The sequence below is a fragment of the Phragmites australis genome, chromosome 8, assembly GCF_958298935.1.
Source record: "Phragmites australis chromosome 8, lpPhrAust1.1, whole genome shotgun sequence".
Taxonomy (NCBI): Eukaryota; Viridiplantae; Streptophyta; class Magnoliopsida; order Poales; family Poaceae; genus Phragmites; species Phragmites australis.
The window spans coordinates 5872324-5943502 of NC_084928.1; the positions used below are offsets into that span (position 1 = coordinate 5872324).

General features: G+C 44.0%; 5 protein-coding genes and 1 pseudogene across 8 annotated transcripts; 1 reads left to right on the top strand and 5 right to left on the bottom strand.

Annotated features, from left to right (window-relative positions):
* The first annotated feature begins 8035 nt into the window (after positions 1-8035).
* LOC133926050 (galactoside 2-alpha-L-fucosyltransferase-like) lies at positions 8036-10006 on the top strand. Its single transcript, XM_062371784.1, has 3 exons — positions 8036-8253; positions 8524-9558; positions 9772-10006. Exons 1-3 carry the CDS (start codon positions 8036-8038, stop codon positions 10004-10006), a joined length of 1488 nt encoding a protein of 495 aa, XP_062227768.1.
* Positions 10007-10125: 119 nt separating this feature from the next.
* LOC133926439 (galactoside 2-alpha-L-fucosyltransferase-like) lies at positions 10126-11919 on the bottom strand (annotated as a pseudogene).
* Positions 11828-17307, bottom strand: LOC133926438 (protein TIC 22, chloroplastic-like). Of its 4 annotated transcripts, XR_009911094.1 has the most exons (10): positions 16755-17305; positions 16602-16664; positions 16069-16143; positions 15162-15206; positions 13617-13676; positions 13468-13539; positions 13351-13386; positions 13186-13263; positions 12233-12354; positions 11828-11944 (listed from the first exon to the last, which is right to left on the bottom strand). XR_009911094.1 is itself a non-coding variant. In XM_062372380.1 (9 exons), the coding sequence occupies exons 1-9, from the start codon at positions 17091-17093 to the stop codon at positions 12310-12312; spliced, it is 813 nt and encodes a 270-aa protein (XP_062228364.1). In that variant the 5' UTR covers positions 17094-17305; the 3' UTR covers positions 12003-12309. The 4 variants fall into 4 exon arrangements, 3 of the variants coding, with proteins under 3 accessions (XP_062228364.1, XP_062228366.1, XP_062228365.1); XM_062372380.1 differs by lacking the exon at positions 11828-11944 and having other exon boundaries at positions 12003-12354; XM_062372381.1 differs by lacking the exons at positions 11828-11944; positions 12233-12354 and adding an exon at positions 12361-12718 and having other exon boundaries at positions 16755-17304.
* Positions 17308-31648: 14341 nt separating this feature from the next.
* On the bottom strand, positions 31649-32494 carry LOC133925800 (uncharacterized). Its single transcript, XM_062371550.1, has one exon. The coding sequence runs from the start codon at positions 32387-32389 to the stop codon at positions 32093-32095; it is 297 nt and encodes a 98-aa protein (XP_062227534.1). The 5' UTR covers positions 32390-32494; the 3' UTR covers positions 31649-32092.
* A 4589-nt stretch (positions 32495-37083) lies between these two features.
* Positions 37084-42958, bottom strand: LOC133926440 (uncharacterized). Its single transcript, XM_062372383.1, has 7 exons — positions 42590-42958; positions 41481-41538; positions 39859-39939; positions 39713-39748; positions 38904-39143; positions 38685-38823; positions 37084-37904 (listed from the first exon to the last, which is right to left on the bottom strand). Exons 1-7 carry the CDS (start codon positions 42772-42774, stop codon positions 37423-37425), a joined length of 1221 nt encoding a protein of 406 aa, XP_062228367.1. The 5' UTR covers positions 42775-42958; the 3' UTR covers positions 37084-37422.
* Positions 42959-69003: 26045 nt separating this feature from the next.
* On the bottom strand, positions 69004-70497 carry LOC133925801 (cyclin-dependent kinase inhibitor 1-like). The gene is made up of 4 exons (XM_062371551.1): positions 69942-70497; positions 69807-69850; positions 69473-69679; positions 69004-69348 (listed from the first exon to the last, which is right to left on the bottom strand). Exons 1-4 carry the CDS (start codon positions 70395-70397, stop codon positions 69273-69275), a joined length of 783 nt encoding a protein of 260 aa, XP_062227535.1. The 5' UTR covers positions 70398-70497; the 3' UTR covers positions 69004-69272.
* Positions 70498-71179: the final 682 nt, after the last annotated feature.

Genomic DNA, 71179 nt, shown 5'->3' on the forward strand with positions numbered 1-71179 from the left:
GATCGAAGTAAGTAGTGGATCATCCTCCTCATCACCGAGAGCTGGAAGGTCGCCATCTAAGAAGATGCTTTCACCAATCTCTTTGTCACCTGCACACTCAAAAGCAAAACTAGCACATGGGGTTGATTCATCAAAACTCACATCATAGAATTCCATGATGCTGTTAGTGTCAAGATTGTAAACCCTGTAAGAATGAACATGAAGAGAATACCCCAAAAAAATCCCATCAGAAGAGTGCGACTTGAACTTGTCAAGATTGTCACGTTTTAGGATGAAGCACGAGCAGCCAAAAACTCTCAAGTGAGAAACATTCGGTTTCCTCCCAAAGCGTAACTCATAAGAAGTTAAATTCAAAATTGAACGCAAGAAAATCCGATTAGAGATATAGCACGTTATGCTAATGGCCTTTGCCCAAAACTTCATAGGAGTCTTATACTCATCAAGCATCATCCTACCCATCTCAACCAAAGTCATGTTCTTTCTTTCAACCATGTCATTCTGCTAAGGAACACATGGGGCAGAAAATTGATGCACAATGCCATGTTCAAGACAGAAAGTATCAGAGAGATAGTCTTGAACTCGGTGTCATTATCACTGCAAATTTTAATGCACCAGAGAGTTTCTTGAACAATCTCAAATCTAAGCTCTGAAAGTGTGAAAACACTTCATCTTTGCTCACAAGAAAGAAGACTTAAGAGCAGTAAGAGTAGTCATCAACAATGACAAGTGCATACCACTTCCCACCTGCTGAATGAACTAGAGAAGGATGAACATTGTCCACATGGAGAAGTAATCCCGGTCGTTCAGTCATCACCACATTGACTGGCGGGTGAGAGGCGACAACTATCTTGCCATGCCGATAAGGAGCGCAAATAAGATTCTTCACAAACTTGAGCTTAAGCAATCATCGAATCAAACCTAGGGCACTCAAACGAGAGAGTAAATCAAAACTCATGTACCCTAATCTCTTATGACACATCCAAAGCTCAGAAAAAAGTTGAGCAATCAAGCATCAAGAATAACCAAAAGACTCAAAAAAATCAGCTCCAAAGACTCTCACAATCCAAGAAATCCAGCAAATCAAAGCGCCTGATGAATGGAGAACTTGAGAAGCATCGCACTTGAAGCGCACTACAAAGTCCTCATCCAACAAATGAGATACAGAAAGCAAGTTATATCCCAAATGCTCCACCAAAGCCACATCTTTTAGAATGAAACTCTCATTTACCTTCACCATACCTTTGACTTTCACTCTACCTTTTCTATCATCCCCAAATATGATGTACTCATGTCACTTCATTGAGGTGAGGCTGAAGAATCATGATGAATCTCTAGTCATATGGCACGAACAACTGGAGTCGATGAGCCTTTGTTCTCTAGACCTCCGTCTGCCATCTACATATGAGAAAAATAGTAGATTGATGGCTCAATACTAGGGTTAGTCATAAACCTCTTGGGAATCCAGTACTAGGTCATTCACCCTAAAGTAGTAAAAATATGTGCATGCAAATCAATACTAGCATGCTGAGGGCGAGTACCACGATGAGGAGAATGTGGTCCGCCAAAGCACTGCGACTCAAAGCCTCTGACACGTGAACCAAAACCATATGAGACATGGTAAGATCTACGTCAGGCACCACCTCTATGAGGAAATTGAAAAGCGCTAGAAACTCATGAGTAAGAACGAGAAGAAGGTTCATATACACCAAAAGAGGGGCGGTACATGTCCCGAGTACTCCACTCCCACTAACACCGCTCATCTCTCCTATGAAGAAAGCAAAACCCAACAAGGTGAACCTCTCTCTGGCAATAGGTGCAGTGATAGCGCCTCTCGGGAACTCGACTGTCAGCCACTTTTGGCTCTCTCACAAGGGTTCTCATCTTAGGCTATGGAGCTCTCTTGGACTGTGGTGTGGGTTTCTTCTTCGTGGCTTATGGAGTGGGTTTTTTGATGGGTTATGGTGTGGTATTGATTTGGACTTATCAGCTTCTAAGATAGTAGGTGAGGTGAAAACAGTCTTAGCAACTCCATTGCAAGCCACCCTCTCAAAACCCAACCCGACAGCCAAACCCGTCTTTTCTGCACACATCTTGGTCTTACATAAGATCAAATCCATTGTACCCTTATCTTCTGAGCACTTCTGCACAAGAGAAAGAAGGTACTCATTCTCGGCCAAGAGCTTCTAAACCTGCCCTCTAACCCAACTTAGTTTGTCCTTAAAGATTATGCAGGTGGAACAGTTCGGTTGCACATCCTTAGAACTCTCAGTACTCTCCAATCTAGACTCTAGATCCTAAATGCATTTGGCTTTCACATCAACATCCTTTGTGAGCAAAGGGCAATTCTTACAAGCGCCTAAAAGAGTAGGTCTAGACTCATCCTCAAGGAGCTTCTTCTCAGCATTCTCAAGCCAACTGGAAACTTGAGCATGCAGAGTCTGAAGCTCGGGAAGTTTAGTCATGAAAACTATATAGCTCTCACAATCCTCATCTTTTTCCCTAAACCTAAGCAAAGCAACCTCAGATGACACAGACTCATACATAGGCCTAAGCTGCTTCAACTCAAGAACTGCTTTCTTAAGTAACCTATCATGGCTAACAAGAGTATCATTCGAGGTATCAATCTGAGTAGAAAGCTAATCGTTGGAAGGCCATATCTCAGAAGAATCAAGCTCAGAGTTGTTGTCGTCCGTCATAAAGCAAAGGCCGGTGAAGTTCTTGTTCTTCTTGTTCTTCACGGATGACTCCTCCTCCTCCGAGCTCTCATCCTCGCTTGAGGACATGTCAATGTCACTAAGAGCCACCACAAAAGCCCGTGATGCTACCTTGGTCACCTTTTTCACCATCTTATCACGGTTCTTAAAGAAGGACTTCTTGTTCTTCTTGTGTTTATCGTGGTCGTGGTTGCGGTCCTCCCTCTTCTTGAGCTTAGGGTAGTCTCCCTTGAAGTGAGTGATGCCACCACACTCAAAATAGGCACGAGGACTACCTCTCCTATGGTCTTACCGATTGTTATCCAAGCAGGTGAACTTCTTCATGATCAAGGCAACATCTTTGTCATCAAGCACATCCACCTGCTCCGCTGTGATAGAAACCAAGGAAGGCAAAATAAAACCACCAGATGAAGTATTAGCACAAGAAAAGCCAATTCTTGCCTGATTGTCACCACTAGGTACCAAAACCAACGTCATGTTCTAAGAGAGGGGATTTCTAAGACCTATCCTTACCGCCTTAGCAATTTCAATGGACTTGAGCTTGCTGAAGAGTTCATCACAAGTCAATGTGTCATAACTGAATGACTCTTCAATGCTCAAGATTTTTACATATGCTATGGTCAAGAGCATCGAGAACCTTGATCACCCTCTCATGATCAGAATAGGGCAAAACCCTAGTGTATCTAGGTTGCTAACAATTACATCAAATCTAGCAAACATAGTATCCAAAGATTCTTTGAGTCCTTGCAAAAATATCTGATATTCTTGATTGTATGTGCTTTGGTATCTAGCCTTATTCTGATTAGTGCCCTCATGAAAGACACTTAGAGTAGACCAAATCTCCCGAGTAGTACGAAGGTGCTAAACCCTATCAAACTCATTCTGACTTAGGCTGGTGAATGAAATATTTCTAGCCTTCTTGTTGGTCTCATATTGTTCAATTTGAACCAGAGTAGTGCGAGCAGCAGAGATCACATAGTTAGAGTCTATAATCTCCCATATTTCACTTCCTTCACTTAAGAGATAAGTCTACATGCGCACCTTCCAAGACGAAAAGTCACGGCCTTCAAAAAGTAGAATCTTCCCATGTCTTTCTATATCGCCTACGGATCACAAAGCTGGTTAAGATCAACTAGTGATCTAACATAGCTCTGATACTAATTGTAGGACCGAGAACAGTGACTAGAGGGGGGTGAAAATATGCCTTACCAATTTCATTCGAAACGGATGGGTCTTCTTCTATTTTGTCACCCAACGCACCTCAAAACAAAGAGCGAAAGCAAAACCGGAGAGAAAAGCAAGTTACAACTAAAAATATCAAAGAAGACAGGGCTCTCTTAAATATATATGAACCCTTGGTTCTATTGAGACTTATTCCAAGAGTCATAGCCATACAAGATAGCAACTTGAAGGGAAAACACTTCAAATCAAAGAAGAAAGCGCATAGGGGAAGAAACTCTCCAAGTTGATGATTTAGAGGCAAGGGAATTCAAGACCAACTTTTTATGTGAATTTTATGCCTCTAGCAACAAGAAGAATAACTTCACATGGTGGAAAAGTTTCAGCTCAAAGACCCAAAAAAAAAAATGGCAACAAAAACCAAAAGACTTGCAACCAAAGCAAGGAAGCTGATAGAGGAAAACTAAAAGGAGATGATCACAAGTATGAGAGGAAATATGATTTCCATTGCATGCAAAAGACAACCCTATTTTCGATAGATTACAAAGTATTTATGGACTGGGAGAAAACCGAACTTAAAGTACTTATGTGTGTGGGGCTATCCTACTGAAGCTAAAGTATTTAATCCACATATTGAGAAATTAGATCTTAAAATAGTGAGTTGTCACTTTATTGGGTATCCTGAAAGATCTAAGGGGTATTGTTTTTACTGTCCTGATAGGATTACTAAGTTTGTGGAAATAAGACACAATACGCTCTTAGAGAATGGGAAGCTTAAGCCCAGGAAAATAGATCTTGAGGAGAAGCAGACTTGCGTTCTCTTGCCGCTTATCCAAGAGTCTTTTGTTCCTATGCTCAGGTGATTGCACAATAGTTAATACTATTAGTGCACCCCCTGTTGAGGTCTCTGAAATTCCTAATGATGCACCTAACGGTGAGCCTCAATAGCCCCCTACAATACCTAGTCCTGCAATAGTTAATGAATCAATTAGGATATCACAGGGAGACATGAGATATGCCATCTCGAATGAATATGTAGTTTATATGAATGAAGATGTCAATGATATAGGGAAGGCAGAAGATTCTAACTCATATAAGGAGACCATGATGAGTGAACGTTCACTTGAGTGGATTAATGCCACAAAGGATGAATTAAAATCTATGAGCACTAATGATATATGGGACTTAGTATAAATTTTTGACAGATCCAAAATAGTAGGTTGTAAATGGGTCTACAAAACCAAACACGACTCTAAGGAAAACATAGAAAGGTTCAAAGCAAGGCTTGTAGCAAAATGCTTCTCACAAAGAGAAGGGATTGATTATAATGATACATTCTCTCCCGTATCAACTAAAGATTCATTTAGAATTGTTATGAAGTTTGTGGCTCATTATGATTTAGAGCTGCATCAGATGGAGGCCAAAACAGCATTCCTTAATGCTGACTTGGAAGAAAATATTCATATGGCTCAACAGGAAGGTTTTGTCATCGAAGGCAAGGAGCATATGAGATGCTGGCTTAATAAATCAATTTATGGTCTAAAATAAGCATCAAGGTAGTGGTACCTTAAGTTTGATAAAGTCATACGAAATTTTGGCTTTAAAGAAAATAAAGTTGATAATTGCATTTATGTTAAGTTTAAAGGGGGTAAATTCACCATCTTAGTTCTTTATGTGGAAGATATTTTATTGTTCAACAGTGATGAGGATATAATGTATAAGATCAAGATATTTTTTCCCTCTAACTTTGATATGAAGGATCTCGGTTAAGCTTCTTACGTTCTTGGCATTGAGATTCACCAAGATAGGTCCAAAGGAGTATTAGGTTTATCACAAAAGGCATACATTGATGGAGTATTGAAAAAATACAATATGCATAAATGCTCTACCTCACCTATATTGTTAAGGGCGATAAGTTTGGGACATTCCAATGTCTGAGAAACCAATTTGAAGTTGATCAGATGAAGTCAGTTCCTTATGCTTCAGCTGTCGGAAACATTATGTATACTCAAGTCTATATACACCCTGCTAGAGCTTTTGTAACCAAGATGCTTGGTAGATATCAGTCAAATTCAAGACCGAACCACTGGGAAGTTGTTAAGAAAGTCCTACATTATTTGCAAGGCACTAAGCATTACATGCTTACATTTAGAAAATCTGATAATCTTGAAATTGTAGGTTATTGGGATATAGACTTTGTGAGGTGTGTGGATCCTAAAAAATCCACGTTAGGATATATCTTCACCCTCGCTAGAGGAGCTATCTAGTGAAAAGCACTAAACAGATCCTTACGGTATCATCAACTATGCAAGCTGAGTTTGTAGTATGTTATAAGGCTACCAGGCAGATTCGCAAATTTTATGGCTTAAGAACTTTATCCCAGGATTGAAAATGGTGGACAGCATTTTTAAACCACTTACGTTATACTACGATAACAAACCCATAGTTTTCTATACAAATACCAACAAGTCGAGTGGTGCTGCTAAACACATCAATATTAAGTATCATATCATGTTGTGCAAGATATAATGCAAGTCAAACTATTAGCATCAAGCATATAAGTACTGCTTGTGGATCCATTTATTAAAGGCTTACCACCTAATATCTTTCGTGATCATGTTGTCGACATAGGGTCATTAGAAAGTTTATGATTCTAGATAAGAGGACTATAAAGCAAACTAAATCTCATTAAGCATAACGAACATCTATTTTGAGATGGAATAGTGTACAATAGGCATTGAGGTTTCAATGGTGCTTTATTAGCCGTTGTAACACATTGTTTTGGTATGTTGTTTCATTAAAAGTAAGCTTATGATGTTAGCCTTACGATCAAAGGGGAGAATGTTGGTATTTTGATATTAGCCACCTAAATCCTAATTGAAACCTATTCCTAATGTTCACGTCCCGCGCTATGATCGGAAGCATAGCCAACCAATGGTTGTGGTCCCGTTTCACGTGCGCCATATAAATACGAGGAGTTAGAACCTCACAAGCTAAGTTTTTTCGTGAGGTTTAGCCTTCCCTGAACACATCCTAAACCATATCGATCATAAGGGCACATCAATGAAGACCGCCACTGTCGCCGTCAGCCACACGATCACACCAAGGATGATATCTACATCGATATGACTATATGCTGCACCGACATCATCTTCAACCTCAACACTGTGATGATCTTCATCAACATGTACACCTTTGATCTACATCGAGGCATCACCAACACTAATGGCTTCCAACCACTCTAGTATGTTTTCAAGCTTCCGCAATTGAGGTGTTCAAGATCTTGATGATTAGAGGAGAAATTTTTGTCAATAGGTAGATATCAAAAGCTTCTGCATAACTCTTGCATTTTATATTTAATTATTACAAAAGGTACAGATTGATTCTAGTTATTAGATATAGATGGAAGAAAATAATAGTGTGTTAATATTTTTTTAATACTGATAGCGACTATTAATTGTAGGTTTTTAAATTAATTGGAGGTTTCCAAACAATTGAGAAGGGAGAGATGGGGACTAATTTTGGTTGTGAACAGTTTAATCGTATAATATATATGATAGAGATCATTTGGATTTATCATAACTCGTTTATTTATAGTATAGATAATTCCACTCACATTATTTCGAGTCAGACTCAGACTAGGGTTACTTCAGGCTGTACACCAGCTACCCTAGCACTATACAAAATAGTCAATGGGACAGTCAGGCTCGGGCTTTTTCGGTGGATTTTTTTTTTTCAAGTCTAATTGGAGCACAAAATTTGCACTTTAGCGACTTCTTAAAAATGTTGTTTTCTCATATATTATTATATTTAGAAATTTAAACGTTTGCGATACAATTTATTAAATACGTAGTAGTGTGATAGATTTGCCACCTTACCTGTACTTACCTGTAGTTTTGCAAAATCTACGCATTTAATATTGAGTAAATGAAAATGATACGAGTGTAAGTTCATCATAATATCATATCATGATCGAGATTAACAGTCTATAAATCTGCGTGATACTTTTCATTTGCTCTGTTATTCCCTTTACCTTTTTTAGTTCCCTTCCAAATAAAAGAAGCCTTCCCTAACCCCCTAAAAATCTTAATTTAGAATGGGATTCCCTGACCCCGAGAAGAACGATCGTCCGCCAGGTAACAATGGGCTTAGAGGGTGGGGTCGGCATTGGCCGCATAAGCAAGCGGCCGCCGCAGCCATGCTTGGACGCCGAGAAGAAGGCCGCTCAACGCGCGGAGGCAGAGGATACGGTGGAGAAGGACGCGAAGCCATGGATCGCGAGGAAGAAGGTTACAACGCTTGCCATTTGCCTCGTCGTGTTGCCCGTCCTTGTGACCACGGTTAGCCGGCGGGACGCGACGTGGACGACGCCCGCGTTCCTCTGGTCATTGGCGAGCACATCCACACGGCAAGGTACGTAGTGCATACGCCCTTCTGATCTATTTCATCCTCTGCCGTCGTGTCCTGTGGTGTTGAATCTTGCGCGTGGCATGTTTTTAACGATTTCGATTGCAAGAAGATTAACGACACACTCTATGGCAAATTGTTCACCATGTCACACATTTTTGTTTCTCGTCGCGGTGCGTCTCGTTGATTATGCATTGATTTGTAGATCATTTCATGATCTCAGTGCCATTGTTATTGGATACGAGAAGGGACAGGCACTGATTTCTTCGTTCCCGTGTGCAGAATCATCCGAGGCAGACAGGCTTCTCGGCGGCCTGCTCGTCCCGGGGTTCGACGAGCAGTCTTGCCTCAGCCGGTACAATTCCGCGTTCTACCGCAAGAACGTAACGCGATCGCCGTCGGCGCATTTCATCAAGCGGCTGCGGGAGCAGGAGGCGCGTCAACGGCGGTGCGGCCCGGGCACCGAGGCGTACAGAGCAGCGGCTGGGCGTCTCAAGTCCCGGAACCATAAGGGCGCCAACACCACGGACGCTTGCAAGTACCTCGTGCTGGTGCCGTACAGGGGTCTAGGGAACAGGGTGCTGGCCGTGGCGTCGGCGTTCCTCTACGCCATGCTTACCGACCGGGTGCTGCTCCTCGACAGGGCGACCTCGTTGAGTGACCTCTTCTGCGAGCCGTTCTTGGGGACGTCGTGGCTACTGCCGCCGCACTTTCCGATCAAGAACCTTCAGAAACTGACCGGTGAAGTGCGGGAGAGCTACAGGAACTTGGTGCAGAACGACGGCGCGGCGTTGGTGTCCGGGCTCCGTTACGTCTTCGTGGACCTCGACCATTCTTGCACCTACCATGACAAGCTCTTCTACTGCGACGACGAGCGGCAGTTCCTCCACCGCGCGCCGTGGCTGGTGATGAGAACGGACGGGTACTTCGTGCCGGCGCTTTTCCTGAACCCGGCGTACCAAGAGGAACTCGACCGGATTTTCCCACGGAAAGACGCGGTGTTCTACCTCTTGGCGCATTACCTGTTCCACCCGACGAACGAAGTGTGGGGATTGATCACGAGGTTCTACAATTCGTACATGAGAAATTCGGATGAAAACTTGGGCATCCAAGTTAGGGTGTTCGACGGGGACACTCCGTTCAAGCACATCTTGGATCAGATCCTAGCTTGCACATCGCAAGAGCATCTGCTGCCTGAGGTGGTGACGCAGGAACCATTGCTCACCCCTCCGTCGACGGCTGGCGCGCAATCAAAAGCTGTTCTGATGACCGGCTTGAGCTCGTGGTACTACGAGAACATCCGGTGGAAGTACTGGCAGTCAGCGACGGCCACCGGAGAGGTTGTGAGCGTGTACCAGCCGAGCCACGAAGAACACCAGTTCACTGGCAAGACGCACGACATGAAGGCGCTGGCCGAGATGTTCCTCCTGAGCATGACCGACGCCATTGTCACCAGCGGCTGGTCGACGTTCGGGTACGTCGGCCACGGGCTTGGCGGGCTCACGCCGTGGATCATGTTCAAGCCCGAGAACCTCACCACTCCCGACCCTCCATGCCGACGGGCAAAGTCGATGGAACCGTGCATGCACGGGCCGCCGTTCTACGACTGTAGGGCGGAGCACGGTGCGGATACTGGGAAGCTGGTTCCTCATGTCCGACACTGTGAAGACATGAGCTGGGGTCTGAAACTTGTCCACCCCGAGTGAAAGAGCGATGTAAAGAATAAAATTTCAGAGTACGATTCGAATCATGTCGCGCATTGGATTGCTGTATTGTGATCTGAATTCCACTATAGGTTTGTTTCACTTTTAATAGGGATTCTTGTCCTGTACTCTATAGCTATACCATTTCCAACTCAGGGAATAAACTGTTGTGAAGATGCCCAAAATGGAAAGAGAAAAAAAAAAAGCAATTGAAGCAAGCATCTATGCAGGAGCTAAGTCAATCGAACAGCTTGAGACCGAAGTCCACAACTTCGCAGTGTCGCACGAAGGACATGCGCCACCGGATCAAGATCCTGCTCCGTCCGGCACACGAGCGACGGCGGCGAGTGCAGGCACGGCTCCACCGACGCCGGCCTCACGCAAGCAGCATCGGCTCTCAGCATGATCCGGTCCAGCATGGACGCAGCCCAGCTAACCAGTGCGCGACATACCCGAACGTCGAGAACCCCGTGGTCACCACCTTGTCGCAGTAGCTCAGCAGGTAAATCACGGCCAGGGCGCGCTCGTTGTGCTACCGCGCCTCCGTGTGCTGGTCCTGGTCGTGGCTCGGCTGGTACACCGTCACGACCTCGCCGGTGACCGTCGCGTTAGTGTAGTACACGCTGTGCAGCTTGTCGTAGTACCCCGGCTTTAGGAAGACCACCAGTACGGCCTTCACCTTCGCTGTGCCGTTCCGCTGGTGTTGGTCACTTGTGGTAGGAGATCGTGCTCCCGCGTGCACCGGATGATCTGCTCGTACATGACCTCAAACGGGATCGGAATGTACGGCACGAGGCGCACCTGTATGCTGAGACGCTCGTCGGCGCCGGCGAGGTGCTCGGTTTCCCGGGTGGAGGAGATACCTGCCGAGGTGGTGGAACACCGATCCCTTCGCCGGGAACATCCGGTCCAGCTCGGCCCGGTACATCGGCATGAGGAACAGCGCCACGGCGAAGTAGCTGTCCGACCGGAGCACCATCCAGTTGAACCTGTCGAGCACACGATGGTCCTCCTCGCAGAACGTGTGGTTCTGGAGCCGGAGATTGATTTGCTCCAGGTGGAAGTAGACATACGGCGGCAGCGCGCTTGCATCGCCGCCGTCGTCGTAGCGGACGATGTTGTTCTCAAGCACGGTCACGTAGCTCTCCTTTGAGTCGGCTGAGAACCCATCCTTGTAGGGGAAGTCCGGCGGCGGCAGCCACGAGGTGCCTGGGAACGGCTCGCAGAAGAGTCCCTCCATCTCGGGGGGCTCGTGGACGAGGACGACGCGGCCGGTGAGGAGCGCGTAGAGGAAGGTGGAGACGACGCTGAGCATCCGGTTGCCGAGGCCCTGGATGGGGAGCCATACCACGTACGTGCACGCGGCGTGGTCGGCGTTGCGGCCGGACATGAGCTGCGCAATGGCCTCGCGGTAGTGCGCCGTTCCTGGCCCGCACCGCCGGTGGTTCGCCTCGTACTGCCTCAGCTTCTGGACGAGGTAGGGGGAGACGGGGAGCGGCGACAGCTTCGAGCTCTTCGACGCCGCGTACCGGCTGAGGCACGTCTCCACGTCCAAGTCCGGCGAAAGGAGCCCACCGAGGAGCCGGTCGTGGCCGCTGCCCGCCGCAACCGGGGACGACGACGCATCGCGGGAGCTTGCGATTCCGCAAACGAATGGAAGCATGAGACACAAGCCACTAGCGCGCAAGAGACGAGTGTAAGCTTTAAGAAAAGGAGCAAGTACTTTGCACTTCCACGCGCTGCCAAACCAGGGGAGCAGCGGCGATGGAGGCGGCGGCCCGGTCGCCGATGAGGAAGAACACGAGCAGCAGCTGCAACGCGAGCAAGAAGACAGTGACAGCCCCAGAACCGGTCGGCCGGCGTTTCTCTGCCTCCGGCGGATCTCGCCCTCCTTCAGTCGCCATCAGGGAGCCCATGGCACCCCGCCTCCGGCGCAATCTACTACTGGTTTATTTTGTTGTGGACAGGTAGAAAGAGGTCAACCATGGCAACGGATTAATACTTTCTAGCTCTGGTTATTGAGATCTTGCATATAGAAATGGTATCATGCATGCAGCATTGAAATTATGGCCGCGTAGTGGTGCTCCAACAGTCGGGACGGTCGTATGATTTGGCAGTAATTAATTTATAACTAAATAGATATGAAATGAGCATAGACAAGTTAGTAGTTTCCTCCTTGTTTTGAAGGATGGAAGGAAATGACAAGTTTTTCGTGAACCATTTACTTACCATGTTATGCACAAACATCAACACATCCCTTAACAGGTAGCTCACACCAGCGTCATACCAGCCATTGGATAGCCCAACTACAACCTCCGACTCGTTGTTGAATGATCAAATGATTGAAAGAACTGAAATTGCAATAATGTAGCTTAGAAAATTCCAGGAAGGGAACTACTTCGCTTGTGGATTTGAACACCACATCAGTAATGGCCCGAGAAATTCTGCGTTGACTTCCTGTACTTTCTAGGGTCTAAAGGCGTGTAAACAATGTAGAGTAACACCGTCTGCGAGTAATGAAATCCATGTCATTTCATACGCAAGTCCAATAGCAATTATCCTCGTTTACCCCTCCGTAGCTCCGTAATCGTCAACACTGCTCTTTTATCTTCATAGCAACCACGAAAACAGAAGTTCCACTCAATGTAGAACGAGGAACAAACTCAACAGACAGCGCTTCCGTTTAGTTTACATCACGACGGCATAAGTAGAGTCCTCCAAAAAAATAAAGATGGCAGTAGCAAAGTGAAAGTTCTCACGAGTCGCAACATGAATGGCAGCCAAAGGTTGTATCGTGACTACCAAAAACAGGGTGTCAATATTTTAAAAAAATGTTCTTTTCCATTGTGATCAAGCACAGAAAGATTGTTTTCATGAAACAAAATGTTTCAAGACGGTCTAGCCATTTAGCAATCCATATCTGTAATATTTGTCACTCTTCTTGTGGAACCTGTATTGGTGTTTATGAGTAGAAATAATGATGAAACAATTTCACAGCCATATTTATCACTTAGGGCTTGAAAAATTTCCCAGACAAGGCTAACCAAAATAATTATTTAAAAAGAAAGCTCAGGCAGCAATTTGACATTTTTTATTGGCTGGCCATCACAGCATTTCAAGTGAATGGTGTGTTCAAACTTGAGCTATCACCGTGGAACAAAATCACAAAATCACGCTGATACCTCATTGATATGTTGGTTGAGGCTCTTCCCAGGGGGTATAAAGATAAAATCGTCCCAACCAGAATTTCTCTCATTTATCTGCAGAATCAAGAGCGGAACGGTAAGAACTACCGAACTAGTACAACTGTACATGCAATCCAGAGTGTCATTCGATCTCCATCCTACCTCCATTTTCTTCAGGACATCCTCCAAACTCCCAACCTAGAAAGATATAGAAGCATTAAGTAGTTTTCATGAAAGCTTAGGAAAGCAATAAGTGAATATTACTATATAACTACATACCATAATTTTCTTAGACAAAGCCGACCCTCTTGAAGCTTTAGACGCCCTTGTAAGTTCTCTTTCTATGTCTTCCTGAACAATGAGAGAAGTGGTGAAGACCTAAACCAGGTCCGTGTACACTACTTGATATAAAATGTAGCCTGGCAAACCTTTTGAAAATATATTGGACAGTAGCGCTTCTTCTGCTTCTTCACAACCAGCAGATCTGACTGCACATTCAAATGGAATGCCTCATCATAGCAACAAATGGTTCATCAAATGTCAAAGATTACAGCCAGATGGATATTTGGGCTAAAGAAATGAGGATCAAGATCACCTAACACAACAAAAGTCTAGTTGTGCAAACAGCAGATAGTCAAAACTAAAAGGAACTGCACAAACATCTCAAAAGCGAAGTGTGCAGAATCTCCAGGAAAGAGAGACTATTCTGATGAAGCGATGCTGTATCAAACTCCAATCATCTTAGGAGTTATTCTATCCACAATACTGCAAGAAGTGCAGTTTGGTTGATGCTGTGTTGTAAGAAATTTCGCTTTTCTCTTGGTAGCGTTTGTGTGCCATGTTGTGGTCACTCTTTCGTACGAGAAATGTTTACTTATACAGTTTCTCTTAATGAAGAAACAGGGTTATTTTGTCCCTTTCGATAAAGATATAAAATCAGAGTAGTGTAAATCTAACAATTTCCAAAAGAAATAAAGGAAGTTTGATTGCAGACAGCACAGCATGACTACACAGCTTCACAAGATGAGATTCTGATGGTGAGACTGGAATGGGCGTACAATTAATTTTCACAATAAAGAGGGATGGGCAAGTAAGGTCCTGTTTATTTTTGCTGTGGATTGTCACAATTTGGATTCTGTGGAAAAGCTTCTTCCCACCAGATTGTGAATTATGAGATTTCCTAGTACAACTTGCTTTGTAGATTGTGAGAATCAACTTTTAAATTGTGACCATTTGTTTTTGCTTTTGCTTTTGGGGCTAGAATCCATAATCAGAATAAAAAACAAAAATAACAAGTAGGGCCTAAATCATAGAAACAAGTAAACAACTTCAGTTTCCATCACTATATTTTCTCCCAAAGCCTGCCCATGGACCATTAAATTTGACAATAGCTAAATGCACTAGTAATTTCTAAAGTCAAGGCATTAATCAACAATTCAATTAGTTCATAAGCTAACACAGAACTAACATGTATTTAGTCTTTCCTAGAGAAGAATCAGGATCAGTTTTGGGGTTGTTGTGTTGTGAAATCTAGTCTGTTAGGGGAATCTTTACTAAAATCAGTTTAAAAAATCAGTTATAGCTCCTTAAAATATGCTCCTAATTAACTGCTTCGTCCCAGTCTATAAAAGAATTAAGCGCTTCTGAAATCTGCCACAATGTCAAACAGAGTCTTACTATCATTTACTTAATCGCAAAAAAAATTATTAACTACTAGGATATGTTTCCTCTTACAAATGTATTGATGTAGCGTCCCAAAGTAGACACTTAAGTCGCAGTTCAGATTCTGGGGAAGTATACAAGTGAAGCTTTTTTGTAGGTACGCTAGTGATTATTAGTACATGCAACTGAGCTTAACATGTATAACAAGCAACTCATAGCATCCACTTAAAATGACTCATGAGAAACTAAAATTTAGTTTCCACATTTAAATGTAGAATTTCTTAGTAGAGTGATAGAACCAGGGATAAAACCTGAAAAACAGGGACACCATCAAAAGCAGTTAAGCCCGATTTCAACTGAAAAAAAAAGGATAATATATGTCACAAGGATAAAGTAACTTTTTTTGGCCATTACTTTGTATTAGAATAATAATCTAGGGCACCATAATAATTCACATGTTCTATACTCAAGATTTCAACTTTGATATAGTCTTCAGCAAAAATAAGTGTTACCTAAACTTACATGAATAATTGTAGAACTACAGATGTGCAGGTGAACTAGTCTGTCCAGGAAAAAAACAGAAAGATTTGACACCTTCTACTATGGTAAGAACACTTCACATGTGCTATGTGCATATGTCTAGTATTCATGCATTATGGTAAAGACATGCAATGCACCACAAATGTTGTCAACCTGACATTCATTACCAGGTTAACTGAGTTCCTGGAGCCATCCTCTGTTATAGGTGGGTCACTTGGCATTGCTCAAAGTTACAAAATTTCCGCAAACAGAGGTTTTCTTTTTAAGTGTTGAAACATAATAATTAAACCAATAAAAATGTATATGCATTCTAGGAATGTGGACCAATTATGCACAGATTGTGGGAGTATTGCTAATGCACTAGTAATTCCGTGATTGGTCATGGTCAATCCATTGTATGCCAATGATATCCAAGGAAGTGGAAATATGGGCATGAATACTCCATCCCTATAATCTGTAGTAGTTAAAAATGATAAGGGAGTGAAGTCAGTACAAAATACTTTGTTCCAAATGTGGAACATATACTGGCATAATTGCTGCTTTCAAGGGTAATGTAGTCTACCTGATGAACTGAATTCTACCTACATCGTGGTGAGAGAGGAGGGAGCATGCTATAAATAGATCCAAGTAAAGATAAGATAATAGAGCAATGAGCCACAATTCAATTAAAGAGCAGACCTCCAGTGCATTCTTTATTTGAAGAGGGTCAGGTAAGAACCGAAATGCAATACCTTCGGCCTTCAACATATAAACCTGCACACAGAAGCAACGGTGTAAGGTGTATGTTTACATTATGAAATAGAGTCCCAATCTGGTTCAAGATAAATAATAAGTCGATGCATGCACTAGAATGACCAAAGCGGCGGTGGTGCTAACCTAACCTAACGCATCATCAAAGCATGAATACGATGTCTTGTAAGATAATGCTTTGCTACGTAAATAGGTAGCACAAACACAATTCCTAAACAATAGTAGATCTTGTGAGAAAAGGTTCCTTTCCTCGTACACATTTTCTATAAAAAAAATATAGATCTTACGTTGCTAATAATTAATATGCTTTCCAATTAGTGGTCTGTTTTTTCATGCTTCAGATAAAACCCAAACCCCCTACCAAACTCCTGCATAAACCCTAACACATCATAATTACATATGCAAAATTGTTCATGAAGTCTTGACATGTTTGATCACAAGACATATGGAGCGAAACCCACCTGATCAAGCGTAATTGGCACCACTTTCGCCCCCTTCCCTAGCACCAGCTGCTGCGTCCTCACCTAAACCACACAAACCCGCAAAACAATAGTGAAAAAAATCCAAAACCAAACAGCAGAGGCAGCAGGTGGCGAGATATGGGAATGGGATACATGGGAGAGAAGCGCGTCGGCGTCCTCGGAGCGGAAGCAAAGGAGGCCGAGGGAGCGGAGACCGGTGGCGGGGTCGGAGACGAGCACGAACTCGTTGCTGGAGTTGCAGACGGTGAAGACGGGCGTGCCGGTGAGCGCGCGCGCGACCTCGTCAGGGGAGAGCGATGCGCCCTGGGGCCCCGGCGCGCGGGTCGCCGCCGTGGCGAGCGCCGGGCGCGGGGCGGCGAGGCGGGAGGCTAGGCGGGAGAGGTGGTGGTGAAGGAAGGAGGAGGCGGCGGCGAGCGGGTTGGGAAGCGGAGGCGCGGCGGAGGGGGAGGGGGAAGGGGTAGGGTTGGACATGGGGGCGGCGGGGAGCGGGAGGGAGGAGCGCGCGGAGTCCGGTGGCGGCACCCGGGTTTAGTTGCGTCGGCGTGACGGCCTTCGGTGGTGGCGTGCGAGACTGCGAGGTGCGACGACACCGTGTCGTGTTGGTCGGCGTCGCCGAGGAGCGCCGGGCGCGGGGCGGATTCGGTCGAGCCGAGCCTTCTGGACTCTGGTGCGGCCGCGGCCCGGTTGGATGGGTTTGGTGGTTTCTGGTCCGGTCCACGATCTAAGAGCCTTTGTGGCTTTGTTGCATTCTCTTCCTTTCACAATTATTTGGAACTAGAAAGTGGTCTGCGTAAATTACACGGTTAGACAAGTATTTGATATTTGAATGTGTAAATCGCACTTAAATTCTACATACCATTTTACTAAAAAGTTTTTATCCTTTTGTTAATTTCTTTGCAACTTAGTTTTGGATTACTCAATTACTTAGGTTATTTGCCCATTTATAAATCAAAAGGGTTTAAAAACATGGTTATAATAGAGAAGGGTTTTGTACGACTTTTCTACAACAAAATCGAATGGCTCGATTATTTAGGTAGTTAGCTCATTTAGATGCAAATACATGAAACATTTGTGTTTTAAAGATCAAGAAATTTTAGAGAATAATTTAGAACAATAAATATATCTAAAATATTGAATGTCAATTAAAATATAAGAGATCAGTCGTGGCTAGTAATGCAAGTAGGTATCTAATAGGTAATTCTAGGTCGTCACTTAGTTTTTTCCTTAACTTAATTGGGTGAGAGTAAATCTTTAGTTTTTTTTAGTCTTAGATCAACCCAATGGCTCAAAAAATACAAAACTTGCATCCCTAGCCATTGCACAGTGCCTGTAGCTGCTACACGTTGATTGACATTTCAATGGAACTTCAATTAATCAGTATTGTTCATACAAACCACTCTTGATGGTGCCTCTCACCATGTTGTGGTGGTGCTTTGGTGTGTTTAGATGTACCACTAAATTAAGAGTATTAAATTGTTGTTACCATCGGTTTCTTGTAACGTCTATACATCGTCATGTTGAGCAACATATCATGTCATGATACATTATGTGGTACGCTCGAGGGTTAATAAATTATTTATTCAACCATTCTTCCTAGCCTTTCATCGCCTAAAAATAGAGTCGGCTATAGTCGACACCTACAAGATAGCCACCGCTTGAGTTCCCTTCAGGATTTAGAGTTTTGAGGATGGATTTTTTAGGTGTTCCCGAACTTAGAAGAAAGGCTTGGGGGGGGGGGGGAGGGCCTGGCAGATGTAGCGAACGGTGGGCGAGGTGAAGGGGCACCGTTGGCCGTGGTGGTGAAAGACCAATGATGGGATGTCGACGACGGGGGAGGCAAAGCAACGACAGGTTAGCGTGACGGGGGCGGCAGTCGTAGATCTAGTGGCAGGGAGCCGCCGGAGATGGGGGAGTAAGGCGGTGCAGGGGATCTTGTCAGGGTTGCTATGTTCGAAGAGAGAGAATGAAGCAAGTTGTTGTGGACCGAAGGAAGAAGGATGTCGGACCGTTGAATTTGAATCCAATGTTCACATTGTGTTGACTGTATTGTGATGAAAAACCAGACTGCTGAAGTATAGCCTCACCCTTATTTAACCACTTGTATAGCAACACATGGATTTTTATAGGAAATTTATCCACAAAATTAGCATATGTTTCCGTAGACACATCAACATAGCACAAGAGTTTGTGACATTCCTCAACAAAGTCTGTGATGCTGGAAATACGAGAGTACTTGTCAGCACTCCATCATCGCCTACAATTGCAAGCGTTGACACCGTCGACACTGGAGCGAAGAGGTGACGCAGTTCGTGCGCTCGCTAGCCAAGCACCCGAGTCAATGGGCCGGAATGGATGTAAAGGGGCAGGTCGTGTCTAGGCCTAGCCCATGGAGAGATAGGATAGCAATATAAGTAGCCAAAGGGAATCTGGCTATAGGCAAGAAGAAACACACCGAACAGCATGAACTCTGTACCTCTGAACTCTGTACCTCTGATCCCTGGACCCCTTCTGCTAATCCGAATCCAATTTCTTCCTATTTCTCTCATCTCCAATTCCTTCCTCCACTACCTCTACTGCGTACCTAACATTTGGTATTAGATTCACTGATCCTGGATCATCATGAGCACTTCATGTGTTTCTAGCGCCAGCACAGAGCCATGGATCCCAACTTCCAGATGCTCCTTGACTAGATGAAGAAGATGGAAGCACAATTGATGCAACAGCAACAAGATTTCCTCTATGAGTTCGAAGAGCACCTCCAAGAGACCGATCAGAAGCACGTCACTCGTTTCATCGCAGTGGAGTCATCTAGTGTGGAGATACTAGAATGAAAGCCCAAGCTGGAGGCCACCATCATTGGCTTGAAGCTTGAGGTGGGGAAGATCAGCAAACACCTCGAGTGCGCAGTTCTCGACCACTCAGTGGCCTCTCCAGGTGTGCTTGAGAATCTAAAGATGGCCTCAGGGTGCTTCTCCATTGGCCACCCGATCGTCAGCCTAGACGGGCACCATGTTCACATATCTCACCGGGATCTTAGGTTAGGGTCGGTCACAGCCCTTCCTCACCTCCCGGTCACGAGTACGTCTGATCTACCATGTCATCGTCTGTTTGGTTCCTACCCCATCTAATTCATAGATCCAGTAGCCACTCTGCGGATTCCATCCATCGATCCACTAGTAAACTACCTAAGATTCACTTTCCACAATTCGATGGAGATAGTCCACAACTCTGGAAATCACGCTATGAGAGTTACTTCGAGATGTATGAGGTCGATCCTACACTTTGGATCAAAGTCACTAGTATGCATTTTGTTAGAGTAGCTACACGTTGGTTTCAATCAGCCGAGCATCGTTTAAAACACGCTCATTGGAATGACTTTTGCCGCCTGATTCACGATTGCTTTGGTCATGATCAACACGAGTTTCTTATCTGACAACTGTTTCATATCCAACAATTAGGCTCTATGTCTGAATACATCAAAAAAAATTCACAACTCATAGACCAGCTTGCAGCTTATGAATCTAACACTGACCAACTCTATTACATAATGAGATTCATCGACAATCTTCGTGATGAAATCAAATCTATTGCTATGATTCATCGTCCTTTGGATTTGATTTTGATTGCTTTTAGCTATATTGCAGGAGGAGGTGATTGAGCCAACCCGTCACCATGATTTCAAATATGTCGATTCCACCACATCGAATCGTTCAGCCCTGAAAGGTGCTCTACCACTTTCTGCACCACCCAGACGGGATTCATCACTGGGTGTTCCTAAATCTGAAGACCATCGTGGCCTTGACGTTGCACTAGGCTCGATGTCTGATGATAAATTGGCTACACTTCGTGCATACAGGAAGGTCTACGGCCTCTGTCACCGTTGTGCTGAGAAATGGATTTGTGATCACAAATGTGCTCCTTAAATACAGTTACATGATGTTCAAGAATCGTGGGATCTTCTGCAATATGAAGCTCTTGATTCTTTAGACTCTACTTTGATGTCTCACAGTTCAGAACAAATTTTCTTCGCTCTCTCCAAAGAAGCAGTAACTGGTTGTGAAGCCCCCAAAACATTGAAGTTCAAAGGGTCTATCCAACATAGAGATATCCTAATTCTTATAGATTCTAGCATCTCCCACATATTCATTAGTGATCAGTTATCTCAGCAATTGTCAGGAATTACTCATATTCTAAAACCTATAAGTGTACAGGTTGCCAATGGAAGTGTGATTACTTCTACTGTAGAACTGAGGCATGGTGAAAGGAGCATCAGTGACTATACTTTTCACTCTGATCTCAAGATTCTTCCATTAAAATCCTATGATATGATAGTGGGCATAGATTGGTTAGAATGTTATAGCCCTATGAGAGTAGATTGGGAAAACAAGTGGCGGACCATTTCATATCATGGTAGCGCTACGCTCTTACAAGGTATTCTACCCACTCTTCCCAAATATATTGTTATTCAAGTCTATGCTATCGCTGAACTCTCTGATAGTCAAGTTCCTGTTCCTGAATATATCCATTACATCCTAGAGGAATTTTCATCAGTTTTCTCTAAACCTTCTGGTTTACCCCCTAGTAGGCATTGCGATCACTCTATTCCTTTAATCCCTAGAGCTAGACCAGTTAATGTGTGGCCTTATCGATATCCACCCTCCCTCAAAGATGAAATTGAGCAACAAGTGGTTAAGATGCTATCACAAGGCGTGATTCAGCACAATACTAGCCCATTTTGCTCTCCAATTTTATTGGTTAAAAAAAAGATCAATCATGGAGGTTTTGTATAGATTATCGATATTTGAATGCACTTACTATTAAATGCAAATATCATTTGCCTATCTTTGAAGAACTCATGGATGGATTGGTTCATGCAAAGTGGTTTAGTAAATTGGATTTAGGGGCTAACTTCCACCAAATTCTGTTGAAACCTGGAGAGGAGTACAAAACAACCTTCCAAACACACCAAGCTCACTTTGAATTCAAAGTTATGGCCTTTGGCCTCACTAGTGCACTAGTCACATTTCAAGGGGCTATGAATGCTACATTATCTCCACCGCTTAGGAAATGTGTGCTAGTTTTCTTCGATGATATTCTTGTGTACAGTTCTTCATTGGAAGATCATTTGGAATGTTAAACTCTCCAAGTGTGCTTTTGTACAAACTCATATTACCTATCTTGACCATATCATCACACCAGAAGGGGCATCAACAAATCCTGCCAAAATCCAAGCAATCAACACATGGCCAATTCCAGTTAATGTCAAAAAATTGAGGGCTTTCCTGGGACTTGCAGGTTACTACCGTAGATTTGTCAAGAATTTTGGTATTATAAGTAGACCACTCACTGACCTCCTTCGCAAGAATACACTATTTGTATGGACTGCTCACCATGATCAGGCCTTTCTTGCATTGAAAGTTGCTCTTGTTTTTACACCTATTCTTGCCCTTCCAGATTTTAGCAAAACTTTTTGTATTGAAACTGATTCAAATGCTACTGGAATTGGTGTTGTCCTCATGCTGTAACATACTAAGTTTTAGCATACTAATTAAGTGCAAATTTCACTCCGAATTAAAACTTTTTGTGATTAATTAAGCCAGCTAAAATCAGGGGAAAATACATATTCAAATATGTTAAGTTGACTAGGTATTCCAAAATATACTATAATTATTTCCAAAATGATCCCTGCATTAAATTGGTTCTTATGAGTTGGTTTATAGTTTTTTATGGTTCCTTGTGTGGAGACCTGAAATTGATTGTCTCTCAATTTCAAATCTATTCTTAGTTTCCATTTAGCTCAAATCTAATTGGAATTCGAATCTTTTTGATTCAAATCATCTTCCAAACCTCGAAGCTTTACTCCCAAGTCCAAATTCAAATCCCCCTTTTGAATTTATACCAAATGCAAAGTTAAATCTAAATTCAAATCCCTTATTTGAATTAATCCCAAGACCATTTTTTCTTTTCCCTCTCTCTTTTTCTCTCAGGCTCAATCTCCCTCCTCTTCTCTTTTGTGTGGCCCAACAAGCCAGTAGCCAACCTAACTTTATTTTTCCGCGCTCGGCGCACTAGATCACCTATCGGCAGATTGCACGCACCGGCCTACCTGCCCACTCACACGCCCGCGCGCGAGCTCAACTGACCATGTGTCACACATCCAACCGTTGCTCGCCGTGCCCTCTCATTCCTCCTCCAGTGTGACGTAGCATCAAGCCGCTTGCGACCATGATAGTCGTCTCTCCCTTCCCTCCCCGGGAAATGTCACCATGACACCCCTTGGCACTCTCACTCTCTCTCTATCTCTCTCTTCTCTCTCTAACATCTCAGCATGGTGCTCATGCACTTGCAGCCATGCGACTTTCGCGCCCACGTACGCGCATGAACAGCGCAGTGCGCCCATGCCACGAGAAATGAGGTGGGCACCGTCTCGCCACCTCATCGCCTCGCTGCTCTCTCTCCCTATATAAATAGAGCGCCATGGTCTCTCTCTTTACCCTTTTTCCCCATTTCACTGTCACCACGCCATTCCTCTCTGCCATAGCTCCACTGTCGTCGTCTGCCCCCGTGAGCTACCGAGGAGAACTTGAAGAACGATATCATACCTATGCTGATCTCCATCAACCAGAAGCCCGATGGGAGCTCTCCAGCGCTAGTAGCTGATTCGCTCCACCGCCACCGCTCCGTCACATCACCAGCCACAGACCAGCTTCTCGTCGGGCTTGAACTCGATGAGCATCCCTGTCCCCTCACGTATCCTCTTAGCTAGCGCATAGCCATCCTCGTGCCTTCTTTTCACATAGTCGCATGCGGTGTGAGTTTTCCCCACGGCCAGTGACCATTATCCCTCTCCTGAGCTAGCCTTCGCATTGTGTTAATCATGTGGACCATAGGCTTGCAGGTTGTGCAGAGCACGCTAGAGCGGGGGAGATGCTGCCTGGTTTTCGCGCCAACACTTAGACCTACTCCAGTCGCCGTCTGGCATCACTCTGGCCCCAGCCCACCACCGATAAGCCCCTAGACGAAGTCATCGTCGCATGTAGGAGCCCGACGACCATCCGTCGTTGTAAAGCCCCAGGGGGTGAGTGATTTCGGCGAGCCCTCCGGTGTTGCTCCGCCGCAATCGCTCGCCATCGATCCCCCCTTCGTCGCTCTGCTTGGGTCGATGTGCCTGCGTGCACACGCGTGCATGGCCGGGCCGTTCTTACATCTACGCGGCCTAATCGAGCTTGCGAGCCCAAACCGCCAATTGGCCATGCCTAGTGGGTCAGCCCAGCTCCGCAGCTTGTGAATCAGTTGGCCTGAACCAAGCAGGGCCAGTACTGTGCAGACCAAGCCCGATCCGGTCCATCCAGGACTAGACACAGACCAAATATGAGCCCAATTCGGCCCAATCGGGCATTGCTCATGTGGGTCCCACTCTTAAATAGTGTCATTTCATATTTTCTTAAATTAATTTTAGATTACATCTTCCAAAGTCCTAACTTCTCCGTTCTGGCTCTGATTTCGACACTTCTTTCACCAATATTCATCTAAATTCGAGATCTACCCATCTATCACAGTGTGATATCCATTAGGGATCATTTAGCTTTCCATTGGTATTATTTGGTTCTTCTCTAGTATAGTTCGTTATTGATCATAGTCACAACTGTAGAACCACTAGAATTCTGCGAGTGCTGTGCTGGAAGTGTCTGGAGCGAGGAGGATCCTGACTACAACTAAGACCTTGAAAAAAACTTCAGAGAAGGCAAGTCATATCTCCTTAATCATATTAAATCTATATTTTCAGATAATCTACATGATCAACTAAAACTTAGACTTATTATCCCATGTGCTATGTATCACATTTTCCTTAAAACTATCTGTAGTAGTTAATCCTATGAATATTTTCCATGCTATATATGTTATCATCCAAAATACATATCATCATAGAATTACTTGTTGTTATCTATATTAATAACAGACGACGCCTTGATATCTAGCATGCTTAGGATTGAATACGTCTCTTCAGAGACGTCGCTTTTAAAACACCTCTCCTCAGAGATAAGATTTACTGTTATCAATGGTAAATCATAAACCATGAATCCTTGATGGTTATAAATTCCGTGATGGTTGTGAAATCCTTTATATCACGTAGGATGCGGAGGGTGATGTGTAAAAATAGGTAAAAACTATTTTAGCAAGGGCAGGTGGAGTAGTACTCCGGATGGGGATACTTCTAGGGGCTTGAGTTACTTCTATGGTATTCATTGTCAGAAGATACATGTCCTGGCCGCTTAAGGACCGAGTCAATTCGCCGCTATACTTAAGCAACCCCTGTGCAACTATGCGTCCTGAATGGGCAGGACTTGACTTCTCCTTCACCGAACTAAGTTGGGCATCATACTAGGAGGCTAGGAGCAGCGAGCAGTCAAGCGACTATGTTACCCTATGTTTGAACATGCAGAGATTGGCAAATGCTTAAAAAGAGAACCTATCGTTCAGTATAAGACCACTAGTACTTAGGGGTAAATCTCGTAGAAAAGTCCGGCAGGAAAGGTGATTGACGAGCCTCGGTATGATCCGTTCCTCCACTTACAACAGTTGGAGGCTAGGAATGTCGTGTGGGTACAGTGTAAAACCTCTGTAGAGTGTAAACCTATTCGCATAGCTGTGTCCATGGTCATGGATATGTGAAGGTACAATTTTTTTTACTAGACTCTAGGTGAGTGTGTCTTGATGAGTGTCACACCCGGTTTTAACGGACAAAACCAGATACAGCTTATGTGTGCCCAGGATGTTCAACACACATAAGGATGTCATATGTGAAGTAACAAAAGCAATACTTTTCTTAAATAAACGTTAACTTTTACAGCAATTGACATACATTATCTTCTATGAAGATATCTGCAATGGAACAGAAGTACTGGTACCCAACAATACAGCAGGCAACTGACCAAGACACGCACCTAGAACATCACAACCGCGTCTTTGTAGTCTTGATCATCTTCACTCACTGAGAAGCACCATACATGTCGCATGGTATAGTTAACAAGTGTGAGCACATGACGCGCTCAGCAAGTATACAAGAGAATAATGATATGTAAGCTTATATCAAGAATATGCTAACACAAGGTATATTTGCATAAATACGAGTAAAAAATAATTGAACTTTAAAAGAATTAAATAATTATTAAGTGAATATATCCCAATAAATCCAACCGTTAGACTTTGCCCAAAACTAACCATCTTGCAAACCATAACTATCACCATAACCATAACCATAACCATGACCAAACCAAACTCATCTAATTATGTGAGGATCTAAGTCTCTCATAGCCGCGGGCACGACTGTTATAACAGTTTTACACTCTGCAGAGGTTGTCCAACTTTTAGCTATGAGTCGTGATATCCTTATTGCCGTGTTTGCAAGACACTTAACACACGCCAGTGATGTGTTGCCAGGAGAATCACTACGAAGCATGGTCCATCAATTAGGTCCTGGTACTCCAATGAATGCCAATCAGGTGTCTAATAGATATGCTAAGCCTTACTCATATCGGCCTCGTATTTGAACAGTGTTTTTTGGGTTGTCACTCCACGAACCAGTCCTTATATGTGTCACTTGGGCCAAGACTATCTAACGGGGAAAATAACCAAAAAAACCTAACACCTTTTCTTGGAACGTATCCACAAGTCCACCATCATTATCAAACCAACAGGAAAAATAACTAACAAATTTCTTGGAACGTATCTACAAGCCCACCATATGAACCACCATTATCAAACCAACTCCTTGTCCAAGTCCTAGAGTTCCATGTTACTAACAAGTTCATCATCACCATTCCACATATCCACTAAGCATGTATATGACACTTCCCAACATCCCAAAAGCATGGCTAAGCAAACCTACCCAAGAGAATCATATCAACTACCCCTTAAGCTTCATAGAATGTAAAGGAGGAACTAGGTAAACCCTAACATAGGTGACTACCTATCAAATTGATAGACATAGCATGTAATTTTGTAAAACAAAAATTTAAAATATAGGTTCAAGATGATCAAGGAGTACACTTGCCTTTTACCCAATGACGCTCAGTTGTCGTAATCTTGGTCTTAAAATCCCTCGAATAGATCCGAAGTATTATCGACTAATCCCAAATTCTATCGACAAACAAAAGTAACATCGAATAAACACCAAATAAACTCTAAATTGTAATAAAAGAAATAGAAAAATAGATTGGGATATTTGATTGGGCTGGACAAGGAAAACAGAATTGATTGGACTCCTCTCGAAGGAAGATGAAAGAACTAGGGTTTCGATTTCACATCAAATGATAAGAAAGAGTTCATATGAAATGATAGAAAAGGTTAACTGAGACATTAACATGAGTGACCTTACAAAGTTAATATATTATTTTAATATCATAAACTCATGTTCGTAATACAATGACATATAAATTTGATCAGAACCTATATGTCATTGCAACAACCATAAATTAACTAATTAAAATAATATCTTCATGATATAGAGACTTAAATTTTAATGAGGTAAAACTACTATAAAGATTGAGAATTGATACTTGAAACTGCCATGGTTGGATAGATCATGATTTTAGAAAAATTTGAGTGTAAGAATCACTCAAATCGGAGTTAAAACGAAGAAGTTTTGGCTAAAATAATATTAGGAATTAATCTGAACAAGAAAAGAACTAGTTTTGAATAAAACAAAAAGATTAGGGGCCTTTTGTAAAAATATAGGGACCTATTGTATAGAAAAGTTCAGGGATCAAACTGTAAAAATATAGGGCTTTTTGGTAAATATAGAAAAGCTCATGGACTTAAGTGCAAAAGTGCCAATTTCCTAGAAGTTGCTGGAATTATTTTTTACTGGAAAAGGCTGAATTGTTGACTAGGCATATTGTGTGATGTGGCACGGTGACAGGGATGACACATCTGCCAAACAAGTGAGGTGGCGCTAGCGTGGTGACTGAGCTGGCAGCTGACTGGGCTGGCCTGCTGACTGGGTTAAAGAGGCGACACGCAGCACACTCTGATTGGCCGATGAAGGGGTATGCATGGTTCTAATAGTGGCTGCACATGATAGATCTAACGTATCAGGGACGATTGGGCGGCTGGAGTGGAAAACACAGTGGAGTTGAGGGGATCACAGCGACGATCTCGCTGGAGATCGGCGCAGACCTCGTCGCTGGCTTTGGAATATGATGACGAATGGTGGAACACAATAAGGGGAACACGACGAGTCTGATTGGGGCCTTACAGAGGGTGGCGCGGTTCGGGAAGGAGGTTAGCGACGACAGAGGCAGCGAGGGAGCTCGGGATCTCGACGGAAAGGCAGCTCTGGTGGTCAAGAGGCAAAGGCGAGGGTGGCACAAGATTCAGGGAGGGCCGGTAGGTTTTCTGGGTGGCTTGGGTGCGGCTGAGCAACACTGGAATGGCGCGGCGGCGAGCTCAACCAAAGGTGGCGGCAATGGTGACTGCATCTTGCGATCTTGGTGAGTTTGGGCACGAGCAGTGGTGGTTTTCGGAGGAAGACGGTCTGATGGCAAGGAGGGTTGGCTTCAGCAGCTATAAATAGGCCGAGGGAGGAGTCGTGGGCGATTGGGAGAGGAGTGGCGGCACGGCAGACTTGGATTCGATGGTGGGATTCTGGGAGGAAGATGAGTCCGACATGCGGGCCCCACACGTAGAGACACGGTGAAAGCAGAAGGGTGCCGAGGCGTATTCGCAGTCAGCTCGTGGATGAGGCACGACATAAACTGGGCTTTGGCCCGAGACGGGGAGAAGAGCGTGCTGTCAGCTGGGCCAGGTGCAGGAATAGGCTGGGGTGGCCGGGCACATGTTGGAGGGTGGAGAGAGGAGTGGGAGAGGATCGAGTATGCCAGAGGTTGGGCTAGATTCGACCGAAGGGAGGAAAGTAGGCCCAGCAGCAATGGATTCTTTTTTTCTTCTTTTTTTAAAAATACTTTTGAAATTCAAATTGAAGCAAACCAAATTCAAATAAAACACCAAATGAAGCCTAAAATTTCTAGAAAATTCCAGCAATCCTTTTGAAAACATTGGAAGCTAATTAAAATATTTATGAAATCATTTTGAAACCTTTGAAAATTAGATTTAACTCAAATAAATTCAATTAAATCCAAAAGAGCCCAAATAAAAATTCAAGGAAAGCATACATGCCAATTTTCAACATGAATCCATACAAACAATTAATATCCTAAATCAAATTTGAATTGAATTTAGAAAATAGGATTTTTCCTGTTCTAATTATGCAACCAATAATCTAATCTTGGAAAATTTTAGAATTTGAGAAATCTGAAAATAAGAGTGTGACAATGAGTTAGTGTGGACTGGGTGTCCGTGTGATAAGATTGTTGGCTTAATCTGCTAGGAGTTGTGTGGTACTAGAGGTACACCAGATGCGATGATAGGAACTGAGGAGCGGAGTGTAGCCCCTCCCAGAATCGAAAATCCTCCGGATATAACTTGTGACTTTGTTTTGAACTATTCAAACTATTTTAAAGTCAATAGTAGATGATGCAATTGAATACATGCATAGAACTGCTTTACGCTAAAACTAAAACCGTAAAACCTTATCCTTGAATTACCCCTTTTATGCATCTATCAACCTCTTGATGTAGTATAGTACTTGTTGAATACCTTTCGTACTTACTCTTACTGTCATTCAGATGAGGAAGCCAATGCCGATTTTGCCGAAGATGAAGGTGAGGATGAAGAGTAGTCTTAGAGGTCGCGTTCGCACCTTAGCTGTTTGTGGCTCGGGTCTTTATTTTCGCTGTGTTTTGTTGGTCGTTCGACCAAGTTTGCAATATACTATGTGGTTTGTAAATCTTTTGTACTCTAAACATTAATACATATGTACGAAGTTTGACTATGATACTACAACACTGTTATATTTTGTGTATCAGCTACTTGATTCAGAGACTGATACAGGAGGCATAGGAGATCCCAGGAATGAGAGTCTTACACATGCAGTGTGGTCAACCATTGGCCTACCTTAGTAAAGCTTTAGGTCCTCGTAATCAAGGTCTCTCCACCTATGAGAAGGAGTACTTAGCAATCATTTTGGTAGTAACTCAGTGGCACTCATACTTGCAATAAGGGGAATTTCTTATCTATACTAATCACACGAGTTTGTCCCAACTTACTGAGCAGCGTTTACATACCCCTTGGCAGCAAAACGTATTTACCAAGCTCATCGGGCTTCAGTACCAGATTGCTTATAAAAAAAAGGTATGATAACCATATCGTTGATGCTCTCTCTCAGCGTCTTCACATGGAGATTCATACATTGACGGTATCTTCTTCCAAGGCACAATGGCTCAATGATGTGGTCCTCAGCTATCAAACTAATGACAAGGCATTGGAATTACTTGCCAAATTAGCTCCTTTTCCCACTTCCATGCCTCCATTTACATTAAAAGATGGTCTATTACATTACCACGACATAATTTGGTTGGGTACTAATGCTGATCTCCACAATCAAGTTATAGTGGTTTTGCATAATAGCGCAGTGGGAGGCCATTCAGCCATTCTAGTCACATGCAGGCATCTCAAGTAGCTCTTCGCTTGGCCCAGCATGAAAAGTTCTGTCCAACAATATGTTCAACAGTGTAGTATCTATTAACAAGCCAAGCCTAACTGATCTGCTTACCCAGGTTTACTCCAGCCCCTTCCTATACCTACACAATATTGGCAAGTTCTTTCCATGGATTTTGTGGAAGGACTTCATGTTTCTGGTGCCTTCAACTGCATTTTCGTTGTTGTTGATAAATTCAGTCGGTATGCTCACTTTATTCCTCTTCGTCATCCTTTTACTGCTGCTCATGTGGCCGCTACTTTTATGGAGCACATCTATCGTCTACACAGTATGCCGTAGTCTATAATTTCTGACCGGGACAAGATCTTCACTAGCCACTTTTGGAAGGAACTATTTCGGCTCGCCAATACTCAATTACAGATGAGCACTTCTTATCATTCATAATCTGATGGCAAAACGGGACGAGTAAACCAGTGCCTTGAGACTTTTTTATGATGCTTTGTTTTATGCTTGTCCCAAACAATGACGAAAATGGCTTGCACATGCTGAATTATGGTATAATACAAGTACTTACTCTTCCTTGGGCCGTTCTCCATTTGAAGTATTGTATGGTCACCCGCTGTGGCAATTTGGTGTTGATCCGTCGCAGCCGTGCTCTGTCAGCGACTTGGAATCATGGATGACAATGAGAACTTATGCATAAGTTGATCCGACATCAACTTCTTCGCGCTCAGCAACGCATGAAACTCCAAGCTGACAAGAGACACTCCGAGCAAGTGTTCACGGTGGGGGATTGGGTCTATTTGAAACTCCGGCCCTATGTCCAGACGTCCATCACCACTCGCTCTAGTTCCAAACTTGCATTCAAGTTTTTTGGCCCCTTCCGCATCTCAGCTCAGATTAGGTCTATGGCATATTGTTTTGACTTGCCTGCATCTAGTAATATTCACCTGATGTTCCATGTTTCCCAATTGAAATAGGCAATCAGCTACAAACATCAGGTATCATCGTCATTACCATTTGATGTTTCTGCCATGTAGATTCCTTTACAGGTCTTGCAGCGTCGGATGATCATGCGTAGCAGCACATCAGTGCTCAAGTCAAGATCTGTTGGTCCGGATTGGATGACACCCTAGCCACCTGGGAAGACCCGGAAGCTCTCAAACAGAAGTTCCCATTCGTACTTGCTTGGGGGCAAGTAGGTTTCTAAGGAGAGGAGAGGGGATTATCAGCACTCTTTCATCGCCTACAGCCACGAGCGTTGACGCCGTCGGCACTGGCAGGAAGAGGCGACGCAATTCGCGCGCTCACTAGCTAAGCACCCGAGTCAATGGGCCAGAATGGATGTAAGGGCATGGGTCGTGTCTGGACCTGCCCCATGGAGAGATAGGATAGCAGTATAAGGCCAACCCCATGTAGCAACACTGTTCACAGAGGCTGACAGCGGGTCTGGAGAGAGAAAAAGAGGAGTAGAAGGTAGGAAATGGGGTAGCTGCTGGACATGAAAAAATAAGGGATGCTGTAATAGTGATAGAGGATACTGTAATAGTATTTTTGAGGATGAAAATTTGAGGTAGCTGCTGGAGATGGTTTAAATAGGCAAAAAAAATCTGACTAGAGACAAGAAGAAACATGCTGAACGGCATGAACTTGGAACATCTAAGCTTTGGACCTCTTGAGCTAATCCCAATCCAATTCCTGCCCAGTTCTCTCTTCTCCGATTCCTTCCTCCACTACATCTGCTGCGTACCTAACAGTATTCTTCTGAACCGTCCGCAAAGTTGCCACAATATATCGCAAAAACACAAGCATCCGCTCACCATGACACCAATTTACAAGTAACAACAAACATCCACTTACAAATACAGACTACAGGCTACAGCACAGGTTCACATCCGCGGATCGGAGCTGATCAGTAGTAGGACCCCAGCTGGGTGATCTTGACGTGGATGTGCCTCTGCGCGAAGGCGAAGAGCCGCGCGACCTCCTCGTCCCCGTCCACGGCGCCGTCGCGGTTGACGTCGGCCGCGCGCACCCCTTCCCGCGCCTTCCACCACGCGAACCACAGGTGCAGGCTCCGCAGCGCGCTCTGCAGCTCCCCTTGGCTGATCCGCCCGTCGCGGTCGGCGTCGAACTGCGACAGCCACGCGCGGAACTCATCCACCGTCACCTCTCCCTGCGGCAGCGCGCGGTACCTCATGAACGCCATCGGCCCTCGCCGGCGTCGCCGCTGCAGCTTGGCTCTACCGCCTTTGGTTAATGAGGTTGCTTCGCTTGGCTTCGGTGGCGGGTGCAAATGAGAAGTGACTGAGTGTGCTGCTGAGTGGCAAGCAAGCAGCTGCGCACAGCTCCTATATATACAGGTCAGGAGGATAGGCACGGGCGCACGGCGCTGGGGTTTCACGGCACGGTTCATGCACGTTTTCCACGCACCCGCGTCTGGCTGGGCGCGTTGAAATTTGGGTAGATTGATAGCCGAAATTGACGAGTAATGGATCGATCAGTAGTGGCTTGGTCCTTGCCTTTGGGCACTTTTTAGGGGAATAATCAGTGGTGTTGCTTGAAAGGCTCATTTTTCATGAGGTACTATCCCTCCCCCCTCTCTATATATATACACGATAAGTCTATTTTGCATCTAAGCGCAGAACAGACTTGCGCTGTGCCATTGCAACCGATCGATTCCTGCTCCAATCCATACCTAGAGCCTTCTCCATACCAACACCATCGGCATTGGACATGGCCTGCATTAGCTGCGCGCACGTCGACCGTAGGCTCCTCTCGTTGATGCTCTCCAACTCGCCCTTGTTTGTGATCGTCACTGCACCTGCACCACCCCACATAGCTTCTCAAATCAACCAATACCAGAGAGGCGTACAGGGCTACATAGACACGCAAGGAAAAGGAAGCATGTCGTGGCGGAGGGCGCCAGAGAGCACCTAGCTTGATGATGCAGTGAACCGGGCGGGAGGCCGCGAGGCTCGGCTACGCAGACGAAGCCTCAGGCGTCATGGAAGCTTCACTCCTTTGGTTTGCAATGACCGAAGCGGAGGGGATCATAAAGGCTATATTTTGATAAAGTTTTAGAATTATTATACAATTACAACATGATATTGCATTTATAGTAAACTTATCTTGTGGATCATAACTATATTGCTTTTGAGATCATAACTGGGGGTGTACGTAGAGATGAACAAGTTAGATCACATGACAAAAAGTACATAATTACGACCAAAGAAGATGTCGAGTTACGACCGGAGAAGGTATTGAGTTACGACTATATATGTTTGTAGTAACTAACCTATCTTGTGGATCGCAATTATACTGCTTTTGGGATCGTAACCGATGATGTGCGTAAAGATGAATAAGTTACAATCACATGGCAAAAAGTACATAATTATGATTAGAGATGATACCGAGTTATAACCACATATATTTGTAGTAACTGACATATCTTATAGATCGCAACTATACTATTTTTGGCACGGTAACTAGGAGGTGGTGCAACAGTAAACTACAGTACGTTTAGATACATATTAGATATACAATATGTATATATATAGAGAGAGAGTCTAAAAGATGTATGCTGCAAAGAGGTTGAATGATCAAGTTTCAAGAATCCACAAAAACATACGGAATATAATTGTAGCAAGTTGCACGATTTGGGGGTTGTATGGTTCGTATCCGACTTTGCAAAATAGGAGTATCCAACATAAATGCATCAGATTATTTAATTGCATGGTTGTGCTCGAGTTTTATTCAAATGGTTATATGCGAAGTATTTCCCATTGTTAAAATATGAGCACTGCTATACATAAAACCATTTTCTTACGACTTAAGTACAACTCAGAATGAAGCGGTGAAATCACGTGAATGGAAGTTAATAAATACATTAAACCCATGGTAGTACTTGAGTTGTACTCAAATAGTTGTACGCGAAGCATTTTCCATAAAGATGCTTCCATATAATATTTGGGACTCTCTGATTTTTCAAACATACGGAAAAATTTTATTGAATTCCAAGCCGCAATATATACAGGAATTAAAAGGGCAAAAGGAAGGAGCAATGTGAATAATCGTGTGCTATTCAAGATTGCCTGCTTCAAATTTCCTTTTACCGCGAGCACAATCTTGGGTGCCTATTTGACATCTTATTTACCATGAGAGATATGTACATTGTTCATTGATCGATCTATTTCATCTTTTTCTTTATTTTGTAGTGCGATTTAGAATTTGTTTGGTTTATATTGAACTTTACAAAGGACTCCTTTTTTTGGCAAACTTCGAACACAGTTTTGTGAGTTGTGGCTGCAAACAAAACTTGAACCTTACAATCTTGAGTGTCCATTTGGCCATCAGGTTCTCCCTGAGAGAAATAATGCATGCTTATCGTGATCACTTTGGTCTCTCTATAATCTCCTTTTGCTTTTTCCTTATGTACGTGTCGTTGCAGGGCAAAATCTTACGGTATTTGACGAAAAAGGTTGGGAATTGTTTAAGAAAAGTACTGGAACTAATCCTACAAAAGCTTCTAAGTCTTCAAGATTCTTTGTTCCAAAGACGCAGAGAACTTCATTGATTAATGAAGAATCAGGTTCTTCTGGTAGACTTTCAGGGGTATTCGTGGACCACCCACCCTGTAACATTTGCTCTGCAAGTCAGTGGTTTATGGGCGAAGAGCACATCACCAGGTTGCTTAGGGTATGTAGGAGAATAATGTTAAAGCAGATGCAGCAATGTAGCAGCTGTTATTTCCCTACATTTTTCACGGTAGAAAGGAAATTACTGTTTCTCTGTTCTCACATAGAAAAAAGGGTATGGCAAACGTGAGAACTTGTAATGTAAAATAAAATTAAAAATGTAGCCTCCACAAAATGAAGTTGATGAGTTGGGGACAAGCTACTTCGCCTCCAATTCAAAAGGAGGACACATCAGGTGCCAAAGCTAGCCAGTATGCCAAAGTTTGTATTCGATTTGTCTTAGAACATGGGGGAAATTAAAGCAGGATGCTTTTTTTTTTCATTTCCTCGAAGTAAGGTGCAAAAACAATGCTCAAGTCAGCAAGTCTAAAAGTTCATCATTCAGCTTCTCTGTAAAGCATAATATTCAGCAAGAATGCTTCGAAAGAATTCACATGTTCTAAAGTACAGTTGATTCTCCACGTCATCTCAATGCTAGCCAGTACTGAAACAATACATTGATTGATGGGGCTGCAATAGGGATGTCAATGGTCATGTTGGACCCGAGTGAAACAAAAAGCCACCCACCACGAAACCAGAAGTTAGATCCAAATCCGAACCTGCTTTCTCTGCATTGCCATTCTGCACATACCCTAATAAAAGCACACCGTAAGAGATTGTATCCCTGAGCCATTTCATCAAAGAGCATCGTTGCTTCACCAATCAAGCCAGCCTTGGCGTACGAGAGAAGCGAGTTCCCTGCTGTGTAAGGCTGGAAATGGATGGCTATCTATCCGAATTATCCGATATCCGTATCCGTTAAAACACGAATATGGATATCCGTATTCGTATTCGTTTCTGAAATGGATACTAAAATAGATACATCCGAATTTGTTTTCAAGATTTAGATTCAAATGTGGATATCCGAATTCGAGATATATCCGATTCGTATCCGTATCCGCCAACCAGGGAACCAAATTTTGCTAAAGTTTTAGAAATTTTAGAGGTAAGCAAAATTCCGGTCCAATCAAATTGGAACAAATTTCAGTCATATTTGATCAAATTTCAGTCAAATTTTATCAAATTCCAGTCAAATTTGGCCAAAAGATTAAATTTTCGACATGAATTTTGAACCAAATTTCTAAAATTCTATACAAATCAAAATAGAATAGATTTTAGTCAAGTTTTACCAAATTTCATTCAAATTTTATCAAAAATTTAAATTCCAGACATGAATTTCAAAGATTGAGTAGATATCCGAATGCGAATTCAAATTCGGACTATCCATTTTGTATTCGCATCCGAGAGTATCCGGATCCGTATTCATATTCGGATTAAAATATGGTAAATCGTACTATCCGAATTCGATTCCATACGTATTCGATCCGTTTTCACCCTACTGTTGTGAGATCTGCATGGATCCCAGATTTAGCAAGCAAAGCATGCAGCTATGTACCCATACGAAGATCAGCATGGCTGGCGTAGGCCCTAAGGAAGAAAGAAACGAGCCCATCGACAGCGGCCACAAATCGCGCCTCCACACTTCCAGATCTCGAGGCAAACTGCCATCGGCAATGGGGCCAATGACGATGAGGAGGCGAAGAAGAGGAAGGGCTCATCGGCAGGGGCGAACGCAGGAGAGATGCTCCGCTCAAATTCTTATTTCCAGTGGACTTCAGTGGATTTAGGCTTTTTTTTGAAGTTGCAAAGATATGGTCACTGTTATACTCGCTCAATTTTTAGGCTAGGCCTACTTCTACTCGTCGGTGCTGAGAGACCTTACGACTTGCGAGAGGTAGTGAAAGAAGAGTGAAGAGAGAGGGACATGGGGATGGTGAGGGAGAAGAGGTGCTCGGGAGGTAATAGCTCTAGCGGTGGGGGTGGGCACATACTAGGATAACGAGGAGAAATGAGTAGATCTGATCAACGAGTTTCTTGTTTTCTCGGACAGTCCAATGGACACCTACGGGTGAAATCACAAACCTATACTTGACTCGACCCTCTTTAGGCACCTATACTAACTACTAGTACTAGATATATTAAACATATTAAAGTTGTATATTATGAAATTATTTTTCAAAACAAATCTAACTATATTATTTTCAAAAGTTCAATCAAAATATTTAATAAGATATTGATAATCAAAGTTCAAACGTGTTGACTAAACGACACTTTCATGACTAGAGAGAGTAAGACGCTAACAGCAGCAATGATTGGGAAAAGGAAGAGAGAAAACAGTTTTCTGGATAATTAGAATTGCCGACATGAGACAAAGAGAAGAAATTACAGGGGCATAATAATTCATATTTCCTTCCCTATTTACTGTTAACATGCACCTTACAACCCACCTAGAACCTACGTCCATGACCCTCTTTCTAATATACACTCATATGATCTACACAGCATATGTACATTCTCTCGCCAATCTGCAAAAGCAAAATAGAAATAGCAGATAGTGCCAAAGTCAATTTTTTTAAGGTAACTACATAGGCGAAACCTTGCTCAGAGTTGCCATTAGATGCCTTGCCTCCGATATGTACACAAAATTCTCAATGCCTGCAACAAACTATAGTCTTGAACGTCGGAAGTACTTGATGGGATTGAATGGACCAAGTTGCCAGGTAGAAGTCAGTGTTGACCGACCATTTGGGGACACTGTCGGCTTGATGTCCCATCCTTCAACATTCTTCGGAACACAAACATCGAACAGAATTTGGCCAAGGACTCCTTGAGGCTCCATATAGGGTGGATGGGATACGTGCCGCCTCTGCTCCTCAATCAGAGAATCTGGTTCCTTTGATCCATTATGATCCTTCGAACTTGGCAGGAAGAAGTGGTCACTGGGACTGTTACCTACCCTTCTTAGGCTCTCATTTGAATTGGCAGCCACGTTGTGTAGACTGCACACTGAATGCGCTATCTTGTACTCCTGATCCCCTGTTGCACTTGTATCATTCAGCTGGCTTCTGTGGCAGAACGTAACAACAGCTTTCTCCAGTATATCATTTACAGCAGCCCTGTATTCACCTTCATGTGACTTGTAATGGCCTGCAAGTAATCAAGAAATGTCATTTGATTGTCAGTAGAATTTGAGATGTTGTCTGACAACAGAAAAGAAAATATTAAGGCTTCAAGTTGACCAGCATATCTGCAACAGCTATAGACCAAAAAAAGTGTAACCAGCATGTATTGATATCAAATACTTGAGCTTAATATTGTATTCTTTGATAAGTTGAAGATTCTAATAGAGCCATACATACATGGAAATGACCATTTATTACAAGGAAATACCAATGATCAATACCACTGTTTCAAATTATGAGGCATATATCTTTTCTAGTCTTGTTTCAAAATATAAGGCGTGCATATGAATCTCCATCACTCTCTATCCCTTTCCCTCTCCCTCTCCCTCTGCAACATTTATGAGTAAATGTTATTAGAACTACTCTATATTCCTAAGAAATTAGTACCAGGGAAATCATGATCATTCCCTTCTACCATTCTTGGCCCAATAACCTCCCCAATCCACGTGCATGTAAAAGTACACCTTGTAAAAAGTGGAGGTAATAAATCAACATCTTCAACAAGCCATGTAAAACTGGAGGGAATAAATCGATGTCTTGAACTGTGAATTGCTCAAGACGTGGAGCTTATGGGACTTGTAGTTGTCTTCATATCAATGATCAATCAGTTAGTTTTACTGACAATACAGTACATGGGATTAATGACAAGTCTTAGAAAGAAGCTACAATTGTTTCATTCAAAATTTAAGCTACTAATAAAATATTAATGTTCTGAGTTATTAATCTGTAATAGATGAGAACATACCGACATGTGGGGAATCACTCCATTTAACAAGCTTAACATAAGTGCCTAGTTCAATCAGACGCCTGGCAAACCCACAGACAACATGGCACGGAGCAAGATCATCATCTTCTGAACAAAGTATAAGAACAGGACCCAATCTCTGCATGAACAGTAAATAAAAAAAACAGAGGGTGAATATTGAGAATGATATGCAAAAAACACAGACAAAATCTGACTTACCGCTGATGAGTATAGTGTGTGCCAGTACTCTGCACGCTGAGCTTCAATTCTGCTTGGGAAGAGAGTATCCATGCCAGATGCCAGGGCCTTTGCCATCCATGATCGTAATATCGATGGTTGATATGAATTGCCAACCGCAGGCTTCTGGAGAAACTGGGTGCCCACATCACTGACAAAATCTACTGGACCAGAGTCATAGATTTGCCCACAGATACAGTTTCTCACTAACTGATAGTCCTTCTGCACAACGGAAATTTATGTCAAGAAACTGACATATTCACCAAGAAATTCAAAGCTGTTGCCCAAATAGCTAGTATCATCGGTGCAAATGGTGGGTCGTACATATGTTGCTTCTTCATAAATTATGTTTAAGTGGAAAATCAAAGGGTATACATAGTGAATATTTGGTGTCAATACAACATCATGATGGGGACTGACAAATACAATGATGATCAGGGACTTCAATAAATCAATCACCACTAATGAATAAAGGATCGAACAAAATACTACATACAAAGATACAAACCAGAAAGTATAGACTTCGCATTTTAGCTAGGGTTATCACTAAGGAAGGATGAAGAAATCATCCCACATTCCCAAACAAATGATAGATTTTTACAACATAGATCTGGAATACACTCTAGCCCAGTAGTAAGGAATCCACAATACACAAATTGCTAAACTTTTCCACATATCAATGGCCAGAACAATTAAAGTGAGATTTCTTCATAGGTTTCAGATATCCTTGCTTCCTTGCAATGAATTGTATGAGGAAATTTTCAGAAGAGGAGAAGAAAGACATGGCATACCATGGTTGCATGCCCTTCGCACTTTCCATCCAGTAACTGGACAAGACAAGAAAGTTCAGTCATTTCAACTAAGGACTTTAAAAAGACAGATGGCATCGAATGATAGTAATAACGAATAGTAGTTAAAGATCAGATCACACATGCACCTGAATAACCTTGTACATGCATCCCTTTGAGCCACCAGAAAAAGAAGCAAGAACAGTTGGCACAGGTTTTATTTTCAGTTCCTGAAACACCAGTATTTTACATAATCAGGGCAAATATTATGTAACTAATAGAAAAGTAAACAAGAAGAAAGATGGTTGTCAGGATTCAGGACTCTCATTTCCCAATAATTTCAACAGTCTTTCAGCAATATCAAAACCATATCATACAACAACACGCATGTAATTCGGTTCTTGATCAGCACCAAGGTCATTTAGATATGGCAACATGGACAGATGGTATAAAAGCAACATAAAATAACAAGATAAAGATTATAGTTCTAAATTGTAATGTGTTTACTTTCCCAAGAGTTCCAATATCCGAAATTGGTAAATTTTCTGTATAACAGATGGAATATTATTAATAACTAAGGATGAGTCAGAAGAGGTATTGCATAGTGTATTACATTATTACGCAACAATGTTAATGCGGAAACAGGACAAATATAGTAATGTCATTGGACACAAAATCAAGGAGCATGCAATTTGATTTGTACGATAATGTTGTGACAAGTGTTCGGACAAGCGATGGTGACACCATTGATTTTCCAATTAGAATAGGACTGCACCAAGGGTCAGCTTTGAGCCCTTATCTTTTTGCTTTGGTGATGGATGAGGTCACAAGGGATATACAAGGTGATATCACATGGTGTATGATCTTTGCAGATGATGTGGTGCTAGTCGACGATAGTCGGACGGAGGTAAATGAAAAGTTGGAGCTGTGGAGACAGACCTTGGAGTCGAAGGGTTTTAGGCTTAGTAGAACTAAAACTGAGTACATGAGGTGCGATTTTAGTACTACTAGGCACGAGGAGGATGAGGTTTGCCTTGACGGGCAGGTGATACCTCAGAAGGATACCTTTCGATATTTGGGGTCGATGCTGCAGAAGGATGGTGAAATCGATGAAGATGTGAGCCATCGAATCAAAGCCGGATGGATGAAGTGGCGCCAAGCTTCCGGCGTCCTCTGCGACAAGAGAGTACCACAGAAGCTAAAAGACAGGTTCTATAGGACGGCAATTAGACCTGCGATGTTGTATGGCGCAGAATGTTGGCCAACTAAAAGGCGACATGTCCAACGGTTGAGTGTAGCGGAGATGCGCATACTGAGATGGATGTGTGGCCACACAAGAAAGGATCGGGTTCGGAATGATGACATACGTGATAGAGTTGGTGTAGCACCAATTGAAGAGAAGCTTGTCCAACATCGTTTGAGATGGTTTGGGCATATACAACGCAGGCCCTCAGAAGCGTCTGTACATAGCGGAAGAATAAAGCGTGCGGATAATGTCAAGAGAGGTCGAGGTAGACCAAACTTGACATGGGAGGAGTCTGTAAAGAGGGATCCGAAAGATTGGAATATCACCAAATAACTAGCCATGGACAGGGGTGCGTGGAAGTTAGCTATCCACGTGCCAGAGCCATGACTAGACTTGCAAGATCTTATGGGTTTCATCTCTACCCTACCCTAACTTGTTTGGGACTGAAAGGCTTTGTTGTTGTTTGTTTGTTTAGAACAAGAAGGCAAATGTGGAGCATAAAGACAAAAAAAAAAATACACTGACCTTCACCAGTTCACATATAACACCAGATGCCAGTGAGGTTGCTTTTTCAGAGAGATACCTGGAAGAAGAAAAGAATTAGTACAGTAACAGGATCACATATATAAAGGGGCCTAATACTGTAGAGGATCTCACTGAAATATTACACTTTTAACCTATAAGTATATATTTGAAGTAAGGTGCACAAAGCGCCATTAGTAACATACAAAAGGGCCCTACCCAAATGTTATTGTAGGAAAAGGGCCCTATTGAATACTTCTCCAGCCCCGCCAGAATAAAATGATGCTTATTAAATCCCTCTTACTCCTCTACCTTCAGCGCCATCTGATTTGACAATCGACATACTAGTGCTATTCAATAAAAACTGCTCCACCATGTCCAAATTGGCCGTGCCAATAACTATAAAGCTTCCAGCTGCGCCAACATTGTTCAAGAAAGAAAACTTTTGGATGGACCCTGCCTCATATAATGCATTACATTATTGAATCGATGCATGTATTATTTTAGATTCTACAGCTGTGTCAACACACAGCAAAGAAAAAGGAAAAAGCAAGGATAAGGGGCACCTTGGATCGACGCTAAGAACATATGGCTGAGGCTCAACAAAAACTGTGTCAACCTTGATTGTGAAAAGATCCAGTTACCACAATCAAAACCCTTTACCATCATCCCGCAAGCAATAGCTTAACTAAAACACCCAAGCCTAATCAAACTCCAAACAGGAAAGCTATCTAACATGGCATCAACACAAACCGTAACAGAGTAGAAATTGCACAAAAACATCAACACTAAAACTAGGACAATTAACACGCACAGATGGAAAGCTCAAAGAAGGAGTGACCGATTCAACACTACTCAGCTAAGCGCCCTGCCCAACAAAACTCTGTAAACGGCTAAAACCTAAAGCTTGCTTCCTCGTGGTTTCAGCAGACACAAATCTAGCAAGCAATCCCGACAAGGCCTAAGCGCAGCTGTAAACTTACGCCATAAGCCCCGAGAGAAGCTAAGAGCTGCAAGCGGGCGCCTCCACAAGCCCAGGCGAGCAAGAAGAGCTCGGCTGGATCTAACCTACTAGCAGAAGCAGAGGAAGCGCGCGAGGGAGCGGCACTCACAGCGCGACGAGGTCGGGGTGGCAGACGAGGCAGCGCCATCCGAGCGAGGCGTAGAGCTCTACGAACGGCCGCAACTGCGCCTCGTCGCTCCACACCCACGCGAACACCACCGCGACGCCCCTCGCCTCCCCCGGCGGCGCCGAGTCGGGCGCCCAGTAGAACCGCCCGCCGCAGCCGGGCCACATGGCCTCCCCCGCCGCCGACGCCGCCGCTCTACTTCCGGCGAGGAGACCGAGGAGAGGAGAATCGGAGCAAGAGCTTGCGCCGTTTCACTGGTTTCGGTCTGGAGATGGGGATGGGTGGGAGCGGAGGGGAGGAGACGGGCGTGGGTCGATCGCTTCGGCGTTTGGTTCGTCGCCGATTTTTATTTTCGTTTTTTATTTATGAGGATTTCTGGGTTGCCTTTTTTTTTCTTTTCTGAGATTTGTATGGAGTTTGCTTGTGCGCCGTGTGAAGCGAAATTTTGTGCTTTTAATTTAAGTGGCCAGTGGTCAACGCTAACCAATGGAGCTACTAGGATAAAGATGACTATTGTTTACGTTTCAGCCGGACTTGGAGATTTTGATCGTTTACCATTCTAATCCAATATATATATATATATATATATATATATATATATATATATATATATATATATATGAAGTATTTTCTTCCGGTGTACTTACTCCTCCTTTAATCAAGATTCAAAACGAATATATATATATATATCTTTAAAAATATATATTTATGTATAAAGAAATACACATATTAGAAAATTATATATACATATTAGAAATTAGTTATAACATCTTAATTCATAGATGATCTCATTATAACTGAAGTATATACTATTTTATGAGATATATCTACTATTTTCTGAGTTATATATAATTCTTTATAAGTAAATTATATATTTTTCCTGAGATGTGTATGTAGATATAGTATGTATATATGTGTATGTATGTATAATTTTTTTCTCTGAGGAAGCGTTACAAATGGGACTCTCGTGCATCAAGTTTGTTCAGTTAATCAGGGTTCAGTTAGGAGCTAACAGGACACCGCTTGTAGAACAGTTGTAAGAATAACGCATCCCAGGTAATGTTGATGGCGGAATTGTAAGAAAAACGCAACTGATAGGCCCAGATAGATTATGTAGCTATTATAGAGTGACATTTATTTTGTGGATGATCTGATTGGAATTACATTCCAACGTTATCCGAGAAAGGGAAGAATTAGTACACGATAACTACAACGAAATCGAAGTCCATGCAAAATTTTCTTTTCAAATGTACTTACATAAACTGAAACTGAAGTCAAGGGAGAACTACTTCTACAAAATATAAACGAACTAGTATTCAAGGGTCAAATCTTCCACGAGACCTTAAATCTTAACCTCTGCACATAAGTTATGTCCTCACACTGCGTGCAGATTTTTAAATTAAATCCAATTTCCAGGTCTGTTCTTCGTGTGAGTTTATCAGAGTTGCGTCGTGTCCGCTTTGAAAATTTCACGCGCATCCGCGTAGTACTGTAGTACCATTGTTTAGGTCCCGTTATGCTTGCTTGTGAATTCACGTTAATCCATTATAAGTAGCAAATAAACACCACGCGTTCTTCAGATATCCAACACACATCAATTGAAGTAATCGAGTACGAACATTTGTTGGGTGGGCATGCCCAGCTCCGAAGTTATTTGGAACCATTACGAGCGATTAGAGGATGGTGAGCTTGACAGTATATATACTTCGTCTTTTGTGCTTTGGTTGGTTAAAAGAACACTCAAGGGGATCATGGCGACTTCCACTCTTTCACATTTGTCTCTTTGTCACTTGAAGACATGTAGCATAGGAAATGACAAAAAAAATGTCTGAAAGCACTTCTGAAGTTTGGCACACGCTCTAAGGCTTATCTTTGCAATTTGTATTGTTCTTTCTTCGCTTTAGCATTGTCCTATTGCTTTCTGAATCCGGAGGCAAATAAATTGCATACCTTTCCACGTATAAGAACCAGCCTACCAGAATAGTTTCACATTGGCGGTAGAAGTGCAACGCATCTAACTTAAATGGAAGTGAGCCCCTCAACTTAATGGTGAGTTTTTTGCGTGTAAAAAAGCTTTTTCAATCCTATAATTGGTATCAAAATCCGGTCCACACATCTCTGGATCGATGGACACTAGTGTGAGAAGACCTACGATGGACCGTTTGTGCCAGTGTAGCATGACCCGAGTGAGTGTCGGTGTATAGTGAAATGGTTGATTTTAGTGATTAATGATAATATAGTTAATGTGACTAATATGTTTGTCAAATATATGTTTTAATAAGTTTCATGAATGCAACAAAAGAGAAGTCACCGAAGTCGGGACAAAGAAAAGAATGAAATGAACTTGTTCCATAATTTTTGTTGCAATCAAATGGGATGAATTTCTATACAATCATATAGAGCTCTTCACAAGTTTTTTATAGAGTCAAAAATCATTAAAATCGGAGTTCGGAGTAAAAAGTTATACAAAAAATACATATTATTGTTCTGCTAAAATTGTACCCACCGGATAATCCAACGCTCACAAACCAAAAGCTCCTGAGTTCGCAAAAAAGTTTGCAATGGAGTTTAATATACGTCGGATGTTCTGGTATTCACAAAATGAACACGCCGAATTATTTTCCAGAAGGGCTCTAAAATGGTTCGATTGCCACTATATGCACGTTGGATATTCCGGTGTTCAAAAAATAAACTCGAAAGACCATCCAGTGTTCAAAAAATGAAAGTGAAGTTCCAACGACTAGTCCAATCTTTGTAATGTTGCACACACCAGACCATCCGATGAGTACAACAAAATATGTCTATTAGAGCAATAGCTAGTTCACGGGGTTAAGGCTATTTATACCCCACTCGGTCATTTGAGTATGCTGGAGTTCAGAGAAACTCATGAACACTTGAGAATATATCCAAAGCCACCAAAGTGCTAAAAGTGACCATCCAAAGTAATTAAGCACAATATTATAGAATGATTAGTGCTAATAGACCTAGAGAGAGTTGTTGTTGCCTAGAGAAGGGATCAGGGAGTGATCCTGTATTATACCAAGTGGTATGTCGGCGCCTTAGAGTCTTAGTGACTCGTCGACACTGTGAGCCTTGGTGGCTCATACTTGTTGACCCTCCGACTTGATGTGGATAGGCGGCAAAATGCTTATCGGGGACGAGGAGACCCTTACCTTGGTTGTTCAAGCTCTGAATGAAAGACGATAATAAGTGATCGAAAGAGAGACTTGTGGTGAGATCTTACCTTAGTGGCTCAACCTACTTGAGGCCTAAGTGGCTTAAAGACCGTGACCGGGTACGGTCCGGGAGCTATAGTCTATGTGGCTGCTCCAACGTGGACTAGAGGTGGTGTTTATGCTATCTATACCACGGGATAAAAATCCATTATGTCGAGTTTGCTTTCTCTATCTTCTTTACGTTTCCGTATTTACATACTTGCAATCTACCCTTGCATGTTTACCTTCCTATAGTAGTTTGCTAAGGTTGGCTATAGGTTGCAACCTTTTGAATGGTAGAGTAGACACACTAGATGAACTTAGAGCATATTTAGATAGAAATCAATATAGTTTTACCTTGTAAATTTTTTTGAGTCGAATAGTTTTAAGTGTTTTAATTCACACCCTCTTTAGTATATCATCGACCATTTTAGCCGAGGGACAACAATGTATGAAGGGGGATATTGTAGGAATAATGCTACATTGATGGTAGAAGGGCAATGCAATTAACTTAAAAATGAGGCAACCCTCACCCTAATGGGCTAGCTGATTGTGAGAATAGTCCTACATAGACAAATTGCTTGATCACTTGCATGGCTAAATTTGTGTGTGTGTGTGTATATATAGGTATGATGATCCATCAAGGGATTCATGTATATGTATATACACACATATAAACATATGCACACATACACACACACAAACATATGTATACATATACACACACATATATACAGACATGGCTATATATGTGTGTATATACACACACACGAACATGTGTGTGTGTGTATATATATATATATATATTATTACACGCTCATTTAAATTTTTTGCATGACTAGGCTACCGTCACTGGTTCAACAGGTGAGCACAAGATGCCGCCTGATGAATGAGCGACACATTGACATAGTAGGCCAGCGTGGTCTAAAAACCCTACTTCTGAAAAGGCTATGTCTGAAAAGGCTACTGCTGAAAAGGCTTGGTGTGAAATAGCTACGTTTGAAAAAGCTACTTCTGAAAAGGCTAGGTGTGAAATGGCTAGATTTGAAAAGGCTACTTTTGAAAGGGCTACACTTCAATCGAGTACATGTTTATTACTGTGATGAGTTGTAGTACGAGTCATCAATTTTATTAGTACGTGGATATCTGCGAGTAACAAAAACTTGACAATAACATTACATTGATGTGGATAGCAAAAGGCTTCTACTGGGTGGATCGGGGATGTCTCCCCTTTCTTTGACGTGCTGCTTCACGCTCAACTTCTTCTTGGCGATGCAGGAGTGCTTCACGCCTTTGTAATTCTTCCTCACGCCTTGGAAGCTCGGCCTCCTGCCTCCTAAGAGTGTCTATCGCTTGCGTTCTTGTTCTTAGCATTGACATTCTTGTTAGCGCTCGTGGTGTGCCTCCTGCCGCAGCCGTGCTTCCTCCATCCTAATCTTGTACTCACGTTTAGTTTATGACATGGCTTAGGACAAGGTTGATCCATTCCTTGAAATGGCGTGGCTTAGGAAAATAAACCCCCCATTAGAAGTGCTCTACGCAATGTATAGTTAGGAGGTGTGGGCGAAGGGCAAAAGAGAGACGCACCATGAAATCGTCGTCAAGCTCCGGACATATGAAGAACCTCCTATCAAAAGTTCAACCTCGAAGGATGTCGACATTCGAGCTCGGTCGACACATTTGCATAATGGATGCTCGTGCCATTGTGGCACTCACGTGGGGTGGTTGTCACACCCCAAAATTTTGATTTTTGGTTGTGAGCATTTTAAAATAATAAAATAACATTTTTCTTGAAATTTGAAAGTTTTTCCAAAAAATAGAGTTTAAAATGAATTTGTTTTGTGTGATGAAAAATGTATTTATGAAATATTAGAATAGGTTAAGGAATTTCAAGGTTGGATAAATCCTTATTCTATTTTTCCTAATATCGTCCAAAAATCCTCCATGGACTGCCTTTCCTCAATATTTTTCTCTCTAGCCTGTGGTTCCAAACCATCAACATGCCATCAACCTTGCATGTGCATGTACTTGATCATTTGTATCCACCTCCAAACAATATCGTCCCTTCGCCTGGCAGCCATTACCGGCCAAGTAAGCTCAAGTAAGTGCTCAATCAAAATGCACTGATGTCCATCAAGTAAGCAGAATTGGTGTCCACTCCATAGGTTTAGAGTGGAAACCACCACTTTTTATGTCCATAATGACAATTGAAGCTGACCGCCATTACTCCTCGTCGCCCAGCCTCGTCTTCTCGTGTAGTTTCAGAGTTCAACACTGTCTCAAATGCAAATCATGACAATACCAAAGTTATAGGTCCCATCGAGAGCTTCGATTTGCACCTATGGAAGTTGCTATTTGGATAATGGAGCTAGGAGTTATAATCCATGAAATCAGTGTTGCACAAATAAATCGGAGTTCAAATAGTTTATCTTGTGATGCATTTATGGAAATCAAGATGGCATTTCTAGAAGTTTGAATGAATACCAAAGTTATATATCTTTTCGAGCACTACAATATAGAGTCTAAAAACGTCCAATTTGGAGTGCAGAAAGTGGAGATATCATCCTCGAACTAGAGCCATCAGTTTCATATTCCACCCGTTCGTTTCGTCTTCCACCTCCAGCCGTTTCCTCTCCCCACTTCATGGCTAGATGCACCCAGACTCATAAATAGGTCCAGTACATTCCCCCTGCTCCTTTTCCACACCCAAAACCCTAGCAACTGTCGCTATCCTACCCGGGTGCCGTTCGGCATCCGCGTTCCCAGTGATCTACTACACAAATCATCGAGCCCCTTCACCACTATGAGCCCCTGGCTGTAGTACATGACTCCATGAAGCAGCATGTCCAGAGGAAAAGAGAAAATGCCGGGATCTACATCGTCATCCGCGCTGCTTTGTGGCTGGCCACGTCCAGTAGAGCCCCTGGTGAAGTGCTTTACTACCCAAGGCGCGGGGCGCCAGATGATTGTCGCAAAGTCCTTCGTGAATTTCCTGGAGGAGGGCTGCCCCCTCCTGCTTGGTGACACAGTGGAGGAGGGGAGTGCAGACCCCTACTTTATAAATCACCCCGTCCACCAAGAGATAGCCACTGGCGCAATGTTCGATGCGACAGAGCGTGACGGGGTCGTCCGGCTCCTTCGCTCCACTCAAGAAGGATAAGAGGGGGGGGCTCTCCAGTCTGGTGCTTCAATAGGGAGGATGGTGGCGGCCGCCTCATCTGGGGTACAAGCCATCAGGTGGTGGAGGACCTCGAAGAAGGCTCCCAACAGCATATCTCCTCCCCCAGCGACAGCTTTTGCCCGGGCGTCCGCCTGGTGGTTGTCCGTCCGTGGTATGCTCTGTACCGATATGCCGCGGAAGCACCCTTCGGCTCTGCGGATGGCCTCGAGGTATCTCGCTAGGTCTGGATGCCGAACCTGGAAGCTCCTGTCCACATGCCCATCTACGACCTGAAAGTCGGTCCTGGTGATGACTCTGGCAGCTCCTAAGGTGTGGGCCTTCCAGAGGTCTAAGAGGATGACTTCATATTCGGCGATGTTATTGGTTATCTTGAACTCCAAGCGGGTGGTGAACTCGGCCTGCTAGCTTGTGTTGGAGATGGGGACCGCACCGGCCCCCACACTGGCAGAACTGTAAGCTCCATCGATGTATATTGTCCATACATCTTGAGGAGGGGTTGTGGGGGGTCCTGCAGGCGTCAAAGTTCATTTGGCGATGAAGTTGGCCAAGACCTACGACTTGATGGTTCTACAGGCCACAAACATTACCATGAAGGGGCTAGCTCCACAGCCCACTTACCGATGCGTTTGGTCGCCTCCCGGTTGTGGAACATGTCGCAAGCGGGTATGAGGTTGGTACAGTGATGTCATGGGCGAGGAAGTAGTGTCGGAGTTTGCGTGAGGCCACCAGAAGGGCATATGCCATTTTCTCAAGCTCGGTGTAGCGTGTCTTGGCCCCGGCTGGGTCCTCCGACACATAATATACGGCCCTCTGTGTAGAATGACCTTCACTCTCCTCCTCCCGTATTAGTGCAGCACTTACAGCGAAGGCAGAGGCGGATAAGTATAGGAGGATCCCTTCTCCAAGAAGGGGTATCGCGAGTGTCTTAAGGTCGGAAAGGTGGCCTTGAGGGCCTCGAAGGCGGCTTGGCATTCCGGAGTCCATTGGAAAGGTTCAGAGCCCCTTAGCATTTTGAAAAATGAAAGGTTATGCTCGGTGGATTTGGTGAGAAAACGGCTAAGGGCTGCAAGACGGTCGGCTAGGCGCTGGACCCCCTTCGCATTAGTGGGGGTGACATCTCTGTGATGGCACAGATCTTGCCAGGATTGGCCTCAATGCCCCTCAGGGAGACAAGGTATCCCAGCAGCTTGCCAGCTTTGGCGCCGAACACGTACTTCTCAAGATTAAGCCGCACGCCCGCCATCCGGAGGCTGTCAAATGTTTCCTGAAGGTTAGCAACATAGTCAGCCTCAAGCTTGCTCTTCACGACGATGTCGTCGATGTAGGCTTCGACGTTGCAACCTAATTATTGTGCCAGGATTTTGTGTACCAAACGGGAGAAGGTGGCTCCCACATTTTGGAGGCCAAAAGGCATCCGAATGTAACAGTATACCCCAAAAGGGGTGATGAAGCTAGTCTTGTTCTCATCCTCTGTAGCCATCCACACCTGGTGGTATCCAGAATACACGTCTAGGAAGCTCAGCAACTCGCAGCCAGCGATGGAGTCTGCCAGCTGGTCGATGCGAGGGAGAGGGTATGGATCTCGGGGGCAGGCTTTGTTGAGTGATGTGAAGTCGATGCACATGCGCTATTTTCCACTGTGTTTCTTGACCAGGATGGGGTTTGAGAGCCACTCGGAGTGTATAACCTCTCGGATGACTCTGGCCTTTAGCAGCTTTTGGACTTCCTCCTTAGTGGCCTCTGCTCGCTTGGAGGAGAGCTTGCAAAGCCCCTGGCGTACTGGCCTGGCCCTCGGATCAACCCGGAGGGCATGTTCGATGATGCAGCGATCGACCCCAGGGAGATCCTGTGGGGAGAGGTTGCCCCGCATGATGGCTAGGAGCTGGATTTCTTGTTCTGGACTGAGGTCCACCCCGACTTGGAAAGTTCGGTCTGGGTGGTCCAGACATGCTGGAACATCTTTGATATCCCCCTCTAGTCGTGGATTTGGAGGCTCATAGCTTCCGGGGCTCGCCGAAGGGGGGGTCTTCAAAGTTCTCTTGGGCCACGTTATGGACGCGGCAGCCGTTGAGAGGTGCGGGGTGCCCGTACTCGATCCACCTTGCAAAGTCTTGGTCACCGTGGATGGAGATCAGCCCCATAGGACTAGGAATCTTTAGGCAGAGATAGTTGTGATGGGGAACTGCTCCGAACCTGTTCAGAGTCCCTCGACCGAAGATAATATCGTAGGCGTAGGGTATGTCCACAACGTTGAAAGTGATCACCTCGGTCTGTGCTGCGGAGCCTTCATCGAAAACAACCATAAGTTCTATTTGGCCTAGGGCATCAAGAGGGGCCCCGTTGAACCCTTGCAGGGGCCTGCGGGCTGGAGAAAGCCGGCTTTGCGGAATGCGGAGTTGTTTGTAGGCTTGTATGAAGAGGAGATCCACCGAACTGCCTCCGTCTACCAGCACCCTCTAGACGTCTACTTCGGCAATGTTGGCTGAGATGACTAAGGCGTCGGAGTGGGGGAACTTTACCCCCTCTGAGTCATCAAAAGTGAATGTTAAGGGGGCGTTGGCCCATCCCGGGGCCTGAAGATGGATGTTGGTTGCCCCGACGTTGTTCACCCCACGCGCGTAGTCTCGCCCCTGTCGTTTTGAGGAGCAGCCGGAGCTTCCTCCCCCTATTATGGTAAGGACCACCCATCTGGTCCTGTCTTCCTCATTATCATAATGCTCCACGGGGGGCGGAGGCAGAGGAGGCAGGGCCAGCTGGGGAGGGTTCCGCAAGGCCATGTGATCAACCTGGTGGCCCGCCACTAACCTTCAGCCTTCGATATGTTCACTGTCGGCCCCTTCCGCTGCTGGGTAGGCTGTCTGCCTCCCGAGGTACTTCTCTCGGAAGATTATAAGGGTCCGGCAATCTTCGGTGACATGACCACGTCCGGCCCCATGCAGGGTGCACCAGCACCCCTCCCCTCCTTAAGGTGCTGTCTTGGGCGTGCGATGCCTCTCGGGGAAGGCTCCGGAGCACCCTCGGCCACGGTCCCTGAGACGAGGCGAGTTCGGAGCCCCTCAGCCTTGATTGATGTTGTTGACGTTGTGATGTCACCGCCAAGCCCTGGGCACCCTGAAGCCCTCAGCCTCCTTAGGGCCTCTTTTTGTTGCTGGAGGAAGAGGGGTGTGCGAGGACCCTGCCTGCAAGCGTGACTTCTTGGGCTCGATGCTAGGGGCCGTGGTAGCCTACGCGAGCCTCCAGCGGAGCTTTTCTTCCTCCGCCCGTGCATATTCCTCGAATTTTCACATGAGGGCCTCCACCGAGTGCACATGGCGTCAGTTCAATCAATCATAGAGGGGCCCTTCGGCTAGGCCCTAAGTTGCGGCGTTAATGACTGATGACTCTGATATGCCTCTGATCTGAGCCTTGGTCTGGGAAAACCTCCAGAAGTAATCACGAAGGGTCTCGCCTGGCTGCTGCCTGATGGTGAACAGGCTCCCGGAGGTCATGGGTTCGACAAACATGCCCTAAAAATTGTTGTAAAAGGCATCTCGGAGCTGGGCCCAGGCGTAAATGGTCCCTGGATCTAGCGCCCTGAACCATCGGAGGGCTACTCCCTCTAGGACGAGAGGGAAGCATTTAGCCATGGTGACTTGCCCGCCTCCGTCGGCCTCTATGGCGAGGTCGTATGAGCGAACAAACTCCTCCGGATTCGAATCACCCCTGGACTTGGGTAGTTTGGGGGTTTGGAACCCCTCCGGGAAGGGTACGGCATGTAGGTATGCTTGTAGGGGAGAATCATGATCTAGTAACGGGGTCTTGCATCGACAGGCCAGAGGCTCTGGATCCTGCGTACCAGCTATCGGTAGTGCCTGGTGGTGACGAGGGTCAACAAGCATGAGCCACCAAGGCTCACAATGTCATATCTGCATTAAAACCACAAGTACATTAATATATTGCAACATGTAGACAAGAAGAATATATATTGAATCGAAATATACATTGCAACTACATATACATGAATAATATGTACAGTCTGTTACATGAAAATATGTACATAGTTACGTGAACAGAACAACATATTACATACACGTACGAAAAGTTACATGAATATATTGTGACATGTAGGTACAAATTAAGGTCCAAATGTAACAGAGAGAACTAAGGCTATTACCATACAAATATAACAGTAAGTTACGCTAAGTACATTCACACTAAACCGTGGTCATGCACTCACCTACACAACAGGTGCATTTTTCGGACAATACTTGTACGTGTGACCTATATCATTGCATTGGCTGCATCGCTTCACCCTTGAACCCACCTCAGATTCATCCATATCGTTGCGAATCCGGTGAGTTTGTCGACGTCCCGGTGCGTTCTTCATCCTTTCGAAATCGGGCACATATATTTGTAAGGGACCTGGATTACTTGTAAATGTATCAACAATGCAGTAGCCATACAACTCATAGTTTCGGGTGTTCAGTATCTGATACTTCATGATGTACTTTGAAACATATTACATGGGAAGCATATTGTGCTCCGCACATGCAGCTATGATGTGTGTACACGGCCTGTGAAGCAATTGTGGCTTCTGGCACGTACAAATGCATGACCCACTCCTAAGCACGCACTCTTGCACATGCCGCTCACGTCTTCCACCCCTACGACCCTTATCCCGGCACAGGACACTGAATCTGTGCTCCGCTGTCCCCTCTTGATTAGCGCGGTGCATGTGTGCCTTCTTTGTGGCCTTCTCCATATACTCACATAGCATCCATCCATAAAGCATACGGTTATCTTCCATTGCCTTCGAAGTAGCTACGTACAGGTCAATAAAATATCTGCAAGTCCATGCATAATACATTCTACAATTCCAACAAGTGGAAGGGACCTCATACCCCGCATGACCCAATTATAGACCTCAGCAAGATTTACTGTCATTATCCCATACCTTGCCCCACCACTGTTGTACAGCAAAACCCATTTTTCATTTGGCTCATTACGTATCCACTTTGAAAAGTTCTTAATAGCTGACCCTAACCTCCTTAATATCTGAGGAGTATATGTTGGGAGATGTCCAAGAGCTATCGGTTCATCACCTGTGGCTGCTACCTCAGCTGTCTGTTCTATAGTTAGTTTGTCTAGTCTTGCCCATAGGGCATTGAACTTTCTTTGCTGGTTCTGACTGCGCAATTTCTTGAAAAGCTTTATCAAGTCTTTGTTTTTGAACTGTCTGTAAAAGTTCGCACCCATATGGCACATGCATCACCTGCTCTTCAAGTCAGGCCACTTTGCTGTAACACACCGTCGAACACTCCCATATTGCATATCCGGCAAAGCCTGCAACAACCCCGCATGTCTATCATGAATCAAACAAACATCTAGCTGGTCCAGAACGATAGCATGCTTCACTCGCTCAAGGAACCAATATTAGCTATCCCCGTTCTCACTCTCCACGAAGGCAAATCCCAGTGGTAGGACTTGATTATTCCCATGGACCCCAATTGCAGACAATATCTGTCATTTATACTTTCCAGTGAGGAACGTCCCGTCCAGGTAAATGATGGGTCGATAGTGCCTAAATGCTTTGATGGTTACCGCGAATGCAAAGAAAGCACGCTGCAATACTCGTTTCCCACTGTACTCCACATCAGTCGAGGGGTAATACTTGATGTTATAGTAACTTTCAGAGTTTCTTCCACATATTGTGGCTAATTGATGAGGTAGATTGTGATATGAATCTTCATGTGTCCCGAACCTCATCTCAATAGCCTTCTGTTTCACCCTCCATGCCTTCGCGTAGTTTATTGTATACTGGAACCTTTGCTCAATAGCACGGATTATTGATCGTGGCTCATACTTCAGGTTGTCCACAATCTCCCCATACATAAAATTGGCAATAAAAGCAGATGACAGGTCCCGGTGGAAGAACTCTATTTTTTCAATGTGACAATTATGCTCCCTGACTATTGAGCACTGCCAGTAGTCAACCCACTTCCCCTTGAATGCGTTCACCCACCAAGGATATTTAGGCACCAAACACTTCATATCGTACTCCCTTTTACTTGACTTCACAACCTTGAACTGCCTCCGAAGAGACAACGACCAGAATTTAACTGCATCAATAACAGACTCCTAAGTAGGGTACATAGCACCCTGAGACACCTTGTTCTCATGATACTCCCACGGTGTCAATCAACCTCACTAACCACTAGCTTTGAAAATTCCTGATTCCTCCACTCTGCAGGAATAAGAGCATTTCCCTTCTCGTCGGATGAATCCTCATCGGCAACGGTTTCCTCCAGCTCTTGATCCTCCAACTCCATCTCTTCAATTATGCTAGGGATGTGCTCCCCCTCATCAGCTATACCTCTCGGTTGCATCTCAGGCATATCCCCAACATCTTGCCTAGCCCCGATATTTATCGGGTCTGATTCATCTACCACTGTCTAACTTGTTCCCGCTACTGCTTTCACAGAATTTATCTCTGTTGCATCCTTCTGGTACGCCTCAGCTAACAAAATCAGCCACATGATATATCTACATACTACCTTCAAGTAGATGTCACATCGATCGGGACGAGCTCGCCAAAGTAGCCCTGATTAGCACGGCTTAGGACAAGTCTCAGCTTAAGATCATGTTGTTGCGGACCCAGTTGAAAATGACGCATCAACCACTTGCACACACCCACAATGGTTATCTCATTGGCTTTACTAAAACCCTTGACGACGTGCCAAAATCTAGAGAGATCTACACCGTTAGGGCCATAACTAATTTGATCTTCACCATAATATATCTGAAAATATAATTTATCTGTCATCCTTAGAAACATCCGAAAATATATCCAATGTTAAGACCGGCAAACTATATTTCTAATTATCGAAACTAAAAAAATTACCGACACCGATTATCGCGTAACAATAGGTTCTTCAATATTTCCCCTAAGCAAACTAACCTACAATTTTTACTTACATCATTATTCTGTACAATATAGATATTCGAAACTACCATACTATAATTACTACTATGTATTTAATGACTATCCTACCATATCGTAATTAATATTGACAATATACTACAAAATACAGTATTTTCTAAACCCTAGATCTAGTGATACTTTACTTATAAAAAATGAGTATAAAAGAAATTACCGAAAAATATGTTTCAAAATTCGCCAATGGAAAACAGTAGAGCTTCGTTGCGCTGTCTCCCTCTCCTCTCATCTCCTTTTCTCCTTTTTGGAATAAAATGAGGATTTTTTCTTAATTTATTGACTTATATAGAGGAGAGAGGAAAGGAGAGGGGTGCGGGGCTGACCTCCTGACCGTTTTAAGAGAGGGTGGTAAGGGTGGCGGGAATGGGATTTAATCTATGTATTTTTGCAAATGCTGCCTGGACCACGTTTGGTTGTGACCCTGGCTTCTTGCCAGGCCCAGGCGCACAAAATCGACAGCCTAGGAAGCTAGGCTCGTCCGTATCGAGCGTAACTCCTCAGCCAGGCCCAGGCTCCATGCAAACGCCACGGGCCTGGCAATTTTATCCCAGTCAACTCAGTCGCAGCTAACAGGCCCAGGCAGCGGAGCCAGGGTTGGGACCAAAAAGGCCTTAGTGCGAGCTCCATGTCTCCATGCAGCAACCCTTCTCTCTCTGCACAAACCGCGATTCTCCAAGTCACCCTGCAGCAACCCTTCTCTCCCTGTGACCTCGTCTATCACACATTGTCGCACGCCCGTACGCCAACCGATATTCGGATAGGAGTTTTGCAGTATGATACTACCGTATTTGGAGTCTGCATGTGCTCCGATCTTGTTCCATTTGTTCTTTTTCTCTCTACACGCTTGTTCTTGCCTTCTTTGTTTCATGTTACTCGGATAATTCAGTTCTTGCTTCCTTTGTTTTGTCCATTCCCACTAGAACACACTGTTCAAATTACTGCATGAACTGCGTTCTATAGTGAGTTGCCTTAGCTGGGAGCAGTTTCCGTTAAGGTATGAACAATGTTAGATGCTTATGACTAATTGCTTAAGGAAAAAAGTGTTAAGCGTGTATATAAAAATTATAATTTTTAATGTAAACAAAGATTATATATACTTAAATATAGTTAACTATCTTGTTAGCACTAATATAAGTAGCGGTGCTTAAATAAGCATCCTGTCCTCCGTCTAAGCACCTATGCAAGTGAAGTTGAGAAAAAACCTCGTTTTTTCAATAAGCATCTCCTCTAAACACCCTATTATACATGCTCTTAGAGTATATAGTAAAGATTTGAAAACATCTGAATTAGTTTCCATCTTACATCTAGGATTGCTTGTGATCCAATCTATCATGTATTTTATATAAACAGTACACGAGGCTCAATATAAATCATTCACCCTCACTGCAGTATTTCATCTTTCTTCATGGTATAGAGTTGGCTCCGTTCCTGGGCCACTGCCTCCACAGCTTCTGCCGCATCACCCATGAGAGATGATTCGATCTCCATGATCTCTCCTGGGGACTACGCAACCCGTAACTTAGTGTTCGTGTTGCCGATCGGCTACCATCAATTAGAGTTTGCACGGATCATCTTCGGATTTGGTTTTCTCTCCTTTTTCCCTCAATCATAGATCAGTTTCTGACACCTTGCCGACCCGCCGAAGTTCCTCGCCTTGACTTCAACCTCTCCGGTGCCTACTCTCCTCTAATAGCTCCATGGCTGGATGCGACACGCTCATCGACATGGGCCACAATTGTGGCCTTCCAAGAACTCCGTTTCTCATCGTCATCATGTTGGATTGTCGTTATTAGCCCGTCATCCACGAGCACGAGCCCATCACACGATCGAGAATGAGGTTATCGCTGCATCGCCCATCGTGGCTGCAGCGCAGGCGCTCGTAGTCCACCATCATTGCCAGGGTGACTGCCTCTCTGGGCACTAGCACCACCCCATGCAACTTGTTCTCGTCACCAGGTCAACTATTACTCTGAGTTAGCGCCTTCCTTTGACACTTCCAGGCCGCTACCGCCAGTCGAGGTCCTTGGGTGGATCAACCTAACTTTGTGCACGTGTGTGCTCGTATTGGTGATTTGGACCTAGACCCTCCTCCACGGTTACAACCACAGTCACCTTTCTCTCGGCTACCTTGACAACAAAAGGGCTATCATCATCTTGAGCAAATTGCCAGCTTCCACTTTAGTCTAAGCGTCCATATTGCTCACGCTATAACTGCGGGGGGGGGGGGGATGTTAGAGTATATGGGAAGGATTCAGAAGGATCCGACTATTATGGTAAGGTATGATTAGTTTCTATTTTATGTTTAGGATTGCTTGAGATCTAAGCCACCATATACTAGCCCACGAGGCTCAATACAAATCATCCACACCCATTGTAGTATATTCATCTTTCTACACTTACTATGGCTGCGAGATGCGGTTCGGTTCGTATACACTTAATAAACCGAATAAATTTTATACTAAAAAATCTTAATTATGATGTCATACAGTGAAAAGGAATTATTTGTTATTGAAAAACCCACAAAATAGGTCCATGAGACCGTGGAGCAAAGAAAAGGCCCTCGGTCCACTGGTCCACAGTGGACCAGAGGCGCCGGCGGGCTCAGCATGGTGGCGGGCGGCCGGAGGGCTGCCGGAACGGTGCTCCGGCAGCCGAGAGGCTCCGATGAGGGATGAAAAAGGGACAGGGGAGGACGGCGAACTCACCTTGAGCTAAAACGGTGACGATGATGGCGGCAGCAGCAGTCGGAGGGGCGTCGGGTACGAGCTCTGGCGGTCGAACGACGACGACGTGCCCCAAGATCGACTCTGGAGGGCCCTGCAGTGCAGAAGAGAGGGTTAATCCGGTCGGAGATGGCGCATACAAAAAGAAGGGCGGCGTCGGCGCAACCTCACCGAAGTTGAAAAAGATGACGGCGCCAATGGCAAATTCGAGCGAGAGAGAGGGCGTGAGAGGGTGGTGGAGTTGTGAAACTTTGCCGAGAAGGTTCATGGCAGCTTAAATATGCACGAGGTGAAGCGGAGCGGCTGGGGCTCAGGGTTGAAATGAGCGGTGGCCATGGCCATAAAGCCGGCTATTTCGGGATTGATTGAGGGGTTTGAAGGAGAGATTGAAGGGGGAATTGATGGTGGAAGTAGTGATGGGCATTAAGGTCCTCGGATCTGGCCATTACTGAGTGAGGGAGGTGACGGGGAGGCTCAGAATTGAGCGGCCAGCGTGGAGGGGATTGAGCTGGTGGAAGATAGGAGAAGGGGAGCTGGCTTGAGTGGGGTGGCTCAGCTGGCTTGAGCCGGGCCCGTGTGTCGGTGGGAGGCGACAGTGCACGCTGGAGAGGCCGGCTTGGCCGGGCGGCTCAGGCTGAGAGACTAAGGAGGGGAAGGGAGAATGGGCCGTGGCCCAAGCGGGAAGGATGGGTGGGAAATTGGCCCAAGAGAGAAAAGAAGGGAGGGGAAGAGGGGGTTTTGGGCCGAGGAAAGGAAATCGGCCTGGGAAGCTTTTGCAAATTTGAAATTACTTTTCTTTTATGATTTTGAACCATTTTCAAGAGAGATTTTAAACGAGCGACTTCTAGCAATCTTTTGTAAATATTTTTCAAGCATAAAATCCTATTACAACTACTGCAGCATGAATGCATCAAACAAGAATGTAACCTATGGCAATTTAAATTTAGAAATTAATTTCCTTCTATTTGAACAAAATTTTAAACTCCTATTTAAATTCTAGCAAAATTTTAAACTACTAAAAAAATTAAAAGTTTAGGGTGTTACACTCATCGAGCTCCCAAGGTTCATACTGGGGAGCAAGTATATAAGATGTTAAAGAAGTTTAGAGTTGTCATTGGTAAGGGGAAAGGCAATACAAAATTCCCTTCACTACTATAAAACACCACATATGTAGCGCCCCATCAGTGCCGGTTCAATAGTAATCGGCATTGAAAACATATCAGTGCCGGTTCTTAAACTCCCGTGCGTGAACAAAAGCTAATGAGATAAGAACCGACGCTGAAAGTGAAGCACTGATACTCACTATCAGTGTCGGTTCTTGGCTGGAATCAGCACTGATACAACCACGAACTGGCACTGATAGTGATTGTATCAGTGCCGGTTCTAGACACGAACCGCCACTGATGATTGCTACTATCATAGCTCATCTTAAAAAATTCATAACTTTTTCACACGAAGTCGGATGGGGAAAAAATATATATGAGAATTATAGCTCTCGATGAGATCTATAACTTTGTAGTTGAAATTATTTTTGATTTGAGATCATTTAAATGCCCAAATAATTATAATAAAGTTGCAGCAGTGTCGATGACTACTCACATTAAAAAATTCATAATTTTTTCACACGAAGTCGGATGGAAAAAAACTTTATACGTAAATTGTAGCTCTCGGTGAGATCTACAACTTTGTAGTTGATCACTTTTTTATTTGAAATCATTGATATTTCCAAATAGCTATTTAAACGTTTGGTCAGAAAATGTCAAAAGGATTTATTTTGTTACTATACTCATGAACGAACGATAGCTGAGATGGTTAGAAGGGTCATGCGTACACACAGGCTGTAAGGTCTTGAGTTTAAGTCTTGGTTGCTGTATGCGAGCGAATATCACGTGACTTTGCGAATATTAGGTGTGGTCAGGTGGGCAACCTCCGGTCGGGTGCCTTTGGTCGTGAAAATAAAATTTTGAAATGTTTTTCGTCCCAAAAAATGTTGGATCGAGACCGACTATCAGTGCCAGTTGGTAGCTCTAACCGACACTGGTAGTCCACTATCAGTACCGATTGGAGCCACCAACCGGCACTGATAGTGATTTTTAGTGCCGTTTCCATACCCGGCACTAATAGTCACTGACTATCAGTGCCGAGTAATCAGTATCGGTTCAAAACCCGCCACTAATGCCGATTTTGAACCGACACTGATAAGATGTTTTGGTGTAGTTCTGGTGGAAAACTCACTCTTATGTTTAAAAAGAGATCAATTTTTTGGATCCTACCTTATTGGGAGTACTTGATGGTCTAACACGCAATCGACGTCATGCATGCAGGGAAGAATGTGTTTGATAGCTTGATTGGTACCGTACTAGACATACCTGGGAAAATAAAAGATACACTCAATGTATGGTTGGGCTTGTAAGATATGAAGCTAAGGAAAATTCTGCATCTAAAATCCTAAGCAACGTGGCAAACAAACTTCCCATGGCTTGCTACACCCTAAACAAGGAAGAAAAGATCAGTATGTGCAGTTGTTTGCATGGAATCAAAGTTCTGACTGGTTACTCCTCCAACGTAAAGAGATTAGTGAACATGAAAACTTTGAAGTTAGTTGGCATGAAGTCACATGATTGTCACATGATGATGACACCATTGCTTGCTGTTGCAATTAGAGATATTCTGCCAGATAAGGTCCAAGACAAAATCATAAAGGTGTGTTCATTTTTCGATGCAATTTCACAGAAGGTCATTAATCCGAGCAAACTAATAAAGCTGTAGGAAGCCATGGTCCATAATATAGCCAGCTTGAGAGTATTTTTCCTCCATCATTTTTTGACAAAATGCCCCATCTTATTGTTCACATCATGCATGAGATAAAGTACCTTGGCCTTTTGTTTCTGCAATAGATGTACTCTTTCGTAAGGTTCATGTCAGTTCTGAAGAAATATGTTCGTAACAGAAGTCAGCCGGAAGATTGCATGGCCCAAGGGTGGGGGACGAATGAGGTAGTTGAGTTCACTGTCGACTACGTGAATCTGAAAGCAATTGGTAAGCCTGTATCTCGGTATGAGAGAAGACTAAAGGGGAAGGGACGCTAGGTCATAATACAGTCTGTACCAATGATTATATTTCATTCACCCAAGCACATTTCACGGTTCTGCAACAGTCAGTTGTAATGGGTCCGTATGTCAATATGCACGTGGAAGTGCTACGTTTGTATCAACGACATGCATTAAGTAAGAATATGCTTTAATTTGTATTTAGTAAAAAGTTCATAACTATCATTTATGCTTTAATTTTTATTAAATATATACATTGCCTTATGTAACAAAGATGTACTACAAAAATTATAAATCTAATATAAAATACCATATCAGTGCCAATTCTAAAAAAATGGGCATTAATAGTCCTAGCATCAATGCTGATTGTGGTCTACAACCGGCACTAGTTCTTGTATCAGTGTCGGATGTAGACCATAGCTGGCACTGATGCGCTATCCCAATGTATATCAACACCTACCGCTGCCACCCTCCTACATTCATCTCCTAAAGCCACCGGCCTCCACCTTGTCGATGCCACCATTGCGCCTCTCGAACTCCACCATCCTCATTGACTCTCCTCGACGCCCTCCCCTGTCGTCAGCCTCCTCAACTCCCTCCCCAACTACCTCCTCAACACGTCCCCTCCCCAACCGCCTCATGGACACACCACTATCAACGACCGCCTCGCAGACATATGGCTGTATAGTGGAAATGTACTTGTCAATTTATGCATACAATGAGCTCCCAAAGGGGATCAATGATAAATCTAGATGAAAGTAGATGAAAGGAGTATTATATGGATTTATTACGATATAAGTGGAAATGATGAAGGTGAAAGACAGTGAGTGTATGCTATGCACTACAATCTCCTCTATTAGTAGTTTACAAAATATAAAAGTTATGTTAACTAGAATTTGATATCCTAACTAGTTGCTGCTTACTTACATTTGTGTGCACATTGAACATATAATTGTGTCAAATGGATATGCTAGAACTCTACCCTATTCATTTTTGCTTGCTGCTATTAGTTTAGAGTTCTAGTCAAATTATAGAGGTGTTGTTCAATATTTAACCTTTGTATTTAATCAGTACATTTTGATATGTTATTAGCTTAAGATTATGTGAACTGCCTCAGGCACATATAAAATCAAGTAGCATTATGTTTGTTCCTGCAAAAAATTTGAATAGATGGAATTTTTATGTAGGAATGGCACGTACAAAATCTGCCACCCATGGATGTGCCCTCCGATACAAGGCCCCTCTCCTGATCAAGATCTAGCTCGGATGATGCTCCGAAGTGAAATAGTAGGCCGAGTGTATACCTCAACTTGAATCGACCTGACAATGATGCTCTGGAGTGAAGCGGTAGCCCAACCATTGAAGATGTGCCGACGGGTCAGTTGTCTAAAGAACCGAGGCATGGCCGAGGTTCCAATAAGATGCATGAGAGACGTTTTGTCATTACGGAGGTCGATTCAGCCGGGGAACCCATAAAAACTTTAGATGTACTCGGGTAGTTCAAGATTACATGCGGGTGTCTCATAAGGGAACACGTCGCAATCACTTATAGAACTTAGAGAGACAAACAAGGTGACAAGTGGGTGGCTCCCGATAGTATCAAGGAATTTATGTGGGGCAAATTATCACAAAAGTTCAAGTACCCTGAAGGATGCAACATGGCCCTAGCGAAGCATCAGGCCATAGTCAAAATAGGCATAATGTTTAAGAATTTGAAGGGTAAATTTTACAGAGATTATCACTTGAAGGGTTGAACGCCAGACTGGGATGATTATTCGATGGTGAAAAAAATTGGAATGATTTCATGAAGTAGAGGGATTCAAAGGAAGCAAAAAAAGATAAGTGAAGCAAATAAGACCAACTCCAAGAAGAACTTATACCCCTATAGAACCAGCTCGCGTAGGTACGTGAGGAAACTTGATGAGTGGGAGAAGATGGAAGAACACGTAACCAAAAGCGGTGTCACACCTATGACGACCGAGTGGATTCCACGAGCGAAGAACTACTTGTTCGGGAGAGGGGTGAATCTTCTGACTGATGGAAGCTTATGCTTCAAAAGTGAACGAGAATAGGAAGTCTCGTAGAAGATTAGAGATACCTACGTCCAGTGTTCCCAGGTCTCTTTCCAAGTAGATAGGGAGAAGGCTGAGCTAACCTTGACACTAGAAAACAAGAAGCACACTGGTCACACACGAGACAAGGGTTTGAGGCCTTGGAAGGTTAGATTCGAACAAAACACCGACACTTACAAGAAAAGAAGAAAAGAAAATATGAAAGAAGTGATGGTCCTTCTAAAAGAAGAACTTGCAGAGGAGACACGGATGACAGATGTCAAAATAGCAGCAGCTATTCAACAATCTAGGAAGGAGCAGTTAGTCGGCGCAGAAAATGCTTTGATGATGAGCCCTCGTGGTCCTTGAAGCAGCTGCGCATCCATAGAGCTTTTAGGAGAAGCCTTAATCCTTCACCCCATGGACGACATCACAGAAAGCACACCGTGCAAGCTTGTTGTGCCCACCTTAGGTGTTCCCACCACAGTGGCTAGCTGAGCAATGGGTGGACGGGACTATCTTCAATGGCTGCTTGATACCACTGGGATACACCTTGATACACATGGATAGTGTAATACATGCGTTCCGTAAAAGTAAATTGGATTACTCTGCAGAGGCAAGAGAAATGAGGATCTCAAAAAACATAGGTCATTACGTCCTGTAGCGCAAGGGCGACATAGAGTTTGGCAGAGACACAGACGAGTCTGGGTCTAGCCTGGAGTCGTTGGACCCACCAGAAGATCACCTCCTTCGTCGTCGCCTCCACAACCACCAAGAAGATCTTCACCTCCTCCGTCGTTGCCTCCATAACTACCAATAATATCTCCAACCCATTCGTCGCCACCGTCTATCCCGCTTCAAATGCCGGTAGCACCTGCACAATATCAGAAGTTGATGTCATCTCAAAAATCGGCTTCGTCATAGCAGCAAGCACCAGCTAAGAAGCGATTGACATCATCTAAGAAGCTGACATCTCCTTTGCCTTATAATAAAACTGATAAGGAAATCAAAAGGGATTGAACACCAGTGTCACTACACACAACAAACATGTGGGTCCATCGCTAAAATCTAACTACACGCCCATCATTGGTAAAAAAACCAATTGAGGAAGGCATCGTACGAGGGGATAAAAAACAATGAGTGCTACAACAATAGGAAGAATTAGAAAGAAATATTTTTCTTGATGCCGGAATCACAAAAGAAGCACTTGATAATGAGTCCAAGGTTGAAAAAGCAAAACTAGATGGCAATTTAAGCTTGGTGAACCACTAGTTGTGTCCCTATCAGAGCTAACAACCCAAACGCGGAGATTCCATGCGTGATATATGAAACAATCAAAGGCTGGTAGAGAAATGTTCTTGTTCAAACACAATCATAGTGATTTCCTCCACTGAGACGGCAAAGTCTGGATTCATTTCGATGAAATGTATCAACTGTACCAGTAAGATGCCCTGTGCATTCAACTCAAAGTTTGTGGGCTCTGTAAGTGTCTTATATGTATAATTCATAATATATATTCTTGTAGCATTAGACTAATGTCTTAACTTCTTGTGTATGTAGAATGGAGATATATACATTCGGTCAAAAGTGCATCACTGAAGTAGGATTCCTACACCTAATGAAAATAAATCAGATGATGGTCGCCACTTAGCCACAAGAAGTCGATGACTATGCACTTGATTCTGTTCTTACATACCAATTAAAGAGATACATAGTTTTACCTTACAACTTTAGGTATATGTTTCTCTCCATATTTGTTCTACTCTTTTTAAGCATCACAACGATAAGACTTAGGACTAATTACCTACGATGATATATGTGCAGTTTCACTAGGCCCTCTTTGTCATCTAGTAGACCAATATCGATCCGTCAAATACTTGCTACAAAGGAAAACTAATCATTTCATTAAAGTTTTAGTAAACTTCGAATTGATTAAATATAAGTGTAGTTATGGTTAATAATCACACACGTACACTACGTCAAGAGGAATGGGCATCACTTTCCGTACTGGAAGGAATATAAAGTCATAACCAACTTTCCTTATAGGTTTCAAACTCACGGAAACAATTTATGTGGCCACTATGTATGTGACTTCATGCATGAATTCATCGAAAACAATTATAGTAGCATTACCAATGCTGAGTAAGTGGTATACATATTGATGATTAATGTTCAGTTCCTACTCGTGTTTAAATAGATTAATTTCTTCAATTCTGGTAATTGCAGGAACTCGAGCTGCAAACAGGTATCCTCATGCCGCAGAGAATCATCGCACTTCAGGAACAACTATGTAGGTTCATCAATGACGAAGTCATTCCAGAGTCCGGCAAGTACCATGTTTTCAAATGGTGTTGTTCAGAAGCCATCCCTTCATCTAGCCCATGGAGTTATTTATCTGATTCTTCTCAAGACAAAAAGCGTAGTTCAGGGTATTTGGTCAAAAAGAAAACTTGAATGACATCGCTTCTTACCCTTTTGCTGCATATTTGTGTTAATTTTTGAACTTTTGTTACAAACATGTCTTAGTTATTAACTTTATTGAATGACATGTAAAAGAACATGGTTATGTATGCATGAATGAGATAAGATGTGAATGAATTGTGTATGTATGTTAGATTATATATGCTAAGATGATTATATGTATATGTGAAACTTGAATGTATATTTATCTTGTTGTATGTATATGTTACATTATTTTTACTATTGTTGGCAACATCATATTCTATATAGGGGAGAGACCATCAATGTTGGCTCATGACAAAAGACCAGCACTAATAGTCTTTGTATCAGTCCAACTTTATTCCCCTAGCCGGCACTGATACTCAAACTATCAGTACCGGCAATGGATAAATGTGATTAGACATGTGTCAATGTGTTCACAAGGGCATGTGGACTTGCGATTCCCATGTCACAGTCAGTAGAACTCCTGGTTCTTGTTGCTGCTGCTGATGTTAATTTGAAGATTCTTACTTTCCCTACCACATTCAACCCTGCACAAACTCAGATCCCAATGGAAGCAACATTCCTTCACTTCCTCCCTCCTGACCTGTACATCTCCAGTTCTCCGCCAATTCTTTCTACCTTATCCCACGACCAAGCGCACCAGATGTCCATATCCCAAACCATCTCCTCGTAACACTTTTTAATTTTGACACTACCCGCGGTAATCAAAGGTAAACCCCTTAGTTTAATCTCTTCTTCTCTATCTCCATCTCTCCGTTGGCGGGGAAGGCTGCTTCCATTGGTGGGTGTCTGGCCGAGATCAGGATCCACACCTACTATAGAAATAATCATCAATATCGGCTAAAATACAATATTAGTAATGGTTTTTAAAATGGCACTGATAGTTCGTGACTTTCAGTGTTGATTTATAAAGCAGCATTGATGATAAGTATCAGTGTTAGTCAATGATTATCAACAGACATTGAAAAGGTTCTCGGGAAACAAGAAATAAAAAATAAACGAGCCGACTCGATTTCGAGCTGGATTGGCTGTCGCTGCTGCCCTGATCTGACAAGTCACCAACCGAATCACAGAACGGAACAAGAACATACAAATGGAAGCACGTGATATTCCTCATACATCACAATATGTGCTCGCAATTTTATTCTCTGAATAATATCATACAGATCAGCATAAATACAAAAACTGTAAAGCTAATCTAAACCATAAGACTAATCACTTGCAATGGATTCATTTTGAAGCAAGCCTCCCGAATCCTGCTATAAAGGATAAACACGAATTCACTTGACCAACTCAAGAAAAAAATCAACAAAAGAAACGTGCATTAATCATTCTTGTTGGGTTTTTACCTCCTTGGAATGGCGGAGGACCCTGTTCATCTGGATCTATTAGCTATTGGGGCTTGTCCTCTAAATCTATGCTCTAGGGCTCGCCATAGCCTACATGATCATCAACATCATGGTCTTCGCCATGCTGATTGTCGTGACCAGCGGCCTTCTTACCCGACGTCATGGGCTCCTACCCGCCGTCTCTCATGCTGCGGTTGAGGCAGCAGCCACGCTAGCTAACATCCAGCCACCAGATTTGAGGAAGGCATGCACCAGGTCGAGAACAAAGAAGGGTGCCCAGCATCGTCACGTGGCTCATGGGCCTCGATGCACTGCCACACGGGCAGGCTAGGACGGCCTACACGAGGGTGCTTGAGTGGGCGAGCTTTGGCGGTTGGCATGCGCTAGCTGAAGAGATAAAGGAGGGAGCAAATGAAGATAAGGGAGAGAGGAACCATGAAGAAGAGAGAGAAATCGATCGAGCCGGACCTCAACACACGAGTTAGAATCAGAGTGAATAAAGGAGGGAGCAAATGAAGATAAGGGAGAGAGGAACCATGAAGAAGAGAGAGAAATCGATCGAGCCGGACCTCAACACACGAGCTAGAATCAGAGTGAATCTAAATTTCAAATCCGCTCTAATATTCAGTGTCATCTCGTAACACGAATCAGCACTGATACAAAATATCAATATTGGTTCATAGTTACCAGCCAGCACTGAAGTATTAGTTCCGGTTTATGTTAAAAGCCCGCACTTATATTAGGTATCAGTGTCGGTCATCTAGTTCAATTATTGATCAAGTGTGAGATGTTATGAATTAATAGTGATATTTGTATCGATACCGATTCTAGCTTGACTAGTACTGATGATACAACACAAATAACCAATTTTGAACTGGTATAGTGTGATGCTACAGCTTCATACGCTCCTCATAGCTGAATCTGAGCTTACCACTAGTAGAGTAGTATGAGAAGACAAGTGCTAGAACAATGAACTAAAGAATCGAGATGCCGTTCGTTTATGAGTGACAGAATGAGCAGAGCTAGCAAGCCCAGTAGTGGTACGGAAAGAATAAAAAACGGAAGGGGTCAGGCGGTGCTTAACTGTCGCAGTACAACATTGAATGCCGGCTGTCCCGAACACCCGATAATACCAACCGGAAACAGAAACAGGATTTACACTTACACGAGGGAGCCTATTTGCTACTAGAAGTACTGCAAATTTGCACCGGGCTAAAGAAATTCTAGCGGCAAGAACTTCGAAGAATTTGAGCAAGTAGAATCGAGAGAGCGCTGCTGTGCGGAGGGCACGGGAGGCCAGTGGCTAAGACTCATGGGTGAGTCGAAGCTGACGAGGCTAGATTCCCCGTCCTCACACCCATCTTCTGTAAAAAGACTCCAAGAAAACCTCCAAGTAAATAGGGATCTGATTAAAAAAAAACGAATAAAAGCATAGTAGCCCAGTGACAGAACTCATGGACGAGTCGAATCCGATGGGGGCTCGATCCCCATCTCCGTATCCACCTCCTGTACGCTAAATTGCTTCTTTCTTTTACTGGTATCTCTGCTAGCTGTGTCTTCACCGTTCTCTTTGGAGGGTCTAACTTTCGTCCCGCTGCACGCGGCAAGCCTTCGCTTTCTGCGCCGCCGCTTTACGCTTTCCGGCCGTCGTACGTCATCAGCCGCTGGCCACTGGGGTCCACTTGAACCGGCCTACGTCCAGCGGCGCGCCGCGCACGACGTCGAAGTTGTACCTGAGGAGGAGCAGAACGCAACGTTAGCGCCCTGGGCGGTCATGGCACTCATGAGGCATGACGACGACCGACGAAGTGACGAGAAACGAAATGTGGGTGCGCAGCGGGACGTGTGAATTCCTACTTGGCCGCGAAGCGTTCGGCCTCGGCCTTCTCCGCGGCGGCGAAGAACTCCTCGATCTCGTCCGCCGGTGGCGTCCTCGCTCTGCAAGCGACCGCGGTCGTCGCAGTGGCCCTCCTCCTGCGGTGGTGCTTTGGATCGTCCGCCGCCTCACTTGACTCCTGGTCGCTGAGATCTCCCGGCGAGCAACTCGACGGCGTCGCCTCCCTCCTGAATGACGCAAATTCACAGGAAAACCGTGAGAAAAATCCTGTCACGAGTACGCAAGAACGTGTAACTAGACAGAATCGAAGAATTCATCGGAATTCCGAGAGAAGCTCTCCTCTCCCGGCCGCACCCGGAGTCGCTGACGGAGCTCTCCACGCCTCTGTCCTCGCGTGCCTGCAAAACACAGAAACAAAATAATTCAGCAGCAGAAGCAGGCGAACAGCTCGATCACGGGGGAATTCTAGTAGCTAGGGTTCCCGCTCACCTCCGCTACGCCACCGCTCCTATCCCTAGCCACCACGACGTTCACCGACGACGCCGTGCTGGAGCACCGCGAGACCCCGGCCACCAGCGCCTCCTCCGAAGCTCGAGAGCCTGCCGGTTGCAACGCAGACGACGCCTCCTCCTCCTCCTCCCCCGCCTCCGCCACCGCACGCCGCGGCGCCACCACCTCGGCCGCGGCCATAAAAAGCCTCCTGCTACGCAGCTGCAGATAGCACCCTGCCACCGCGCCGCCGCTGTCACGACCCGTCTCCACCCCCACCTCCGCACGCGCCGCCGCCTTCCTCGGCCTCTTCGGCGCCCGTACCGCCACCTCACTCGCGAAGGCGGCGGAGCGGGCCCGCGTCCTGACGCCGACCACCACCTGCGCGAGCTCTACGGCCGCCGGCGCCCTGCTCATGACTCCTGCGCCCCTGCACTTCCTCACGTACTTCCCCATCCGCGTAAACCAAACCAAAACCCCGCAGCTTTGGATGCTTACCTCCTTCCCTGGCGCACGCGCACGGAAACGCCCACCGCGCCGCGCTGGGGTGGCCTCTTTTTATGTTTCCAGATAGGAGTGAAAATGGTTCAAAAAAGTCCGAGAAGGTCTAAATCACTCTCAGTTCCGTATTTTCTCTTGAAAGTGAAATAAAAAATGATAATTATAGAAATGAATACGGTGTCAGCATTACAGGATATCAAAAATAATATTGTCGGAATGAAAACACACCATATCAATCAGCAATCGATAATTTAAAGCACAAAATACCTGACCGTAGTGCTAATGCGCTGGCACCGTACATATTCCCTATATAATGGACACCTTACTAATCTACATTATAAGAAAAATGACAAGACATGTTCTATAAAAAAAATACAATTTTAGTGTCTAACACAAATGATTAAGTCCACCATACATAGACTTTTACACAATATGACTATACGAGAATAAGTTTACATGTCTAACTTAAACAATAAAATCAACAAACCATACCTAGGTTCGATATTGGGCTTAGGCACTCAGAACATCAGTACTAGTAATAGTGCATGTATGATACTGGGCAACATCAAAACAACACGCATATACAAATCATCAAACAACAGGCTCATGCTGTTAGGCCTTGGGCTAGCACTTGGGCACCTCGGTCTCTTGGAGTTTTGGATCTTCTATGTTGATATGGACTCGCAAAGACAGTTCGAAAAATAGAAAAACTCAAAAATGATCAGGAGAGCCTAAAA

Excerpts from the sequence above, each read along its gene's own strand:
- LOC133925800 (XM_062371550.1), bottom strand. The coding sequence starts at position 32,389 with ATGGCGTTCATGAGGTACCGCGCGCTGCCGCAGGGAGAGGTGACGGTG.
- LOC133925801 (XM_062371551.1), bottom strand. The coding sequence starts at position 70,397 with ATGGGGAAGTACGTGAGGAAGTGCAGGGGCGCAGGAGTCATGAGCAGG. Across the intron at positions 69,680-69,806 it reads AGCTCCGTCAGCGACTCCGG|GAGGGAGGCGACGCCGTCGA; the intron begins GTGCGGCCGGGA and ends TGCGTCATTCAG. Across the intron at positions 69,349-69,472 it reads GCCGAACGCTTCGCGGCCAA|GTACAACTTCGACGTCGTGC; the intron begins GTAGGAATTCAC and ends GCTCCTCCTCAG.
- LOC133926440 (XM_062372383.1), bottom strand. The coding sequence starts at position 42,774 with ATGTGGCCCGGCTGCGGCGGGCGGTTCTACTGGGCGCCCGACTCGGCG. Across the intron at positions 39,749-39,858 it reads GCATGTACAAGGTTATTCAG|TTACTGGATGGAAAGTGCGA; the intron begins GTGCATGTGTGA and ends TGTCTTGTCCAG. Across the intron at positions 39,144-39,712 it reads GCGAAGGGCATGCAACCATG|AAGGACTATCAGTTAGTGAG; the intron begins GTATGCCATGTC and ends TCCGTTGTGCAG.
- LOC133926438 (XM_062372380.1), bottom strand. The coding sequence starts at position 17,093 with ATGTCCAACCCTACCCCTTCCCCCTCCCCCTCCGCCGCGCCTCCGCTT. Across the intron at positions 13,677-15,161 it reads ATGGTGTCCCTGTTTTTCAG|TCAGATCTGCTGGTTGTGAA; the intron begins GTTTTATCCCTG and ends TTGAATGTGCAG. Across the intron at positions 13,264-13,350 it reads ATGTCCTGAAGAAAATGGAG|ATAAATGAGAGAAATTCTGG; the intron begins GTAGGATGGAGA and ends TTGATTCTGCAG.
- LOC133926050 (XM_062371784.1), top strand. The coding sequence starts at position 8,036 with ATGGGCTTAGAGGGTGGGGTCGGCATTGGCCGCATAAGCAAGCGGCCG. Across the intron at positions 8,254-8,523 it reads GTTAGCCGGCGGGACGCGAC|TGCCATTGTTATTGGATACG; the intron begins GTGGACGACGCC and ends TCATGATCTCAG. Across the intron at positions 9,559-9,771 it reads GCTGGCGCGCAATCAAAAGC|CGGGTACGTCGGCCACGGGC; the intron begins TGTTCTGATGAC and ends CTGGTCGACGTT.